The sequence below is a fragment of the Crassostrea angulata genome, unplaced genomic scaffold (assembly GCF_025612915.1).
Source record: "Crassostrea angulata isolate pt1a10 unplaced genomic scaffold, ASM2561291v2 HiC_scaffold_308, whole genome shotgun sequence".
NCBI lineage: Eukaryota > Metazoa > Mollusca > Bivalvia > Ostreida > Ostreidae > Magallana > Magallana angulata.
The window spans coordinates 21,095-93,183 of record NW_026441861.1 but is presented as its reverse complement, the minus strand read 5'-3'; the positions used below and the strand labels follow the sequence as shown (position 1 = coordinate 93,183).

General features: G+C 32.7%; 2 protein-coding genes, 2 long non-coding RNA genes and 2 pseudogenes across 5 annotated transcripts; 2 read left to right on the top strand and 4 right to left on the bottom strand.

Moving 5' to 3' along the window:
• Positions 1 to 13,971: 13,971 nt before the first annotated feature.
• Positions 13,972 to 16,599, bottom strand: LOC128170092 (ankyrin repeat domain-containing protein 50-like). The gene has a single exon (XM_052836067.1). It carries the CDS (start codon positions 16,597 to 16,599, stop codon positions 13,972 to 13,974), a length of 2,628 nt encoding a protein of 875 aa, XP_052692027.1.
• Positions 16,600 to 16,931: 332 nt separating this feature from the next.
• On the bottom strand, positions 16,932 to 18,033 carry LOC128170091 (uncharacterized; annotated as a pseudogene).
• An 8,480-nt stretch (positions 18,034 to 26,513) lies between these two features.
• LOC128170088 (uncharacterized) lies at positions 26,514 to 28,145 on the bottom strand. Its single transcript, XR_008241664.1, has 3 exons — positions 28,037 to 28,145; positions 27,864 to 27,887; positions 26,514 to 26,608 (listed from the first exon to the last, which is right to left on the bottom strand). It is a non-coding gene; the product is annotated as an uncharacterized LOC128170088 (long non-coding RNA).
• Positions 28,146 to 29,336: 1,191 nt separating this feature from the next.
• On the bottom strand, positions 29,337 to 61,667 carry LOC128170090 (muscle M-line assembly protein unc-89-like). The gene is made up of 5 exons (XM_052836066.1): positions 60,990 to 61,667; positions 60,602 to 60,889; positions 32,483 to 32,755; positions 29,718 to 30,023; positions 29,337 to 29,632 (listed from the first exon to the last, which is right to left on the bottom strand). The coding sequence occupies exons 1-5, from the start codon at positions 61,567 to 61,569 to the stop codon at positions 29,337 to 29,339; spliced, it is 1,743 nt and encodes a 580-aa protein (XP_052692026.1). The 5' UTR covers positions 61,570 to 61,667.
• LOC128170085 (uncharacterized) lies at positions 33,320 to 43,822 on the top strand (annotated as a pseudogene).
• On the top strand, positions 52,664 to 56,426 carry LOC128170087 (uncharacterized). 2 transcript variants are annotated; one of them, XR_008241663.1, is made up of 5 exons: positions 52,664 to 52,734; positions 53,728 to 53,878; positions 54,527 to 54,606; positions 54,701 to 54,828; positions 55,706 to 56,426. It is a non-coding gene; the product is annotated as an uncharacterized LOC128170087 (long non-coding RNA). The 2 variants fall into 2 exon arrangements; XR_008241662.1 differs by having other exon boundaries at positions 54,712 to 54,828; positions 55,706 to 56,425.
• Positions 61,668 to 72,089: the final 10,422 nt, after the last annotated feature.

Below are 72,089 nucleotides of genomic sequence, written 5' to 3'. Positions count from 1 at the left end.
AATAGCTGCACCCTTTGTGAACGGTACGGTTCGTTTTCGCTCTGTGAACGGTTCGGTATGCTTTGTGAACTAAAAGTTTGTACAGTAGACAATGTATTCATATTGATCGCGACGGTTAAAATTTTGACGCTTTATCACATCATACATATTAGATTGAAAATTAATTGAAAAAGAGCTGTGTTTTTGCTTACATCTACTTGCAAAATGTTACATTCCATTCAACTATTTACAATGTGATTAATCTGGTGTTTGGTACATTAATGTACCCGGTAAATGATATTTTATTGCAAGTTAATATTTGTGAAAATCCCGCATGTATTGAGTCGCTGAATTGTTCTACGGATCCACGCGCCGATAGTCTTACGTGTAGTTGTGTGTGTACATATCTACAGATAGTTCTGTTGTTTTTTTAGAGATTAAGAAAAGCCACGAAACAAACAAAGTAGAAGTAAGATATATTCAGACACACGACAGGTTGTAATGAGTTACCAAACAGGTGTCCGGGGAAAGGTGTGAATACCGGCATCTCGTGTACACCTGTTTAAGCGTCCAAATATACAGGGTTAGTTGTAAAGTACAATAACTGCCAAAAAACAAAATAAGACAACAACACCTGTTGTGTATAGAACACAAGATGAAAGACGCTGTTGTGTTTCTGATCAGCTTTTGTACACATATATTGCACGAGGGGTCTTGGTAAAATGGGTAGGCAAACCCGGGCCGGGGCAAACAAAAAGCTGGGGCAGATCGATATTTTTCAATTTCCTTTGTTAATAATCAACCAATCTCATTGAAATTTTCAGGATAAGTCACCAATAATTATAATTGTATTCGCTGTTAATATTTCTGCAAAACAATGTGTATTTAGAAATTTATCGACGATTGTTGATTTCCAAGTTGGTAAAATGGGTAGGCAAACCCGGGTCGACATTTTACGGTTTTGTGGACTAATTTAAGAAAAAAACTGAACATGTCACGTTTAATTCCGGTAAAACATATAAAATACTAATAAGAAATAGTCATTTATTGAAAGGAAAGTAATAATTCTTCAATTAATAACAGTTTTTAAGAAATACCGGTTCATTAAAACCGGATCCGATCGCCCGGGATAAACTCAAAAATTCCGAAATTATGAGGATGTTAGCTACATGTATATCACAAATATTGTAACATGCACAACTCTAACCAATAGGAGGTATCCTTATTAGAGCCTAATTTATAAAATTGAAAAGGTGAGTAATGTTTTGGTGTTACACATTTATTATAGTTTTAATCTTTAATAAATATTTAAAGAAAACATTAAAAGCACTATTTTTTTTTTAATTTTAGTTTTTTAAATACTATATAGCACTAAATTTATTTCTCTATTCTGGGGGGCTAGGCCTATCCTCAGAAATACTGCAAAAAAACCCATTTCCCAAAATCATGAAAAGCCAAATCCGGGGGGGGGGGGGGGGGGGGGGTATGCCTATCCAAAAATATGTTACCTACCCAATTCCCCCCCCCCCCCCAAATAATGAAATTCTCCTAATCCGTGGGGGTGGGGGGTGGGGGGTAGGCCTATTACTCTTATATTGCCCCGGCCCGGGTTTGCCTACCCATTTTATCAAGACTCTCGCACGAGTGATTTTTGTTTATGTGAAATCACGCCGCCATTACCAGCTATGCGGTAAATAAAGTTGAAAGTTATTTTATTTATGGAATGTGTATACTTTTTTTCTTTCATTGCTCGCATTTAATTTACTAAGATTTTGTACATGTATTTATCTATAGCATATCATATAAGAGTGATTTTTTGTTTATTTATTGCTACATAAATAGCTGAAGTACAAATCACTCGAGTCACCGGTAATATGTGGTTGTCTTTTACTACAGCAAATCCACATATATTTAAAAACATGATCTGAAATGTTTTTTTTCCTCATTTTTAATTGGTTTAAAGTTTAGCTGTAGATTAATTAAAAACAAATTAAAAGGTGTATTATTAAAAGGGTTTTTTCCGATAACAGATGAAATGACGTTAAGGCAAGATCCCGACATTTTAATCGGATCGTCATTCACAACATCACGTCTGTTTAGGAAAAAAGGCACATGTCTTAAATTGATTTGAATTTTGATAATATATCAATTGATTAATAGATATATTTGGAAAATTAATTTGAATTTATCAAAGAACAAATAATTTCGATTTCAGATCACAAAAATTCAAGTTCTCGTTGAAAGCACCGATAATATTGTTGGTCCGCGTAATTTAAGTCGGCATTCTTTTTTTTTTAATTTGAAAAGAATGTAAAATTATTTATTATTATATTTCAACCCTTGTTTAGCCATAATGTATTTATTTCTAAACATACGCTATTTTCTAACGTCTCAGGTAACGAGATCTCTCTCTCTCTCTCTCTCTCTCTCATTCATCTCTCTCTCATTCATCTCTCTCTCCTGAAAATCACTGAAAGCTATGTAAGGTCCAGTATGTACCCAATGTTCCAAACATTTCATAAAAATAATAAAAATAGTATAACCACGAATTGTGTGAACATTAATAGTTTACAATGTTTAAGAAATCGGCGATGCAAGTTTTGAAATGATTACGGTCTTAGAAAGGAAATTAAATTAAAATATGTTGTTACTGTTTTAATAAGAATAACAGTTCTAAATCTTAGTAACTATGTGTTTTCTAATCCAGTATAACAACAATCTAGCAAAATATTGAACTTAACTGGTCAGCGATAATCTCCGTCCGTATTCATCGAAAGACATTAGGTCAATAAGCCGTATATGGAAGTGGCAGGCTTATTGCACGGTACGGTACGCTTTTTTGTCCGTCTGGAGGCGCGTCTTGCATAAATTATCTTGCACGCTTTTTGCACGGTACGGTTCGTTTTGTGAACGGCACGGTTCGCTTTGTGAACGATACGGTTCGCTTTGTGAACGGTACGTTTCGTTTTGAGAACGATACGGTACGCTTTGTGAACGGTACGTTTCGTTTTGTGAACGGTACGGTTCGTTTCTTGCACGGAACGGTACGGTTCGTTTTAGGGGTGTAGTAGCACGTTTCAGGGTCTGTAAAGATGTATGCGGTGGTATAATTATTTAATTAAACGAAAATAATAATGACGTAAAATATATACAATTCCAGTTTATATTGGCAGGTTTAATCAAAATATTATCGTCGCATAAACAAGAGGTATGATGTAAGTTGATAAAAGCGTTTATTTGAATGTTTTAGGAAGTTTAAGATATCCGTATATAATTTTGACAGTTGTATAATGTATAATGTAAATTAAACGAGAACAAATAATGAATTAAAATTCAACATTAAATTTCATTAACCAAACAAATTTAATATATCCATTAAACTTAATTTTTTGAGCATGTTTAAAGAAAATTAAAACGTTTTATATACAAGAGGTATAATGTTAGTTTACGGAACACATAAATCTGTACGTATGAGTAAGTTTACAATTTTTCCAACATTATTAAATTTGTTCTTTTACGGAACCCAGTAAACTCATATTAAATGCTATTAAATGCTAATTATTTTTAAATGTTTTCGGGCACACAATATGTAATACTACATACTTAAATTTTAAATAATCGTAACGATTAAATTGCATGTAAGGTGAAATTAAACGCGAGTTTTCGTGCAGTGGACTCCGCGTACGATTTAATATAATCGATATGTAGGTAAATATGTTACCTTGCTCCAATGAACTTCGATTGTTCACATTATTTTTTTTTTCCACTGCTTACAGATGTAATTTACATGTACTATTTTGTTTAATTTGATTTAAAGAATTTAGAAATGCGTATGATATAATACTGGATATAATTGTACCATACTTGTTCAATAAATTATCGTATACGGCGCATTGGACGACTTGTAACGTTGATATCAATTTACGTGGTTATGAAAGGATTGACACGATATGATAAACAAAAAAAACCTGTTAAAATTAAACAATAAACCTGATACATGTAGGATTAACGCACAATAGGGTAGGATTAACGCACAATAGGATAAGATGAACGCACTTTAGAATAGGATTAACGCACAATAGAACAGTATACAAGCGTATGATTGATACACGATACGATATGATAGGATTGTAAAAAAATAGCGTTGTGCCTACTGTAACACGATATGATTAACCAAAAAATGTTAACATTGAATAATAAACCTGAAAGGATTAACGCACGATAGGATAGGATTAATGCATGATAGAAACGTATACACGTACGAAACAATAGGATGGGATTGTAACAAATAACGTTTAGGGTACTGTAGGTTGCATCATACTACGACCTAAGAAAAAAGATAACAGTGTATGTGTATTTATATGTCCGTTTGTAGGTGCATATACTTATCTGTCCATGTGCGTGTTTATATACTGTATGTGACTGGGTTTTTTTTTATCTCTATCTTAAATGAAGTGAATACGAGATGTGCATTAACGGTAATCTAAATTTATGTAAAGATATGAACTTGTTCATGAAATTTTGAATAAAAAAATATAGTCAGTGAGATTAATGTTGATTTGCAGAACAAATTGCAAAAACCAAAAACAAAAGATGAACATTCAAACTAAACCGTGATAATATAATTATATATTTCAACGCGAAAGTGGTCTCACAACCATTAATACGTGGTTTCGTATATTTTTTTTAATGTTGATAAATATCTACATGCACATGCACAGAACATCCTTTAAAAACATTCGAAAAGATGACAACAATTTCAGTAGCGATATGGTTGATGCTTATAATATACGAGAACATTCTAGGGTTAGAATTTGTTAAAATCCAAAGATTTAAATAAAAATTTTGAAACCTTATTGCAAATAATCAAAGTCACCCACGGACCAAACTGGAATTAAACTTTGGCTATTGTCAACAATGTTATAGGAGATCTGAAATCTAGGTGTTATGATAGAACAAAAAAACAAACAGACCATTTTCGGCCACTTATACCAAAAGACCCCTATGCATTTATAGCGTATAAAAGTAAATTGTCTTATTCTTTGTTGCAATCTAAAAAGGCCAATTTGGTTTTTGTGTGGAAAAACTACAATAGTAAATGTCTTTATTTTTCAATCATATATAATTTACACGAATTAGTTTATTTGCAAAGTTTTAAGATAATCGACCGTCTTACTCTGTTTATATATATATATATATATATATATATATATATATATATATATATATATATATATATATATATATATATATATATATATATATATAATATATTGCTGATGTTTTGAGTTATTTCAAAACAATGAATTAAAAATGATGTTCAGGTGAGAAAGAAATTGACAACTGTTAACAATTTAAAGTTACTTAGCAACTGTTAGCAACAAAATACAATATAAACGCTTTATCATTTCTAGAGAATCAGAGCGTTTGAAATTATTCAATCGTATGATAAAAACAATTAGTATTTTACATATAGCACAAGATAAATAGTCCATATTTTATTGTCGATCGTGGAGACTTTTAGGCGTGCAAGATTTCATTTAAAAAACAAACTTGCCACAGTCTTTTCCTCTGAATTTTTTCATTAGAACGGGAGTCACAGAGCTGTAGGTAAAATCGACCGACCCTATTTGACCCCCCCCCCCAATCGCTTTAAGTCTACAATACTGTAATACTGTTTTAAATATGTTACCTACTATTCAGCTTTAAATTGATATTTTGGTAATAATAATAAAAAAACACCAAACGGCATTTTGCTTAACAGTTGCTCAGTAACTGATCAGGACGTTTTAGGACACAACCAGCGATTGGAATTTACAGTGCTTAAATTTTATTTTACGGCTTAAATTCTATAAATTGAAATTATAATTGTACTGCAGTACTATAGCTTGACATTTTAAGAAAATCATTTAAAATGCACAAGTAAAATATTTCAAACATATAAATTAAAAAATGAAATATTGATCAAAAATCGTGTCTAAGTCCCTTTAAATATCTTTTCACCTTCACTTAAAACAAACATAGGTGTTTATAGTTATCACCATTATACGTGTACTATTGATATTAATCGGAGTATTGCTGAATTGTTTTTTAAATTTTTTACTTTAAAAGGAACATTTGTTTTGTATCAAAATGAGATGGGACGGTGATCACATGACTTTTGTTGATCGCATGACCACAAATATAGAACTGCATATTGATAGGTAGCGAACTTTGTAGAAGTCAAGTTGTTTGAATCTATATGTATGTAAAAAAAAACATCTCCATGATGATTTTTGTCCCTAAAAATCGATTTTTTACATCTTTTTTAGTGGGCTGACATATTATGATCGGTTGTAATATCTAAAATTACCTTGTTAAAATTACATATAAAGTTGGGCCAATTTAACGTTTTTGTTTTCAGAAATGTAGGTGCACAAAATCATTAGTGCTTTAATATAATCCTAGATATGTTCTAACTTTTTTTCTGGTAATAACAATACATAAACCTAAAACATATTTTACTTAATTGATAATTCTAATCAGAAATTGTCAGAAGAAGTAAAAGGTCCTACGGTAGTATATCTTTCTTGAATCTTGACCATGTATCAATATAATCGTACAAATGTTTAATACCGTGAATGCATTAAACGTTGAATCCCCCCTCCAAAAAATCCCCCACAAACAAGAGGCCCAGGGGCCACATCGCTCACATGAGCAACAATTGCCTTAATTCTGATCAAATTAGCATTACAGTATCAAAATATCTTGACAACTAAGTACAGTAGATCTTGCTAAAAAAATAATTGAAAATCTGCAAATTTTTATCCACCATTTTTTTTGTGGTAAAAACCAAGCCCCTTTTGTTGTTGTACCTGTAAGAGGATTTTTCTCTATTCCTATGTAAACCCCCCCCCCCATATTTCGTGGCCCCACTTTTCTCTAGGGAATAATGGATTCATCAAACTTAAATCTGCATGACCTGTGCTTTCACACTAAGTACTGCGTTTTAGACCGAAAACTTTCCCAGAATATTTTTAAAGTTTTCTCTATAAATTCCTATAAAAAATTCAAACCGCCATCACGGCCCCGTCCTACAACTAGGGACTGTGATTTTGCAAACTTGAATGTACACTATCCGAGGATGCCTCTACACAAGTTTAAGCTTTTCTGGCCAAATAGTCTTTAAAAGAAGATTTTTAAAGATTTTCTATATATATATGTAAAAATTCATCCCCCATTGTGGCCTCACCCTACCCCTGACTTTTATTTAAACAAACGTGAATCTATACGATCTGGGGATGCTTCCACCCAAATTTGGGCTTTCCTGGCCTAATAGTTTTGAGAATAAGATTTTTTAAGATTTTCTGTATATATAAAAAATTATCCCACATTGTGGCCCCGCCCTACCCCCAGTGACCATGATTTAAACAAACTTGAATCTACACTATCTGAGGATGGTTATACGCCAATTTGAACTTTCTTGGCCTAATAGTTTTTGGGAAAAAGGATTTTTACAGATTTCCTCTATATATTCCTGTATAAAAATTTATCCACCAATTGTGGCCCCACCCTACCCCCGGGGACCATGATTTGAACAAACTTGAATCTACTCTATCTGATGATGCTTCCACTCAAATTTGAGCTTCCCTGGCCTAATAGTTTATGATAAGAAGATTTTTAAAGATTTTCTCAATATATTCCTATGTAAAACATTACCCCCCTATTGTAGCCCCACCCTACCCCTGGAGACCATGATTTGGACAAACTTGAATCTACACTACCTGAGGATGCTTCTATTTTAATTTGAGCATTTCTGGCTTAATAGTTTTTGAGAAGATTTTTTAAGATTTTCTCTATATATTCCTATGTAAAACTTGATCCCCCTATTGTGGCCCCACCCTACCCCCGGGGACCATGATTTGGACAAACCTGAATCTACACTACCTGAAGATGCTTCCATATTAATTTGAGCTTTCCTGGCCGAAAAGTTTTTGAGGAGAAAATTTTTAAAGATTTTCTCAATATATTCCTATGTAAAAATCCATTCCCCCATTTTGGCCCCACCATACCACCAGGGACTATGATTTGAACAAATTTGAATCTACACTACCTGAGGATGCTTCCATTTTAATTTAAAGTTTCTGGCCTAATAGTTTATGAGAAGAAGATTTTTAAAGATTCTCTATTTTTTCCTATGCAAAATTTGATCTCCTAATTGTGGCCCCACCCTACCCCCAGGGACCATGATTTGAATAAACTTGAATATACACTACCTGAGGATACCTCCACACAAGTTAAAGTTTTTCAGGCCGAAGATTTTTGAAAAATACCAACAAATTTTCAATAATTTTCAATTATCTCCCCTTTAAAGAGGGCGTGGCCTTTCATTTAAAGAAACTTCACCAAGTTGTGCTTTGTGCCAAATTTGGTTGAAATCTGCCCTGTGGTTCTTGAGAAGAAGATGAAAATATGAAAAGTTTACAACAACGACGACGACAACGACGACAACAACGGCAACGACAGTCAACGGACAAATTGTGATCAGAAAAGCTCACTTGACCTTTAGCTCAGGTGAGCTAAAAACAAAAAACAAACAAAAAACAAAAACAAAAACAAAACCAAAAACAAAAAACAACCAAAACGTGTAAATCATTTAATAGTATCAACACAGCTCGATTAACAATATTAGATCAGCACATGAAGTCAAAATAAACATATTTTTATATAAAATACATATCAATTAACGTAATGGTACATATCAATTATTTCAATATTGATCATCAAAACGCAAAACTAAGAAAAAATGAAAAAAGAAGAAAAATCAAATTACTTGCATAAAACTTCATTGTTTTCATTTTAAAATGTGAGTTTGATCAATACCGATATACAGTAACCGCAACGTTATTCTTTACAAGATAAACAATAGGATAGGGTTCGCGCTCGATAGGATAGGTTTAACGCACGCATTAACAGTATTCACGCACGATACGATAGGATTGATACACGATAGGAAAGGATAAACGATGTTCAGGATAACCGTATGATTAAACCGTACGTTAAACGATCTTCACGAATAAACTGATAATGGCAGAATTTGATAAATAACACGTACGAATCAAGGAATGCGCATAATGCAAAGTAGTTTATCCTCGCTTTGTCCTTTATATAATATACAAAAATGACGAGTAAAAATTCATTAACAAAAACTATGAGCTTAAATGTAAATGATCATAAAAGTATCTGTACTAATTAACATTCGTTTTAATACCGAACACCAACGCCGATCGCTGCAAACATTTCAGTCCGAAATCAAATCACGGAGAAAATATTGGGTTTAATTAAAAGGGACTTGGACACGATTTGAGATCAAAAATTTTACTTTTATTCTGTATGTATAAAATGGTTTATTGGTGTATTTTAAATGATTGACCAAAATATTAAATGTTAAAGTCAAGTTACAAACGAGATACAGAGGTAAGAATTGATAGTTATGTAAACAAAGCTCGAGTCTTATAGTGGTTTACAAAAAAATGTAATGAAGAGTATTACCATATCTTAGACAAAATGACATGTAAAAATCAATTTAAGGTAATTCAATATCTTCTTAAATACTATTATCAACAAAAGAAAATTACACTTGATTGAAATTTACACCAATACAACGAATATATAAAAAATGACAATATTCGAGCTTTGTTTACATAACAAATAATTATAAACTCTGTATCTTGCTTATAACTTGATATTTGAGTTTCAAATTTTAACAGAGCATTATGAACTTCTATATTTATCAGTATAAACATTGAAAATGGAAAAATAAAATTTGAAAATTCAAAGTCAAATTGTGTCCAAGTCCCTTTAAAGTACAACTCTTGTCCTAAATAAGTAGGTCTCACAACACTATTTTTCCGAAGATTCAAGTCAAAACATGGCTGAGGCAAAACAATTCCCGAATTCCCCTTCGATTTTAGGGGTTTTCCGCCAGCGACAGGGGTTGTACTTTTTATGAGATGGAAAACAACGTGTAAATGCCCGACTTTCCCACCTTTGTAAAAAATACGATGTCACTTGAATTGTTTCGGCAGTGGGGTGAAAGGGCTCGGGCATGGTTTTCAAGCACATGTGTAACTTTGATGTAAACAAACTCTCGTACCTTGTGGATGGCTGTGTGTTTTTTGCTACTAGATTGGTTAGGAACAATTGTTATAAAATTTGTAAAGAGGGGTTTTCCCAAAAGTTTGTTTTAAACTCGTTACTCGTTTTTAAAGTTGCGTAATTTTGGTAAGAATATATAGTAAAAATTAATAGTCGTGTGCAACCTATATATTCTACCGTGAATACCTTACTTTCTGGTAAAAAAAAAAATATAGAGAAGAAACGAATTATATTACATACAGATTGTTTATGCAGGTATAGACTCCGCGTACGATTTAATATAGTTGATATGTAGGTAAATATGTTACCTTGTTCCAAAGGACTTCGATTGTTCACATTATTTTTTTTCTTTCCACTGCTTACAGATATGATTTACATGTACTCTCTTGTTTAATTTGATCTAAGGTATTTAAAAATTCGTATGATATAATACTGGATATAATTGTACCATACTTGTTCAATAAATTATCGTATACGGCGCATTGGACGACTTGTAACGTTGATATCAATTTACTTGGTAATGAAAGGATTGACACGATATGATAAACGAAAAAACTGTTAAAATTAAACAAAAAACCTGATACATGTAGGATTAACGCACAATAGGATAGGATTAACGCACAATAGGATAAGATTAACGCACTTTAGAATAGGATTAACGCACAATAGAACAGTATACAAGCGTATGATTGATACACGATACGATATGATAGGATTGTAAAAAAATAGCGTTGTGCGTACTGTAACACTATATGATAAACAAAAAAAATGTTAACATTGAATAATAAACCTGAAAGGATTAACGCACGATAGGATAGGATTAATGCACGATAGAAAAGTATACACGTACGATACAATAGGATGGGATTGTAACAAATAACGTTTAGGGTACTGTAATAGGTTGCATCATAAATCATATGAAAAAATGTTCTAAATCATATTATTTTCTAAACCATACCATTTTTTCCAAATTCTCTCAGTATTTTTAAAAACAAAGCAAAGGATATAAGGATATGTAATGTGTACTTATCAATTACAAAAAAAGAAGAAGAATAAAATCGCTAAATAAAGAAGTGGACTGATACTGGCTTTGTGAATAGAGAAATAATTAGAATAATATTTTTTAACTCCTATTTAAAACCTCATAAGATTCCAAGTTCCAATGGTTGCAATTCCAGATTTTACATAGAATTTAATAACAAATGAATACCTTCTTAAAATCAATATAATTGATTCATTCTGTAATCAAGATAGACCATTTATCTCTCTACCCTCTTTCACCCCTTCCCCCTCTTAACTGAAAATACTCAATCTTTCATGAAGAAAGGGTCGAACTTAGAAAAAAGTTAACAGTGTATGTGTATTTATATGTCCGTTTGTCGGTGAATATACTTATCTGTCCATATGCATGTTTATATACTGTATGTGACTGTGTTTTTATCTCTATCTTAAATGAAGTGAATACGAGGTGTGCACTAACGGTAATCTAAATCTGTGTAAAGATATGAACTTGTTCATGAAAGTTTGACTTAAAAAATATAGTCCGTGAGATCAATGTTGATTTGCAAAACAGATTGCAAAACAAAAAGAAACAAAACAAAAGATTAACATTCAAACTAAACCGTGATAATATAATAATATATTTCAACGCGAAAGTGGTCTCACAACGATTAATACGTGGTTTCGTAAATTTCTTAAACTTTGATAAACATCTATATGCACATGCACATTAAAACAGTCTAAGAGATGCCATCATTTTCCGAAACGATATGGCTAATGCTTATAATATACGAGAACATTCTAGGGTTAGAATTTAAAATACAATCAAAGATATAAATAAAAATTCTGAAACCTTATTGTAATTAATCAAAGCCAACCACGGACCATACTGGAATTAAACTTTGATTATTGTAAACAATGTTGTAGGAGATCTGAAATCTAGGTGTTATGATAGAACAAAAACAAACAGACCATTTTCGGCCACTAATACTAAAAGACCCCTATGCGTATACAGCGTATACATGCATAAGTAAATGTCTTATTCTTTGTTGCAATCTAAAAAGGCCGTTTTGGTTTTTTTTTATGGAAAAACTACAATAGCAAAGGTCTTTATTTTTTAATCACATATATGATTTAATCGAACTAGTTTATTTGCAAAGTTTCAAGATAATCGACCGTCTTGTTATGTTTAGGGACCATCTCAAAATACAGGTACATTTACTGTAGGATTTTCTGCAAGGCAGATTTTAAAATATACTACAATAGATTCCCCCCTCCCATAAATAGTATTATGTGAGAAGGCACATCATTTTCTGAGTTTGAGTTTGAGTGGTGGTCATCTCAAAATATTGAATGCACCATTTTTTGCTATATATTAAAATTTTGGAGTAATACATATGTAGATTGGTATAATGGATTCATTAAAAAATTAAGAAAACTACCCCCGATGATAGCATTATTATGTGCATAGATTTTCAACGGCGTACAATTTTTACTTTTTCTTCTATGTTATTTTTTTATAACGCACTCCTACGAAGCTTCATTTTCCTATAACGTCATAAAAGCACAATGGCAAGCTTCCCTACCATACAACGGAGAAATTGTAAAAAAAACACTATATGTTTCCTTAAAAACTCTGAATATTTTATTTGTATTTTGTGTTCAATTTATAAATGATATCGAAAACAAATCATTAAAAGTATGTATACACTGTGTTTTTTTAAATGTGCAATAACGTGCGCAATAAAAATTAAAGTTGGTCTCATATTCAAAGTTGTTAAATATTTGACTGAGTTCACGAAGCAAACGATTTTCCAAAATCGACAATTTTGTACGATAATTAATATATATATATATATATATATATATATATATATATATATATATATATATATATATATATATATATATATATATATTTTATAGAGAGAGAGAGAGAGAGATAGTCATCCAGGGTTGATAAGAAAATAAAAGTACAGAAAAAATTGTTCATATATCGATAAAACAATGCAAAAAAACGAACGGATTTCCGACGATTTTCTTGTTTCTTTTACAGCGGCATTAATATTGTGACATCACATTTTATCTCACGCCAAATTGGCTTGATTCAAAGATCGTTCAGGTGTGAAATCTGGTTTTCCCAAATATCTCGAGTACATATGCAATAAAAAAATTCAGGATGATTTTTTTTTCACATACATCTTCGTAATATCAATATAATTTCAATATAATAGCACCCCTTAAAGGCATTGTATAGTGCATACAATAAAAACATTGTATATGTGAGAGCAAACAAAAGGCGAAATAAGAGATAAAAGAGAAAAAATGCAAAAAAAACGGAACATGATGACATAATTCATTCAAGCTTTGTAATGAAAGTGGGGGTAAAAAATTTTTGATCACAATGAATAGATTGCATACATGTATTTCTAATCAATTCTTTATTTAAACTACATTTTTCTTTTTCTCATCTATTAGTGTTAGAGACTGCTTGGTTTGAAATTACCCCAGCTTTTATCAACTGATTCACTCCAAGCTAATTGTTTTCATCCGAGCTACTATTGGTGTGTTTTAACCATCGCCAGCTATTATAACGTCCTTAACGATAAGTTCATCTAAAAACTCTGAACCAAATGTAGCTGGTATTAATGTTGTTATTCTATTTATTAATCATTCAATAATAACATCAGCCTCATATTTTATTAACTTTCTTACAGTATGCTTATGTCCCTTTTCAAATTCAGCTATAAGAAAAGTTTTATTTTCAACGCTTTGATAGCATCAGCTCCAGCTTTTATTGTTGAATTGTTGATCACATCTCAATGCCCCATGGCAAATTCATAAAAAAGCCGTACATCAATTTTCTGTTCCAATCGTTTTCATTGACTTAGCCCCAGCCGCTATCACCTGATGAATTATATACCCATGCTTAAATTCGCTTGCGGCTGTAAGAGGTGTTTTGTTTCCATCGCTTTGATTGACATCAGCCCCAGCCCTGATCAGCTCTTCAACCACATTACAGTGCCCGAATTCGCATGCAGTTGTTAGTGGTGTTTTGTTTCCATCGCTTTGATTGACATCAGCCCCAGCCCTGATCAGCTCATCAACCACATTACAGTGCCTAAATTCGCATGCAGCTGTTAGTGGTGTTTTGTTTCCATCGCTTTGATTGACATCAGCCCCAGCCCTGATCATCTCTTCAACCACATTACAGTGCCCAAATTCGCATGCAGCTGTTAGTGGTGTTTTGTTTCCATCGCTTTGATTGACATCAGTCCCAGCCTTGATCAGCTCTTCAACCACATTACAGTGCCCAAATTCGCATGCAGCTGTTAGTGGTGTTTTGTTTCTATCGCTTTGATTGACATCAGCCCCAGCCCTGATCAGCTTTTCAACCACATGCCAGTGCCCGAATTCGCATGCAGCTGTTAGAGGTGTTTTGTTTCCATCGCTTTGATTGACATCAGCCCCAGCCCTGATAAGCTCTTCAACCACATTCCAGTGCCCAAATTCGCATGCAGCTGTTAGTGGTGTTCTGTTTCCATCACTTTGATTGACATCAGCCCCAGCCCTGATCAGCTCATCAACCACATTCCAGTGCCCAAATTCGCATGCAGCTGTTAGTGGTGTTTTGTTTCCATCGCTTTGATTGACATCAGCCCCAGCCCTGATCAGCTCTTCAACCACATTACAGTGCCCAAATTCGCATGCAGCTGTTAGTGGTGTTTTGTTCCCATCGCTCTGATTGACATCAGCCCTCTCTTTTATTAACATTCTGACTATATTAACATGTTTACGATGGCATGCATTTGTCAGAGGTGTTCCACATCCATTGTTTAGGTTTACATCAGCGCCCTCTTTTATCAACTCTTTGAAAATGTCTAAATGTCCCATAAAACAAGTAGTCGTTAGCGGTGTTGCTTTTCCATGTTTTAGATTGACTTCAAAATGACATGCAATCAACTCTTTAACTACACTTAAACGTCCAAAAAAGCACGCACCTATTAGAGCTTTTGCGACACTAGATATTTGACTGCTGTCAAACACCACTTTGTTCAACTGTTTGACTATGCTCAAATGTCCTTCATAACAGGCAACTTGCAAGGGTGATATAAAACCATTTCTTAGATTGACATCTGCACCCGCTTTGATCAGTTCTTTAACTACATGCACATGGTCTTTATAGCACGCAACTATAAGCGGTGTTTTATCTCCATCTTTCATATTGACATCAGCTCCATCTTTGATCATCTCTTTAACTACATTTAAATGACCACTATTACACACAGCTATAAATGACATTTTGTTTGTATCATTTAAATGGAAAGAAGACTCCATTTCGATCAATTTGTTGACTATAATCAAATGGTCCAAATGACACGTAAAATGAAGTGTATTCTTATCTTTTTCATTTGGATCGACTTTAGCCCCTGATTTCATTAATAGTTTCATAACTTTGAAATGGCGGCCATCACACGCAGCATTCAACGGTGTTGTACCTTTGCTTTTTATATTTACATCAACCCCTGCTAATATCAACCTTTTTACGAGGCTAAAATGCCCATTTTTACTTGAAACGAATAGCGGTGTTTCACCGTGTCTTGAAAGGTTTACATCAGCCCCTGCTTTAATCAGCTCTTCGACTGAAAGTGTGCTTCCTTTTTGACATGCATATTGTAATGGTGTATAATTGTGTAAAGGATCTTCATAATTGACATCAGCACCCAATTCTATTAACACTCTTACTATGTTGTGCTGTTCATTTTTACAAGCAGTTGTTAGAGGTGTTTCATCGAGAAAACTTGAATTGACATCAGCCCCAGCTTCAATCAGTTTCGTGACAATATCTGGATATCCATATTCGCAAGCAATTATCAACGGATTCTTGTAATATAAACATATTGAAGACTGAAACCAGTTGTTCAGAGCGTCTGTGTTGACGTGTTCAAGCAGTGTTTGAACGATATTTAGATCCCCAGAAAAACAAGCGAGACAAAGCAGGCGACATTGCTCTACAATCACTGGATTCGTATCTGTTTCCTTTTGTCTTTTGTATTTTTCCCTATCATCTGTGTCACTATCATTGTCTCTAATTTTTTTATTATATGTGCTGATATCTTTGCCACTTTCTGTGACACTATATATTTTACTATCTGTGTCAATAAAGGTGCAAGATCCTGTGTCAACAGAGGCGTCACAATCAACATTTGTGTCATCATCTATGTCAGTACCCTTGTAACTATATTTGTCAATGGCTGTGCCACTATTTAAGCAATATTCTGTGTCACTTTTAGTATCAACATCTGTTTTGGTGTATTCAGAAATATCGTATTTTTTTTTTAACGCTTCATCGATCAAATTATGATCAAACAAACTCATTTCTTCAATACCAGTAATGTTCTGATTCATATTTGAATTAGGTTGGAGACATTTTTTGATGCCAATTTGGAAGATGTCATCTACATTTCCCTTGTTCTGTATCATTTGACGCAAAAGACTCTGAAGAATTGTATTATGTCCAAACAAAATAGCCCATGCGACCCCCCTGGCATTGCTTTTAAATACACCATCGACGCATTTTTCATTTAGTAGACATCTTCGGGCGTCCCTTATCAAACTCATGCGTTTCTCATTCTTAATTTGCTCTACTTCATAATTCCATATTTTTTCTGATAAGAGTACATTATGTAGATTAACATAAGTTGTTTTTTCCATTACTGCAATGAAGTTCTGAAGCACAAATGTGTTTTTTAAAGCTTCATTCCTAAAAACGTTATCAAATTCTTCATTCTGTACGTCTCTGAACAAACGTTCAGCTAGCAGTGGAAATTTGGAATTTTGCAGATAAATACATAAGTCGATTATTTTCTTACTTTCATGACATTTTTCAATAGGTTTTCTATTTTTAAATGTTTTTTCTTCGTTTTTAACTCCTTTTTTTCTTTTCTTGATATTATCATTCTCTACTTTGATATTATTAGCAACGTAGTCACTACTTGAGTAGTGCAAAAGAAATTCTGGAAACCGATTTCCAAAATGATATGCAATAATTTCCAACATGTTTTCGTGAATAAAAACGAACTCTTTGCCACTCTTCTTTGTATAAGTCCCTTCCATTTCTGACAAGGCATCACACAGTTGAAAGCTATCTGTTGTTAAAGGCACTTCACATTTTTCTAGGATGTTGCGTTTCATCTCAGCAAACAATCTTTCATGTAACGTTTTCTTAGTTTCATTATCTTCATTGTCGAACCATTTTTCTGACAATTTGTTTTCATTCGCCATAAGTAAAACTAACGAGGCATACTGGTGTTTGTTCCGTTTTTCAAGTGAGTCTATTTCCTTTAAGATACAAGGAACTGGTGATACAAAAAAACTTGATCCGTAATCGCTCAGCTCCTCACTGTTTGAAAACAGTTTACACAGAAGTGGAAACATGCTAGAAGATAATGTCAAATCTCTGGGGCCCAGTAGATCTTTTTTTAATTTATATTTTTCAAGTAATTTCTGTTTATCGTCAGCATTTAATGCATTTTCCTTATTTTGTAAATAAACAACATTCTCTTTTTTTGCCAAAATACAGTGTGATAGTGATGAATGTCTAAAAACTGCTTCGCGACACGTCATAAGGGTTTTGGTTTTTGGGTTAACTGGATCGTTAAGTCTTTCACTGAACTTTTCTATCTGATTGCGATTATTATCGTTTAATTTAAACACTCCTAGCACATCATCGATAACAAATACTTGTGGAATGTTTATGCTACTATAATCCTCAATTTTGTTTATATCTGTTATTGGTAAAATTTCATACCCTTCTTTCTGCAATATCAGAGCAATATGACGGACTGTTGCCGTTTTCCCTGAGCCTGGTACACCAACAATTGTTACAAATGGTTGTTGTCTGACTTGATTAAGCATCACTGGAAAGTTGTGAGTTTCTAGAAAAACACTGTCTTCTTCTTTCCATTTTGAAATATCTCTTTCGTACAAGGCTGAAAGAGAAATATATATATATATATATATATATATATATATATATATATATATATATATATATATATATATATATATATATATATATATACATATATATATATATATATATATATATATATATATATATATATATATATATATATATATATATATATATAATCTTTGAACAGAGATTTGGCCAAAAATTAAAATGTGTCTGTATTTACTTTTCATTACTTTGCAATAATATGAACGTTTTAAACTGTTTCCTTATACTATATTGTGACGCCATAGTATTGTTTGTATATCGTCATTTATTTTAACGACACTTGTTTTTAAATGTATTATGAAACCTATAAGTATAATCATTTTAAATCAATTTTTGTAGTAAATATAGTTATGTTGAGAGTACTATAGCAAATCTTCGAAAATATGTCAATGAAGCTTTGAGGCGAGGGGCTGCGTCAAAAATAGTTTGGACCGGAAGTATTTGATAAAGCATCACCCGTTTGACATACCAAAGGTTTATCACACGGGTAATATACACCACACGTATGAGATAAATATATATATATATATATATATATATATATATATATATATATATATATATATATATATATATAAAGAGTGAGAGAGAGAGAAGAGAGAGAGGAAAATATAGTATATATATATGTTTTTAAACTAAATGAAAAAAATCTTAAGTGGCCATAGTGTCAGTTTTATTTTACTATATATGAAATAAAATACCTTTTGCTGTTGCATATTTTTTGTTAAATCGTGTATTTTATACATAATGTAAATAACAATAAATGTCGTTCAGAGCAAAAAGTGGATAAAATTACATAAGAATTTTCAATGAGTACTTTTTAATACCTTTTCTCGACATAAAGATCCCGATAAACATCAATATGCTATCGTATTTCTTGATATATAAAATAATGTGGAATTATCTTTGTTCGTTGCAGGAACAATGTCCGTATTCGTATAGGTAATCCTTGTCAACGAATTTATCTCCCTGAGAACATCTATACAATCACTTATTTGATGATTATCAATACACCCCCCCCCCCAATTTGCTCCCACTTAAAATACTTCCCATAAATCAGGAAAACGTTAGCTAACGACGAATATTTATTCCCACCGAATAAATATGATTTCAAGTTAATATTGTTACCTCTGACATAAAGAGGAGTAGAAGCAGTCTTTGTCGTTTGTACTTTCTCTGTAAAAAACAATGCTAAAAATTTGATTAGCTACACTTTTAAATGATAAATGTGCCATCTAAATGAATACCATTTAAGACTGTTTTCTTTTTTAACAAAAATAGTGGTATTTCTACAATCTTAGAATAACTTTGTTTTAGTACTACAAAAATGTTCTTTACATAGATATATTTCTTATTACATTTGCACATTTTTGCATCAAGATTACAACATTGGTCACCGCTATCCAGCCCTTTTACTTTTACAAGTCAAAATTGTAAATTACATAATTTTGTTTAACAATTTGTATGAAATTGATTATCTTTAACTGTAGAAAAGAAAACATTTTCTGGCCGCAGCCTATTTATACTAAGAATACGTATAACTTGGTATATGTATTTTGTATATTATTATATATACCTATAACATAATGTAGTTTGATGTTTACATCATGCAGTTGGTTGATGTATGTTTGTTCTTGTTCAGGATCCATTGAACACGTTTTGATATGTACCATTGCGTCTTGGTAAATAGTATCCGCACCCAAGTAACTCTCCAACTCTTGTATACTGGTAAAAATATCTTGGCATTTCGTTTTAAATTCTTTGTCCGTTAAATACGTGTCAGAGCCATGTCGGCATTGATTCCTTATCAAACGTATTCTTTCTATGTTAGCAGACACACTTCGGTCTCCTGGATTTGGATCATTGCCCCAATTGTTTGTGTGTGGTGAAATGGTACACACATTGCGTAATAATATGTAAAGCAATGTGATGTCGAATTCGGAGTAATTTCCGCCATAAACAAGCTCCTGCTGATATTTGTTGATCGGACAAGGCTTCTGTTTTGGATGTTTGGCAATAAAGGTCTTAACATTGTGCATTAGGGCAGATGGAGTTACCTCTTTTGTTAACAAGGCACACAGAACACCAGTACATGGACCCAAGATCATTCGTGCGACACGAACAGAATTTGTGGTCCCCCGTGTTGATTTATAATTTTGTAAAGACATCCTGAAAAGATCTAAAAGCAAAGAAAGATAATAATTTTCATATTATACATTAATTTTGGTATTATTAATCAAATTGATTAATTATCTAAATCCTTTAAAGCTTTCAAATAGTTTACTTTAGTTTATTAACATAGCATCAGATGGGTTATCGCATAGGCATACCAATATTTCATCATACGATATATATATATATATATATATATATATATATATATATATATATATATATATATATATATATATATATATATATATATATATATATGAAACAACATCAAAACGGACAGACGGATGAGCGAGTAGGCAAGTATGAACACGCTAGAGTCTGAAAGCATTTCGAACTCTACTATTTTGCCACGGTGGGCTAAATAAATACCTTCAATATGTCACTTTTTTAACGCAGGCTGTTTGTATTTGATAAGTTTTGTTAATCTGTTTTCTTTTTAAGAAGGAGCACATTGACATAATGTTTCAAACACCGATATTAATCAAACTAGAGTGAATATAATTGTACGAATTTTTTAAAAAAAAATTAGTGAGTGGGGTATTCATCATTTTTGAAGAAGTAAACTTACCATATTCTTCTGATATTTCATTTGAGAATGGTTCATCAGATTTTTCAAGGCTTATTTGTTGATCTGGATACTTGGTTTTGTGTTTATTCTTCAGCTTTGTTGGATCTGTTTATTCAATTGAAATCTAAAATTCGATACTGTGGAAAACTTTGGAATTCGTGGTGGCTCAATTTTCGTGGTATTTTTTGGGTAGCCCTTTCCCACGAATTTAAATCCTCGATTTAAACAACTTTAGAGAAAGTAGTCTTACTGAAAACCGACACACCAACGAAAATACATCCCCACGAATAAGCATAAAACCCATAATCCATGAAAAATGGCCCCCACGAATTTAAATGATTCCGTAGTAATTGATTGTATTTCATCCGATGAAACATTGTGTTGAAATTTTAAAAAAATAGAGATTCGGATAATTTGAAATTGTTTGAATCAACATGGTCAGCTAACAAGTGCAAATTAAAACCAGTTTTTTTAAAACTAATAATATTGAAAATAGTTTATGTATAACCGTTCACATTACCGTTGCACTTGTGTCATATATATATATATATATATATATATATATATATATATATATATATATATATATATATATATATATATATATATATATATATATTTTGAAAACAAATACTAGTACAATGTTTATGTATTCTTTAATAAATTTAAAGATAAAAACAAAGCTTACCTTTTAAGCTCTCCACATAAACAGTTTCAGAGCCTACTTTGAAAAAGTCGATCCTTAGTTTGCTTAGTTCATCCTTCTCTTGTTGTTTTAAAGCTAATAATTTGTTCACGTAAATCATTTTAAAAGACAAAACTAAAAAAAAACTGCTTGAGGAGAGATATCCTTTCACCACAACTTTGTCAATCTTACATTCCACTATATTAGCAACAGTTTCTCTCACTTTTCTCTCATCTTCTTTACGAAAATGGGGTAGACTTTGTAGATCTATGACAACGTGGAAATGAACATTCTGATATCCATTATCTGTGTAATAGAATAAACATATGCATATTAAACATTTGGTACATGAACAAGTATATTTGAAAATATGTTACATAACTGACAGCTTAAGGCGCTGTTCTCTATTGCGAATTTTTGTTTAAGTTTAACAAAAACCTAAAGATAAGATTTATATATATTTTGCTGTGAGGAACTGCTAAATTTAAAATTCTAAGTTAAAAATATGTGATTTTATTGATACAATTTAAAATATTTTAGAATGTATTAAATCATGAGAGCACGTCCGAGAAATTCTTGCCATCATATTAAATGCTCAATAATACATGTATATTCGTTAACTATATACTACAACAACAAAAAACTGTTCGCTACAGATACAGAAAGAACAAAAATGAGTGTGGCTTGTTTTTTTTTATATTGGATCAATTCATATTTTGTTTTATAAGTCAAAATCTGTGACTAATACTTCTTTTTATTACATAAATCAAAGTATTGATAACCCAGCTTCTGTATGTATATAACTGTTATATGTGTATTACATTTCAGCTTCTGTATATTTTCCCTGCAATGATGTATGTAAGCCCCTACATTAAATTCACAATACCCCGTACATTAGATTTACAATAGCCGTGCAGTTATGCGATAAACCCCTGAAACTCGTTCCCTAACCAGTTTAAATGATGTATACTTCTGCTCATAGAGGGCAGTTATTCGACGCACCGGAAGTAGAAGTCTAACGGCAATAAAGCGCTGAGCTATGTTTAGCGCTTTGAAAAATGACAACTTAAAGGGAAACTACAACGATTCTTTTAAATCTCACTTTACCAATTGTAATACTGTAATTTATCTTATTTATTATGTAATATAATACTGAAAACGTATCTAGATAAACAGTCTTAATTTTATAAAAATCGTGATATTCAGAAAACATTCGCTTGATATTAAATTATTGCTATCAAATTATTTGTAAATGTTAAGTGCAAACGGGTAACGGCAAATTTTAAGAAAGTTATACGGAATTTTGTCCAAATTTATCCATTCAATTTGTTCGCTGTGCATAATTAAAAACAATATTTGATGTAATAAAACCACTTATTCAAAAATACTGACAACAAATATTATTTGGACTACATGTAACTTTGCATTTTAGGTGCAAAAGGATCAAACTTAATGCACCCTATCTCAAGAAGATGGATGTTGACTCATAAAGTATATTTAAGTATGTTTTGTCTTCTCAAAATAACCGTGATACAACAATATCAAGAAGTGAAATACCTTAAAACTTGTTTGCAATCAGCTTTATGTATGAGAACCATAGGGGCCAAGCCCGTTTTGACATTAATTTCAATGTAACTATAAATTCTGCAAATACATTGACTTTTGACAAGACCGGTGTAAAGAAGAATAATGAACCTCCTAGAAAAATAACCGGGGTAATTTTTTGACGTAAAATAATTACGAATCTTGCTGTAGAATAATTTGATTTTTCTTACAAAAAAAAAGACCTAGGGGTTATTTTTCTTCATGTTAAACACAAAGAAAAATGATCCCCGTTGAAAAATGACCCCCGCTGTAAACAAGAATGGAAAATGGCTACCGCGTATCCAAGATATCTGACTTTGAAATTACTTACATTTTTACTTTATTCAGCTGCTTTTGAAGTTATAAACACCGAGCTTGTAATGAAACCGCTGTATTTAGTTGTGTATTTCCGTAGCAAATACTCACAAACACACTTACATTGCCACAACTTGATTATTAACAGTTACGTCTCTTTTTTCGTCGAGATATGGCGGGATATGACGCTGCACTTCTGAGAAATCTCCTGAACTTTACTTGATTCTTTACAATAAACTGGACTGAACTATAGTATCTATTAAATAGATAATGAACACAGATCGAATATAATAAGAAGAGAGTATTTCAAAAAACTTAAAAAGGGGTTCGGTCTCATTTTAGGGGTTTATATCCCCCTTGATGTTTACCACACGAACTGAAAAACACGCGCGTTAAGTAGAGAAATTTTCTTAATATTTGTAAAAAGGGTCTGAGGTCGTCTATAAAATCTAAATGTGTCCATTTAGCTCACTAGAAAATTGTCATTTTTTAACTCTTCACTAAAATATTGTGGTAAATGGTGAACCTTTTTCCCTTTTTCTTTAAAATGTACATCAAACGAATTACAGGACAGTGCAGGATACCTTTCGGGCTATTATTTGCAGGTCTCAACTTTGGGCTGTACAGTTACCACCAGGTGGTCCAGAGGGGTTTTAAATCTCCCTTGATTTTGATCGCACGATCTTTGCTGCCTCCGAAGTTGTAAATGCTTCTACCAACTATTGAAGCAATAATCATCTTGATATCGATTAAGGTATACCGATGATAAGTTAAATAATTTTCTGTTCGAGTATTTTGACGAATACTCTCAATACTTTGACGATTTTCCTTATTGGCCGTTAGCTTCTACTGGCTTTACGGCTGCTGTTAATGGCCGCTAACTTCAGCATGGTAATAATGCCTTACAATGGTGTAAAGTTTTCATAGTTAACATTTATTCTGGCTGATATACTTGCATGCTCAGTAGTTTGTAGTTGGGGAAAATCGTCAAAGCAAGTATAATTCATGAACAATATCGAGTCTACTCTTTCATAGCCAGTAAAAAGAACTTTATTTTAATGTGTCTCGTATCTCAAAATAATTGAAATGTGTTGTCACTCTTTTATAAAGAGATTCATGTAAATGGAACTCGTTTTTAAGATGACAAACATACCCCAATACAATACGTCAGTATCTTGTTATAACGAAATATTTTTGTTAGTTTCTAAGATATACACCTTCTATCACTTTAAGTTTATTTGAATATGATTTATAATTTCTATTACTTTTTGTAAACTGCAGTAAAAATTACAACATTGTAAAGACTATTCCAGAAATAATAAAAAAAAATATCTTGAAAAACATTAATCTATTGAGGGTCGTTATTCTAAAGGGGTTACTTTTCTTCATGTTGAGTTTCATTTTTATGAAAATGACATTTATTTATCAGGCAAAAGGGTCATTTTTCTACATAGAATAATGACTGGGGAGATTATTATTCTTTGTCGAAAAATGACCCCCAGTCATTTTTCTACGGGGTTATTATTCTACGATATACCGGCCAATTTGATAACTAATGTTAAACTCAATTTCATATTAATTATTCTTGACTATTTTTATAATGACCATTCAGAATCAGTCTTTCTCAAAGACGTCAAAATAGCAGGCCTTGTTAGAAGTCGATGTGGTTGCGGAATAAAAGTTCAGTTTGGGGAGTATTTAAGGAGTTTTTCTCGGAATTGAGGACGTAAGTAGCGTGTGTTTGATGTGCTTTTTTTTTTAAAGATAAGTGCGAATGCTTCTCCATGGACAAAAACCGATCAGAATCCATAAACCGAGTTAAAATAAACTGGTGTTTTCGAAAGACGTATTTCTCTCCTATGACCCAGTAACTTCAAATTCGGCATGCGTGTATTTTTGACATCTTTTTTTTAAAACCAAATGCGTATTGCGAATGTTATTGATTTATTAGGCTTTTGAAGCAAGCTAGTAGTTTTTTTAATCTGTTTCAGAGTTTGACCCCATTCTTTATTTATGGTTGCATTGAAATCAATGTCGAAACGGACTTGGTCCCTGTGTATGATACATTATAATACCTGCTGGAATTTCAAAAAAATACATCGCCCGGTGTTTTTTTGCATATTCAATGCATATACGTTCAAGTTCCACACATTCAGTTCCTATAAGTATATACTGCATGGGGATAACGTCTGTTGGTGTTAAAATGTTTTCTTTCTGGAGGAAACAGAAGTATTCTCCTGCAGATGCTGCTTTTATATCTTCGACGATTCTAAATGAACCTAGATTTAAAATAAAAGGATAATATTTGTCAATTTTTTTAATATGTTAATTTTTTACGGGCCTCCAGCAGGCGGTCCGTTATCTGATATACATTTAAATATTGTAAGTGCGTTTCTGCGGGATAGCTTTTTGTTTACAGAATTAATACTAAGCTTATTTTTATGAATTAAAAGAAAATTTGCATGAAGAAATATGTTTTATGCCTTTTAAAAAATATTACATATTTTTTGTTTTGCTCGTAAATGTAAATTAGGTCTAAAGACTGTCGTGTTATGTCAATAGCAACTTCTCGGGCCTTTCCGGCAAGCTCGGAAACACCCGAGAAGTTGCGATTGGTGTTAGGTGCGTTTTTATCGAGACTATAATCTATTCGGGAAATTTCGGATTTTTTCATTCTTTTCAAAACAATGTATCGGGATCGGTATACGGGACGTAGATCCGAATGACATGAAATTTTATATCAATGATATTACTTCATACTATGGCAATAATCATATAATTACCGTTAGAAATGCCTATAGTAACGAACTCGGTTCTTATTCAAAGTAGTAAAATATTAAACTTCAAAACGTGTTACTGAAAATATATTAAAATTTACCATAAAAATAAGAACAACCAACTCGTTTTTTCTTCTTTGTGATGTGTTTTTGATGTAAACAACCAATGATGATTCTTACAACAATTATATTTTTTGCGGCCCATTTGACGCTTGCGTCAATATTTCTTGTTTTTAATAAAAAAGAAAACTCACTAAGAATGAGCGTCTTTAGCGTGCCAATTTTGTCCGGAGGAAATTTATCGGCTATTTTAGCAATCATTCTTGCAAACGAAAATCTGGCCCCGTGTCCATCGTAAAAGGTTCCTGTAAGAAGTATATAAATTGTGTTTTAATAATGAAGGAAAATAGGTAGATGTCGTATTTAATTAATTCCTAAAAAATAAATAAATACGCTACTTGTGATGTAAAAAAATATGCATTTTATCACAAATTAAAAAAATTTACATAGAATCCAAAGATACATTTTTATCAAAATTATTGAATAATATTGGTTGCAAGTAACGTTCTATTTTTCCATTTATTTTTCCATTTATGTGTACGCTCATCGTACGTTCAGAGTCAGTCTAGCGTTTCCTCATATGTTTTCGTTTACCATTCGTCCATCGTTTACATTTTTCATGCTTTCCGTTCTCCAATAGAATCAATTTGTACCATTTAGTCAACATCTTTTAATCGACTGAACGGTAGAAGTTTCTCCTGTGTCGTTTTCAGCATTCGACCCGAAAGAGTTAAATATACATTTACCAATCGTTCAGAGTTTGTGGTGTTCAGATTTTAGATTGTATCATTTAAGACAAATAAACTTATGTTTTAACCTAAAACTTAAGATTTGTAGGTATCTGCCGATTATTTGTAAAACCTTAAGTGGACAAAAAACAGTATAGTCCTACACGAGTATAACATCAATAGCTACAAATTGGTTATAAATAAATAACTTAAAATAGTTTTTAAAAATGTTGTGTAAGTTCCATTTATACCAAACAAACGTTGTGCAGCATACATATAATATGTAAACCGATCTGATGGAAATAAAACCCGTTTCTTAGTAATAATATTCATAAAATGACAATAATGTGCTGTTGAAATTGTTGAAACAATAAAACGGGAGCGTTTTTCTTTCATATTACACGAAAAAGAATGCAAGTCCATAAATCTAGTTTATTTTTGTTTTGTTAAGTCCACTGTTAAATAGCCAAATTCCGATAAGCGTTTACATACCGTTCACTTGATGTTCTCCCTGCGTTTGCTCACCATCCTTTAAGCATTTGCTCACCATCCGTTGGCATTCAAGAACGTTATTTAAGCATTAACCTAAACTTACCTTTTGTTCGCTTAAAATTCAAGTGGGAACGTAGAAAAACTGAAGGGTGTATTAAATAGTTGTTTTTTTATACGATAAAAAAGGTCTTACTAAGTATTTGGCCTGGTTTCATATCGTCTGAAATGTAATAGAAGTATTATAATATATAATGAAATGATTTTTAAAATAATTTCTGTTATTGTATTTCACGTTATTGCATCAATATGTTTGCTATAACTCGATAAGTAGAATTCTTACCAACATCACCTGATTCCATTTTCTCTGCAAATGTGATTACAGAAAAACATAATTTTAACGATATCTATTACAAAGTTGCAACATAATTACTACAGATTTTAAATGATTTTTAATTTTTTGTCATTGCTTATGTCTTTCTTATTTTATTGTATTGAATGTTTGTAAAATCTTACCAATGTGAATTTGCCCTGATTTCATTTTGTCTGAAAATGTTATTGTAGCAAAACATGATCAACAACAACAAAAAGAATGTTGCTAACAATTTTAGATTTAAGATTACATTAATATCAGATTCATTTTTAGCATTTTTTTTCCAGGCTCCAGGATCATGAAGGAAGTTTAGACTGAAGTCAAAAATTGTATACTGTCTTAATGTCTTTTGATGAAAAAAACCTTACGAAATTCAAATGGTTTTAAAAGTGTCTTGAATTAAAGTTGTTTATAACAAATTTCAAAAGTCATATTATGATAAACAATTATTTTATTACTGACTAAAATTTTGACTTAAGTCTGAAATTGTTTCATGACCCTGAGGCCAGTTGTGAAAAGCAATAAAGAGAAATAAATTTACTTTAAAAGTCACTTATTTTACTAATTTGTTTTACAAAATGTATATATGTTGTATCCAAGAAATTATTGAAAAGATGGCACCTTTTTTTATTCACAAGTTTTCAATATAAAACAATCGGATAATGAAACTGATATTGATAGTACCTGAAATAAATATAGTTTTCTTAAACATGTTCAGTACCTGTTATTGTTATTTCATCGATTCCAAATGCGTTTTGTACCTCTATTTTGAAGCTGCATTTTTCAAGAATTTCTTTATTTTTGACAACCAACACAGGACAAGGAAAAGCATGTGTTGTTCCTTTGTATTCCGGAGAATTGACATTTATTTGTTGAAAGGGCTCTGAATTGTTTTTTTTTATGCTCCATTTTATGCAACGTGGAACTGGTATTGATTTGACCATCATCCTTATACACACTCCTCCATCATCCGTTTTGTCATTACTTATAAAATTGATATCAGGAGTACCTGTCATTGCGTAAAATTAAACTGGTTTATAAAGTAAAAAAAAAGAAAGTTGTATTAAGCATTACACACATTGGAATTTATTATTGTTACTGTTGACAAAAGGTTCTGCACTGGTTAAAATAGTAGGTAAATTTCATTTAATATAAATTTGATGACTTGTTGTTTCGTATGATGCATAGTAAACACTGAACGAATTCGCTTTTTGCAGCAACTAAATAGTTCATAGTTTGCAATAAAGGATAATTCCAAAATGCTACCAATTGTTTTCTATATACAATTGTATAAGTAAGTTGTTGTGTCGTTTGTCATTTACATCTATCTATCTATCTATCTATCTATCTATCTATCTATCTATCTATCTATCTATCTATCTATCTATCTATCTATCTATCTATCTATTATTTTTTCTCTCAGTTAAGTAGTCTTTTTTGTTTTTACATATATTTACCTAATATTATTTCATCACTCGTTGTACCCCCAACAGGGTTGATGGCTTTAAGTCTGTAAATACCAGCGTCGTATTTATTTACCCTGTTGATTGTCAGTGATGGGTTATCGACGTTCCCTCCTGAATATTTTCCTGCACTGTTTTCAATTTTCAGCTTTTTTCCGTTCTTTGTCCATTTAACAGACTCAACTGGAGGCGATTCTTCCGAAACATTGATATTAAAACTTAAGTTGATTGATCCACCTATTAAACAACTTCTTCCTGAAGTTATAAAGGGTCGGTCTGAAAAAGATTTTGTAAATTGTATTAACAACTAATACTTTTAAATGTTTCTAATTTGATAAAAGGTTAAAAAACGCCAGCATACTTCCAATTACTTGTAGAAATATGTTGTTACTCGTGCACTCTCCAATTAAATTCTTCACAGAAATTCTATAATATTGTTGGTGACTTAAATCGGCATCAGATATAAGTAGTTTTGGAGAAGTTGCATCAACGCTGCTCCCATGGTGTTTAGTCGAATTGATGTCAATTGGAAGAAAGGTTAATCCATCAACACTATACAACCATTCCACTTTTACAGGAGAAGGGCACGATGTTATTGTACCCTTTAATGTACTGTTTGACCCAAATACAATTTCTTTGTTAGCCTCTATAATTGCACTCGGAATTCCTATAGCATAAAAACAAATATGTATACTACAAAAGCAAACATTTTGTTAATCGTGAACTTCCGCGGGGGGTGTTAAGGAAGCATATGGAATATGAGTTACATGTAACTCCGTGAAATCACAAGTCTTAGTAATGATGTTCATATTCAAATATCTAAGCAACGAAACGTAGACTAAAAACAAATAAAAAAGACAATTATTTTCAGAAATTAAATTGTATTACGTAGATTTACACATTAATGACGTCATGACTGAAAGTTGAATGTCTTGTGAATTTGATCGGAAAGCATTGTAAACATATTCAACATATAACTAATCTAAGAACTCTAATAAAGTATTGTGGTGTGATTTATTGAGAATTGAACATAAGAATACCTAAAAGGTGCTAGTTTTATCAATCATTCGCTAAAAGGTATGTAAATTTGCTTTTATTTCTCGGCCAGGCTTTCCTCTGTCGTTGTTTACGATATAAAAATCCGATTAGAACAACACTACCCCGTATATATTGAACTTGAAATTTTATACGTATCTTTAGTTTGATCAATGCTTAAATTGAAAAGTGCTGCTAGAATTCTATGTTTTGTGTTGTTTTTATACAACATACCGTTTTCTGTGCAAACTTTAAACAAAAGGCCCATAGGCCACATCGCTCACCTGAGGAACAATAGGTATGATAAAATCAGCTAAATGGTGTCATAATACAAACTATCTGGACAATGTACAATAACACATGTGGATCCTGTATAATAAAATCCATTTCCCCTGGATATTCTTATGTTATTAATCATTAGTCCCTTTTCTAACGGGATGATTTTATAGTCATATCACATGTTGAGTATTGCAGTTCTCAAAAAGATCCTTAACAATTGTTTATTTATGGGAAAAAATCCTACATCAAACTCTGAACCTTCTTGTGAGGCCAAAAATTGTCCTGTGGCCAAAGTCTTAACAATTATAAATAATCATCTGGCTGATTAGTTTCTGAGAAAAAGATTTTTAAAGATTTACTGAACATATTTCTATGTAAAACTTCGACCCCCCCCCTCCCAATCCATTGTGGACCCACCCAACCTCCAGGAATCATGATTTTCACAACTTTGAATTCACACTACCTGAGAATGATTCCACATAAGTTTCAGCTTTCCTGGCTGATTAGTTTCTAAGAACAAGGTTTTTAAAGATTTACTCTATATATTTCTATGTAAAACGTCGACTCCCCCCTCCCTATTGTGGCCCGACCGTAACCCCCAGGGGTAATGTTTTTCACAACTTTGAAACTACACCACCTGATGATGCTTCCACACAAGTTTCAGCTTTCCTTGCTTAATGTTTCTTGAGAAGAAGATTTTTGAAAATTTCTCAAAACTTTTCATTAATTTCTAATTATCTCCCTTTGAAAAAGGGTGTGGCCCTTAATTTTTACTAAAGGGTCCCCTTTGCATAAGGATTATTTGTGCTAAGTTTGGTTGAAATTGGCCCAGTAGTTCGTGAGAAGATGTTGAAAGTGTGAAAAGTTTACGGACAGACATACGGACGGGCAGACGGACGACAGACAAAACGTGATCAGAAAAGCTCACTTGAGCTTTCACCTCAGGTGAGCTAAACATTTTGGAAGGTTTTAGGAGAGCCGGATGAATAACTATTTAATAAAGAAGAACATAAAATTTTAGCAGTGGTTTTGATTAAACTGAGATGTTTTGCCTTCACTTGGTATGTTTATTTTATTTTGGAAACCGTGGGATGGTGTTGTTCTTTCACATTTTATGTTAAGGAAAATACGTAAGCTATTTATAGTTATCACGTGATAATGCACCAATTTTGCAGTAATGTACTACCCGATTTAATGGCACTGACATCTATTTTAAAGGACACTGCTTTTTGATCTTATTCGTAATAGTTATTTAATTTCACGATTTTGAATATAACAGTCAAAATAGGACGCTTAATTATTCATATGCTTCCTTAACACCCCTTCGTTCCAATAAAAGGTTTCATGCAGGCAGGTAGGCATGCATGCACGCATATGCACCAAAAAGACACATATGACTTAAATAAATGGAAACACGAAGATTGAGTAAAACATTAGTGCATTCATTTTCGTCAGATGAGTTACCATATTTTCAGTATTGTTTTCATATATTTCACTGAGCACTGTGTTTTTTCTTGGATATACTTATTCATTTCAGCCCTACCCCTGGTTTCAACGACCATCAGGAGTCACTTTCCTATCAGTGAGCGTTCAGTGTGTTTACTACTCTCATCTATCTAGGCAAGACAAAACACTAGCTTTCGATGACGAAAAAAAACACCAAGCGCTTTCCGATCATTACACGTTCTCAGTTGAACAAAAATGTAACTTATAAGATAAGTAAAATTGACGTCGCTTATTTTTTAAAGGTAATAGATCAAATGAATGAAGAAAATGACATATTAATTAGTAAACCAGGTGTATTTTTCTTACCTAAAACTGTTTGTTTTGTCACAGAACCAGCAGCATTAATAACTCTACATGTATATGACCCACTGTCTTTTTCCTCTGGACATTTTATTATCAAAAAATTTTCCTTATAACTTCCTCCCAAATATTTGCTGTTTTTCAGATCCAAAGAAGATCCATTCTTTTCCCATTGTATGTCAGTGACATTCGGAGATTTTACTGGGACACTAAATTGATAGTGAATTTTGACTTCATTGTTTTCCGACGTCACTTTCAAGTCTTCTAGAAATGGTTTTTCTGTAAAATCATACAGGATGTGTAAAGCAAATTGTTCATTCAAACACATATCACTATCATTATATCGTCTATAAGGTCATGTATGTGTTTAAACTTTGATGTTCCTATTTTATTGCATATTTATTACAGTTCTTCTATTCCGTATAAATGCTTTTTTGTGGTTAAATATCTTGATCATTTTACATTAAATGTCATTTGAATTTTAAAAGTACATTGTTAACAACGTATCCGCTTTAAATGAAATTAAAATAGTTACAACTATTTATATAATTAGGTACTCGTATAAAGCTCAATAGTATAATTATCGTATCTAGCGTATTAATTATCATTTTGAGCATTGTCGTATACAAATCACATGTTATTCACATATAAATAGCTATGTTTAAATTTCGTTTAAAACATTGATATTAAAGTAGTCCGAGTATCGCGCTACGTCACACCAACTGTAAAATTAGAGCAGCGATAAACCACACTTTTGTTTTGCGAGATGTAAATTTTTTACGGTTTTGGTTCGACTTTTACTCAGCGTTTTTTATATCCGGTAGTTAGCTGCCGAAACAACAAATGGCGAAGTTTAAGGGAAAATTTTGTAAAAAGGGAAGGGAAAAAATAAATAAGGCTTTGGAAAGGGAAAGGGAATCACGATGGAGACAAGAAACCGCCTCAGCTGCTAACGTTGTACCAATTATTAGCTACGATCACGAGTGTGCTGCATGTGACATCCCCGATCCAAGTCAGCAAATTGAAATTCCTCTTCATGAAAACTTGAAAGAGGGGAAATGGCGTGTAGGACGAAGAGTTGTAGAACTAGGTAATAACAACAAACCAAAACAGACAACATTTGTGTGGATCATGCACCGTAATTTTAGTTTATATGCTATGGAATATTATATCTAATTTGCTGTAAAAAATTAACTTAAGAATCTTGGCAGACGGATTAAAGTCTTGTTAGCTATGCAGTCAGCCCCTCCATCTGAATGATTGCACTGGTGAGACAAAATTTGGATTAGGACATATATTGCTGATAAGATGTAACTATTGTCAACTTGTTAATGAGATCCCGACTGGCAGCCAGTGTAATGAAGAATAATGACCCCCGTAGAATAATGACCGGGGGTCATTTTTCTACGTAGAATAATGACCCCCCTAGCTGAAGAATAATTGGATTTGTCTGAAGAAAAAAGACCCAGGGGTTATTTTTCTTCATGTTAAACATGAAGAAAAATGACCCCCATAAAAATGACCCCCCCCCCCCCCGGTAAACATGAATAGAAATTGGTTACCCCGTATCCAAGAAATGACTTTGAAATTACTTAATTTTTCACCCCATTCAACTGATTTTGAAGTTATAAACACCGAACTTGTAAATAAATCGCTGTAAATAGTTTTTCATATCCGTAACAAGCACACGCAAAACAATCTGACATTGCAAAAAATTGATTGTTAACAGTTACGTTACTTCTCTCGTCGACAAACGGCGGGAAATGACACAAAAATTCATACACAATGAGGATATTGTGTGATAATTAACGAACAATAATCATGAAAGAATAATTGTTGTAATGATATAAGCAATATTCATTGGTGAATGAAATGTCAATCGAAGAATGATACATGTATATATCTTTATGGAAAAAGACTAAGGGACAGGTAACGTAGGAATATGAATACTTCTTATTTACATTTCTTGGGGAAAGTGATTTTTAAAAAAAATTATTCTGCGTTAGTTTTGTTTTCTTCAACGTAATACATGAACATCAATATTCTAAACATTTGTTGTAATGTTTTGTGATCATGAATAGACTTTATTCTTTTGGAGCAAATTTGTGAAGAGTACCTGACTATAGTAAATCTAAATAGATAATAAACACTGATCGATTATAATAAGAAAAGATTGTTTCTAAAAGCGTAGATAAGAGGTTAGGGCCCATGTTAGGGGTTTATATTCCACTTGGATTTGATCACACGATCTTTATTGTATCCAAATTAAGTTACCAATGCTCATACAAACTATTGAAGCATTAATCGTCTTGATATTAACTAAACTAAAGTATGCAGAGGATAAAGTAAAATATATTTTCTGTACGAGTGCCCTCAGTACTTTGACGATTTTCCTTATTGGCCGTTAATCTCTACTGGCGTAATGGCTGCTGTCAGTGCCTACTTACTTCAGCTTGGTTATAATGCCTAACAGTGGAGTAAACTTTTTAAAATTTTGGTTTCATCATTAATTCTGGGTGATGAACTTGTATACCCAGCAGTTTGTATTTTGGAAATCCTCAATGCAAGTATAATTCATGAACAATATGAAAAATATAGAAGATGCGACGGCGAAGCGCGAAGATGCGAAGACGAAAGTGCTAAGTTGCAACTTCGCACTCTCGCCTTCGAAACTTCGCGCTTTCGCCTTTTTAGCTCACCGAGACGAAGTCAATGGAAGCATATGCTATACCCCCGGCGTCGGCGTCTGGAGCTGGTTAAAAGTTTTAGTTGCAGCTCCTGTATCTAAGCTATTACTTGTCCTCTCTTCACCAAAATTACATGAATGATGCATCTGGACATACTGAACCTGGTTCCTATCTTTCAGATGCTGGAGGAGGTTTAGATTTTCGGAGCAGGTTAAAGTTTTTTGTTGCAGGTGCCCTTTTATAGCAATATCTAAGTTACTGCTGGTCCGTACTTCACCAAACTTGCATGGATGGTGTGTCTTATGATACTGATGCACCAGACAGGCTTGAGTGCTGAATCTGAGCTATAGGTTTCGGATCATGGAGGAGGTTAAGGTTTTTGGAGCTGGTTAAAGTTTTTGTTGCAGGTGCCCTCTAATGATTATATCTTAGTTACTACAGGTCCCAACTTCATTAAACTTGTATGGATGGTGCGTGTTATGATACTGATGCACCTGGCAGGCTTGAATGCTGAGTCAGAGCCATAGGTTTATGATTCTTGATGAGGTTTTTTTTTGGAACAGGTCACATGTTTTATCAATGATAGCTTGCATAGTAGATCTAACTATATTATAAATGAAACGCAGAGGTTGCTTTAGATGCAGAGCCTGATCACCATTATCAAGGATGCTAGAGAAATATCCTAACTCACTCAAACCTGCTTGATAGATAGATGTGGTTGTTGTTAAATGATGTAACATGATTCCTATGATATAGTATTGTATGATTTGAAACACTATTGTTTAATAGGATGCAATATAATAAAATATGTTATATAGCAAAACGTTATATTATGCGATAAAATATTGTATCAATCTTTTTTTTATATTTTATGATATGATATTGTATCGTGATATTATTATGTACAGTATTGATTTTTATGATACAATATTATAAAATATTGTATCATACGATATTGTATAATATGATATTGTTTTAATGATATATTATTATCTTATGATACAATGTGTATGATATGATTGTATTACATAATATTTTAATTTATCCCATGATATTGTGTCATTTGATATGATACAACGTTGTATCAAATTATATTGTATCATATAATACATTATTATGCTTTCTGTCAGTTTGTCACTATATATTCTATACTCATATATTTTCGCATAGTATTAAAGGATTTATATAGCGTAAGCATACTTTGCCGAAATAGAGCACAGCAGATGTTTTTAACGAAAATCTTTGAAGCGCCGACAGCGGGATTCGAACTCACGACGCTTAAATCATTCCAGCTTGAAGCCCAACGCGTTACCGCTACGCTTAATTGGCCGTTATTATACACAATGGTATTTATATTTATAAAACGAAGATACATAAACCTTTGTTTACCTTTTTATTGTACAACAACTTGTTGATTAAATAAACAGTCAAATCAATTTATTATTAAAAAAAAAAAACGCTTTCTTTTCCGGTGATTATTTTTAGGGACTTGTCAACACTCGAACGTCACAGCTACTAGCAAAGCACGTCAGTATATTCAACAGTCGGCATAAAACTAAAAATAGTGTTGTGTTGTGCATGCACTATGCCAAAATATGAGTTACGGTTTGATACATAGTGCACTCGCCTCCGGCTCGTGCACTATGTATCAAACCCTGACTACTATTTAGGCAAAGTACATGCACCACACAACACTATTATATAAATATCATATTATGTATCAAATATGATACAGTATCATACCATACAATATCATACTATAATATTTACATTCACTTTCTTTCCCTCTATTAAATTGCATTGGTTGATTTGAGTGATATTTACGCACAACACAGAAGACCCAATCACCAAATCTGGTGCGTATGATTCCTTCAGTGTTTCTCGAAGAACAGGAACTGACTCTTTTCGCGACTTCAGACCCGATAACGACCTGTTATTATACTTACGCTGATAAATATTCCATTGATGTAAATATATTTTGACACTTAAATGAATTCAATTGATTAATTTCTTAGTTTACCAAGAGCAAATTCATTAAATAACAGAAAGAAAAATAAAATTGTGTTATCATAATTTAAAACGCTGTGCACTATTTTTGTCAGCATATTTCGGTCGTTCCAGTGGCCATTCCGTTAATTTCGCAGAACTCGTTGAATAAGACAGAGCTTTTTAAAAAAAAATCATATTTGCGGGAAGGAAATACATGTTTAAAAAACGTAAATATAAGCATTGATTCATTATTTTTTGGAAGATGAGGTCTTATAACTGCAACGATGGGTGCAAACAAATTTTCATAACGCGCTAGCGCGCGATATACAATTTGTATGCACACACCGTAGCAGTTATGAGACCACATCTTTCAAAAAATAATGATTCAATGCTTAATTATACAATATAATATCATATGTTATGATGTATTATTGCAATATGATATTGTTTCATATAATACTATATTGTATTATGTTTTATGATATTCTATTATTTGATCAAATACAATTATAATGTATAACAGAATACAATGTCATATCATACGTTACAATATCATATCTCACAATTTTTTACGGTATTTTATGGTTTTATATGATATATATTGTAAGTACGATAGGATGCAATTTTAATTTTATATTATTGTATTGATTAACATATGAACATATGATTATCATACAATTTTTTAACAGATGATAAACGATATTGTGTCAAAACAGAATCCATGAATATCCAAGACCGTAAAGTATGGTTTTCATATCATATGGTAAAGGTGGTCTCATAAAGGTGATGCCTCATAAAGGTAATGCCTCGTCTCGGTGAGCTTTGTAATCTGTGATTACCTATGTTTTATAATTGCGGAGCTATTCATCCTTTAAAGGGTTCCGAGGCATATTTTGTAAATTTTTTTTTATAAAATTAATAAAATTAAATTATCCAGGGGGATAGGGTCCGGACTCCCTCTCCCGTTTTACTGCGTAAAATTATTAATATTGAATTTTCCCGGGGGTGGACCCCCTCTCCCCCTCTAGATCCATGCATGAGCAAGGAGTGTCGCATAATGAAATTAGAATGTTACTGTATTTGGTCCATGGTTAACAGACGGCTGGTTAGTGACAGGAGTCTAGAAGTGCATATGTACACATTATGGCAGACATTAAATTTTGTGTGGAGTAGATAATGATTAGGCATAGCCAGCACTGGTAAACATATATGTTACATGTACACGTTAAAATATTTATAGTATTATTATAGTAACATTCATAGTAAGCGCAATGGCCTAGCGCATGCGTACCAATAATAGCATGGATTGATCGGAAAACCTTGGCGAGTACGGTGCCTGTATTATATTCTATGTAATCGACCGAGACTTGCTGAATGCAATCAAAAAAGGCGAAGGCGAAAGTGCGAAGATGCGAAGGCCAGAGTGCAAAGTTGGGAAGAAGCGATAGTAGTATCGCTCCTTCGCCTTCGCACTTTAGGCATCACATCTTCGCGCTTCGTCGTCGCATCTTCGCACTTTCGCTCCTTCGCCTTCGCACTATCGCCCTTGCAACTTAGGTCGAAGTGGCCCTATCAGAACACCATAGATATTTGTAAATGTATTTGTTAAGATGACAACCATACCCCAATTCAATACCTCAATATCTTGTTATAACGGAAGGATTTTTATTTTCTAAGATATACCCCTTCTTTCACTTTAAGTTTATTTGAATATGAATTATAATTTCTGTTACTTTCTGTAAACTGCAGCAGTAAAAATTACAACAGTGTAAAGACTATTTCACAAATAATAGAAAAATATACTGAAAAACTTTAATCTATAAGGGGGTCATTATTCTACAGGGGTCACTTTTCTTCATGTGGAGTGTGCTCATTTTTATGAAAATGACACTTATTCTTCAGGCAAAGGGGTCATTTTTCTATGTAGAATAATGACCGGTCATTATTCTACGGGGGTCATTATTCTTCATTACACCGGCATAAAACTATTGCTGGTGGTATTGCTTGGGATGTAAACACAAAGTTGGCAGCAGGTGAGGATAACTTAAAATCTTGGAATGAGACTTTATTTTGATAACAAATAAATAAATCTTAGGGATACATCAGTAAACAAAAGAAAATTGTATTTGATTTTCACAAGAAATTATTATAATAATTGTAGGCATGATAGATGCTGGTCTTGGAAAGATGCATATGAATAGTTTATTGTCTGCTATGAATATTCAAACAATACCACCCAAGAGCATAACGTGCAGAGAAAGAGAAATTGTACCACATCTAGCAGACATGGCAGAGGAGACCTGCTGGAAAAGTTAGATTGTACGTATATTATTGAGTTAACTTTTTAAAGATGTGTTTGAATAAAATATAAGTACTATTTAAAAATCACTGACTGCCGTTATTTAATTTTTCCCTTTATATGCTACCACAGAAACCACATGTTTAATATTTAACCAGAAAATTTGTATTTGTTACTTTATTAAAATTGATGTAAATTTAACAGCAAGTTTCGACGGAGTGTGGCAAAAAAGAGGTACGACCGTGCTTACAACAGTTTGACAGGTGGAGTACAAATTTTAATTTAGTTATTGTCCCGGTGACAAATGAAAATATGATTTTATAATTGGTTACCTAGTATTGGATGATATTTTACATCCAATGTTTAATATATTTGATAATGCAGTGAACCACAGACTCATGAGAGGTTTTCTCTTGCATAAGACAGTTTTGGTTAATATTATTATAGGACATGCAACTTTGATTGGAGAGTCCACGAAAAAGTGTCTAGGGTTTTCCGTGATGAGAAAACGCTGTACGATTTGTACAAATGCTAAGAAGGGAGTCCCCCCAAGAAAACATGCATGCTCATGCAACTGGACTGCCTCTGCAAAGTCCATGGAACCAGCTATGGCCTGTGAAATGCTTCAAGACATAATGAATACAGGAAAGCAGGTATTTCTGAGATGAAGAAAACACTATCAGTTTTAGAAGTGTATATGATAATGTAAAATATGGTTTTATTTCTAAAAAAATGATGAATTGAATGTCAACACTTTGGTCATGGACAATGATTCTACCACGATTGCGAGGGTCAAAGCCACTGTGGATCCTAGCATCAAAAAGTGCGATAGTAATCATACTCGCAAAGGTTTTACAGGCAAGCTAGTTGTTATGAGTAACACCTTCAAAGCATTGAAAAATGTTAAAGTTCGGGGTCATGTGGAGAGATGCTTTATGTATTAATTTTACATGTCAAGAAAATCATGGAAAATCAACACAGTTGAAGAAGATCAGCAAAAGATTGTTCCTTATCTGTATGGTATATATATATATAAATATATATATATATATATATATATATATATATATATATATATATATATATATATATATATATATATATATATAGATCTGTGCTAAGTTTTGAAACATTAAACATAAATACATTTTTAGTACATGTATTAAAGTTCATTTTGTTTAGATCTTGACTACAATTTATCAAATTTGATTTCAGGTGAACATAACAAATGTGGGGCATGGTGCAGGAGTGAAAAATCAGGCTACAACCCAAGGAATTTGCCATATGGTAATCCTTTGACAGATCAGCCATTACGTGTAGCCTTGGAAGACCTTTTTAGCTCACCTGAGCCAAAGGCTCAAGTGAGCTTTTCTGATCACAATTTGTCCGTTGTCTGTCGTTGTCGTCGTCATCGTTGTTGTCTTCGTTGTAAACTCTTCACATTTTCATCTTCTCAAGAACCGCAAGTCAGATTTCAACCAAATTTGGCACAACGCACTACTAGGTGAAGGGGATTCAAGTTTGTTCAAATGAAGGTTCACGCTTTCTTTAAAGGACATATCGCAAGTTTTTCAATTTTCGGAATTTTTAAAATAAAATCATTCTATTCTCATTAAAAATGAAGTTTATTATCGATTTCATAAAATAATCTGGCTAATTCGTGAGTTTGAAAGCGATGAAATTCAAATTTCGCGATATGCATATTTTCTCTCTCGATCTACCCGCCATTATGTGTAACGTCATATGGGACCTCGAGCGGGAAGGTGCTGTTATCCATCTATGTAATTGGATTAGATTTAAACGCTATCTAATTTACGAGTTCTTAAACGATCGGGACTATAATTTAAATTGATATTATGGCTAATTACCGCTTTTATACCAATAACAAACTGTAAGAAGTAATTATTAGATACACAAGGAAGCCAAAAAGAGTAAAATGTCCCATACTTTAGAAACATGCGATCTGTCCTTTAAAGGGGAGATAATTGAGAATTATTGAAAATTTGTTGGTATTTTTCAAATCTTTTTCTCAAAAACTTTTCGGCCTGAACAGCTTAAACTTGTGTGGAGGCATCCTCAGGTTGTGTAGATTCAAGTTTGTTCAAATCATGGTCCCCGGGGGTAGGGAGGGGCAACAATTGGGGGATCAAGTTTTACATAAGAATATATAGAGAAAATCTCTAAAAATCTTCTTCTCAAAAACTGTTAGGCCAGAAAAGCTCAAATTAAAGTGGAAGCATCGTCAGGTAGTGTAGATTCAAGTTTGTTCAAATCATGGTCCCCTGGTGTAGGGTGGGGCCACAATTTGGGGATCAAGTTTTACGTATAGGAATATATAGAGAAATCTTTAAAAATCTTCTTCCCAAAAACTATTTGGCCAGAAAAGCTCAAATTTGAGTGGAAGCATCGGCAGATAGTGTAGATTCAAGTGTGTTCAAATTATGGTCCTGGGAGTAGGGTGGGGCCACAATTGAGGGATAAGTTTTAATACAGGAATATATAGAGACAATCTTTAAAAACATTTCTTTTAAAAACCATTTGGCCTAGAAAGCTCAAATTGGCGTGTAACCATCCTAAGGTAATGTAGATTCGAGTTTGTTCAAATCATGGTCCCTGGGACAAGGGCGGGGCCACAATGGGGGATAAATTTTTATAAATAGAGAAAATCTTTTCAAAACTATTAGACCAGGAAAGCCCAAATTTGAGTGGAAGCATCCCCAGATCGTATAGATTAAAGTATTTTTAAATAATAGTCCAGGGGTAGAGTGAGGCCACAATGGGGGATGAATTTTTATATACAGAGAAAATCTTCTCAAAACTATTAGACCAGGAAAGCCCAAATTTGAGTGGAAGCATCCCCAGATCGTATAGATTCAAGTATTTTTAAATAATAGCCCAGGGGTAGGGTGAGGCCACAATGGGGGATGAATTTTTACTTAAGAATATATAGAGAAAATCTTCATTAATCTCCTTTTTAATGACTATTTGGCCAGAAAAGCTTAAACTTGTGTGGAGGCATCCTCGGGTAGTGTAAATTAAAGTTTGCAAAATCACACTCCCTAGTGGTAGGGCGGGGCCTTGATGGAAATATATGGAGAAAATCTTTAAAAATATTTTGGGAAAGTTTTCGGTCCAAAACTCAGTACTTAGTGTGAAAGCACAGGTTATGCAGATTTAAGTTTAATGAAACCATGATTCCCCAGAGAAAAGTGGGGCCACGAAATGGGGGGGGGGGGGGGGTTATAACATGTAGGAATAGAGAAAACCTTCTTACAGGTACAACAACAAAAGGGCTTGGTATTTACCAAAAAAAAGAGGTGGATAAAAATTGGCAGCTTTTCATTTTTTTTTTAGCAAGATCTACTGTACTTGGTTGTCAAGATATTTTGCTACTGTAATGCTAATTTGATCAGAATTAAGGCAGTTGTTGCTCAGGTGAGCGATGTGGCCCCTGGGCCTCTTGTTAAAGTATATGTTGGAAAAGTCGAGAAATTGGTCACTTTAGGATCCACGCAAACTAACGAAAATTTCAACCATATGGTAGCAAGCAAAGCACCGAAAAGAATGTAAATTTACTGAAAAAGAATCACAAGTCCAAGTATTCTAGTAAAAAAATTTTCATACTACATGCTTTAAGTACATGTATTTGAGACCCACACAATTATGATGACAGGTTTTATGGCGGATCTGAGAGTCTAAAAACAAGAGTTTCTGCCACTGTATTCCAAAAGAATGAGGGTTACAAATATATCACTGATGTAGAACTGTTAATTGCAGATGCAGTTTAGATTGACAGATTGTTAATAACTTTTTTTTTAGAATTACCAGTTGTTTGTTTTATTGTTGTTAATTTTGAATTCATAAATATTCGATGGCCAGATTGTAATACATGTATGTATCCGCACTTATACATGTACACTTACATGTTTATAGATATCTTTTTACCTAGTGCTACCCAAAATTGCTGCTTATAATATTTATGAATGTATTTTGTTCCATGAAAATGTATATTTTCAAACTGCTCATAATGAATAATTTTTACTTTATTTTTCAGTTTATATATTTGAAATCATAATATTTTATTATTAAATTATTACTAACATATCAAATAATTTCAGAGGGCCTTTTTTTTATCCAACATTCCATGTAATTTTAAATGAATTTTTGATTTTTATGTTTAATACATACATGTATATCGCTAGGAATAATACATGTTCATGACATTTTAACATGTATTGAATAGTTATCCTTAATAAATTAGAACTACGTGTTAATTTCTATGTAACTGAAGTAATTAATAAATAAGTATTTTTCTGTCTTTTAATTAGCTCAACAATAGGTGTCAGATGTCTCCCGGCAGATTTACGGTAAAATACACCACAAAACTGGCAAATTCATAAAAAAGGAAGCGGTTACTTCAAGCCCAACGCAGTGCCAAACGAAGACGTCTAGAACTGAAGAGTCAAAGGTTATCAAAAGATGCTACTCACTCAGTGCTTGAGGGTAAATAAAATACATATACATGTACTTATTTCACACTGTATGTAATGGCAATTTTTGAAAAGCTAGAGCATTTCATATTATGATTGCATAAAAGTTGTTCCATTTTTTTTTTAGGTGAATCCCACAGCACCAATATTGGATTTGATGAATGTACTGACACAGAGGACATCACCATTCCGTCAAAAGAGTTCTCCGTAGACAGCAGATTCTTGATAGTTTTTGACGTAGAAACTACAGGATTAGTTTAGTTTGTAGTAACCTTTGTTATGTATGCGTATTTGATATTTGATTACAAATTATTTGGAAGGATAAGCGAACTTTTCACATTATATTGCAGCAAGAACATCAGACATCCTCCAAACGCTTGTGTCTTTGTGGGGGGGGGGGGATAGAGAGTTTAGCGTCTATACAAGACCAACCTGAACCATCAGTATTGGTGCCTCAGCTGCCACAGAATTAAATATTATGGAGGTGTTCTAAAGCTGAAGGGAGAAGCTGTTGATTCGTTAACAATTTTCGAAGGACTTGAACAGTTTATTTCATTTGTTTCGAGTTTTCCAATAGCAGTTTTGATTGGACATAATATCATACGTTTTGATATCCCTGTGCTTATGCATAATCTTTCCAAACACAACTTACTCGAGAGATTTCAAGAAATTATTTTTGGATTTGTTGATACTCTCAAGTTGTCCAAAAGGATTTATCCAAAAGCAGAAATGGGTAATTACAGGCAAGAAAACCTTGTCCAGAAACTTCTTGGAGAAACATACAATGCAGTTTCAGACGTAGAAGTTCTCCAAAGACTTTTTCACGAAAAACTTAAAGTTTACTGTAATGGTGAAGATCTTGTTAGACCGTCTTATTACAGCTGCAAGTCATCGTTAGAGCCTCTTGTTAAGATGAAGGTTATTTCTGCAGCAACTATGAGTAAGCTAGTGGGACTTTCCTTGACCTTAGCCAAGCTTAAAATTATTCACAAGCGTGACCCCCAACAATGGCATAAGAAATGTTTTCAGTGACCCAATTGCTTATTCCAGAAGATGCAAGGTGTCAAAATCAAAAGCAGTTATTGAGAAAGTTGTGCAATATCTTTCAAACATCTGAAATGCTTTTATGCATTTTGTACACTGAAGCTTATTAGAATGTTTTTTTAAACATGTTTTTGTCAAGGTGTCAATCAGATACAAGAATGTAAAATTTTTACAGTGAATAATTGCTTCTCGATTTTATGGTTGAATCAAAAGCTTTTCTGCAGCTTGTATGAAGGCATTTCTTTGAAAGTGGTATTGAATTAAGATCATGTAAATTTTCGTGACTAAACATGCATTCATTTGCTTCGACCTGTTGGTATAAAATGCATATGGTAATGAGAAAATATTCATTTAATTTTCTTGAGATATTTACCATGTTCGATTTGCATGATGAATTATTAAGGCACATTGTATTTTAATATGTACAACATGTAATTTATATTGTATTATATGTGTTGTACAATCGCTAACATAACATACCCTGAAAAGTTATTAAAATATTGTTAATTGAGATATTGCAAAGTTTTATTTCATTTTATCTATTTTTAAACTTAAATTAATTGTGAAAACTTGTAAACATTTTAAAAAAACTCGGATTTCATGTACATTGAAAGAAGTGATTTTTGGAAAACAAAATTTGGGGGTATACTTGTTATTTAGTCTATAACACAAAAAGTAATCCATCAACATATATTTAAAAAAAAAAATTCTTTTCTAAGATGCTAATCTTAGAAATAAAATCAATTAATTTCACTTTGAGTCCATAAAACTTGAAATATAACCCGAATTTATCTCAGCAATGTAAAATTTTGCAATTATTTTGACAAATTTTGCCTCATATATGACACATTAGAAGAATATTTATTAACATTTTTCCAAAAAATGATTATATATAATTAAATGAAATGTATATGTTCCATTTTGCATATTATACTTCATTTGTAATGGAATAAATAATAATTCACAAGAGGAAATTGAGAATATATATTTTTTCAAGAATGTCAAAACATGGGTGCAATGGATTACATCCAATAACAAAAAAATAAGCATGTGGACCTATCTTTTTTTTCATTTATTAGTTTCTAGGATGTATGACTATCATTTAAAACCAAGTGTACAAAGTTTGAGCCCATTTAGTGCTGAGTATAGGACTGCTTTAGATAAGTGATTCATCTTCCTACAAATAAGGATTGCATGCAACAGTGTTAATTAGACATAAATTTGAAAGGTTTGCATTATTTGCACACCTTTACATTTGGATGGCATGTGGTGATAACGAACACTGTTTAAAATCAAAAGTCCGAGGAAAGAATACGAAACAGTAGTAGAGCAATCACAGACCCCAACATTTTAAAGGTAGGATAAGTTGCCATTGAGAGGTAAGCATCCTCTGTATCTAATGTTTATTTAATATACAAAAGTCACGATCCCTTAGCTAAACAATGCATCTATAAGCTGCATCAAATCGCTTCCCATTAAAAAATGAAAACCGGTAAAATTGTAATCACACTCTGTTTACATTAGATTTAACAATTGTTCTTACATGAATATTAAAAACTCTAATCACTTTTCGAAGTTTCAAATGCCCATTTAAAAAAATAAAGGCAGAGATGTTTAGCCCTTAGTTTTAGTTTGAAACCATAGATATCATTAGACAATCTATTTTTAGTCGAAAATAGAGAAAATCAAATGTTATATTGAACTCCTAGGTCACGTGCAGCTGAATGACATGTAGTGATAACGAGCATTGTAATAGAGAACTTTTATATTATTTTCATATTTGACTGTATATTCATAGCATTCATTGATTTTAAAGGTCTTATTTCTTATATCTAGTGCAAGGTCAAAAGTTACCTAACTTATACGTCAGTAGTGGAATATTCTTGATCCTTGTTCACAAATTGTGTATTCTAGATGGTCAGCATTAAAAAGATGGTCAACATGCTATCTAATTTTTGATTACATTTAAGTATTGGGACCAAGCACTTGGATTAATAATTGATTCATCAAATATTTCATGTACGTGATCACTATTTGAATAAAGATAAAAATGTTGAATTTCGATAAAGTTTATTATTATAAGCCAATGCTGATATTTGTGTTATGAAGTAAGAATTTGGAAATTTGGCAAAGGGGTAAACTTTTAATTAAGATTATGAAATAGTGATTACAGGATGACCACATGCGGTCAAGTCACATGGGTACTAAGAAAGTTAACAAGTTGTGGAAACGTCATGGAAACCGGTTCTGGGGTATAAAATGGCCATGCGAGCCCTGACAACCTCAGTTGCGGTTTCTCGTTAATAAAATTGTAACGACATACAACTTGTTTTCTTTTAAGGTACGTATGTGTAGTTCAAATCACCTTAGCTTTAGAAATAGCATTTATACGTAAACGCAACTAAGATGTTATAACTTGGAATCTAAAATGTTATTAATTATTTATTTTTCAGGATATTTTGTTAAATTCATTGAATTATTGTTGTTTATTAATTAGTTTATTCTGTTGTGTTGAGTTGTGGTTTCTCGTTAATAAAATTGTAACGACATACAACTTGTTTTCTTTTAAGGCCAGACAATAGAGGCTGAAAGCAAGTATTAAGATCCATTGCCCTCACAACCCAAGCTTCCCCACAAATTACGTCAAAATTCAATATAACAATTGTACGAATTCAAAAGTCTGAATGGAAATTACAAGACAGGGGCAGAGCAAACACGGACCTTTAAATAGAATAGAGGTAGGACCAGGTGTCATGGAGGAGTGGGGATACTCTGCTGACCGGTCACACAAGCCGTCTGCTCGTTGTCGTAACAGAAAACCAAAATGCCCGTAAACAATTATTTATATGATTAATTGTGGTCTACATGTAACAATCAGTATGAAAAAAGTCAGTCAGCATGCGACCCAGAGGAAGATTGTATTTGCTGACAAGGTCGTTGTATCGACCATATAATATAACGTGCGAATACAACATATTTGTCACAATTTACGTCCATAATTACTTTTCGTATATTTTGTTTTACGTTTAAAATGTTACTGTTTTATTATCAGAGTTGCTTTCTGTAGTTTAAAGTTTACCCTGGACTTTTCTAAACAGCTCCCTCATTTCATATAAAGTATTTCTTCATGAAAGATATGAGTTTTACTAATGGAGTCAAACTTTTCTGGGTAAGTTTTTATTTTATTGAGACGGATTTAATGCCGTATTATTCCAAAAATGGCCAGATAACCTTGTTTTATATTTTAGAAGTATTTGAAAGTAAAAAGTGATAATGAGTATTTGCTAATATGAAAACTATTAGTATAAAGTAAAAGTATATGTATTATTGTAATGTAAACATATGTACGTATTTAAGACTAAGGCGCGTAGTAGTTGCCGTAAAATAAATGTATTTATGTAGTATACAAGTATATGAAAGTGAAGTACGTGTAAGAGTCTAGTAATTGTGTAAAGTAAAGTATATATAGTGAAGTAGTAAAGTTACGTACAGCAAAATGTGCAAATATAAGTGTAAATACAGGAAAATATACTGAATAAAGTAATGTGCAATAAAATGCAAGTTTGAGTAAAATAATATTATTTGTGTATTTATCCTTTCATTTATATTTCAGATCCCTATTTGTAATTTTTTTAAGTCTAAGGAACAGTGGAAATATATTTGTCAATTAACATCTAAACAAAGGACTTGTAAACATACTGCAAGCTATTATTTGGAGCCGCAAAGTTATCTGGCGACAATATTACAAATGAATATAACATTTTGATTCTCTAGATAGTAAGATTTGAGCAATGCAGAAAGCTAGGAATTAATCAATCATATGATAAAATGCTTCATTTATAATTTACTACATTTATTTGCTAATTATAATGATAATTTGCGTAAATCATTTATGCCATTTTTTGAATTCTGTCTGCTCATTTTTACAAAACATGTTAATTATTACAGTTGTGTCTTAAATTTTGTGTGTTTTTGTCATTCTTCTGCAGCTACCTCTGGCCATTGCAAACGATTTTCTATTTGCTTTGTTACTTATTTAAAAAAAAATGTAAATAAAAAAGGTAAAAGATAAGTTTGAAGCATTGAAATATATAACTAACAAGAAGTCCATGGGCCACATCGGTCACCTGAGCAAAATTGCTTAATATGGGTGTTCCAAGGATATTGTGCCATATGGCCATATACTTTGACCAATGTACCTTTTTGAATACAATTTTTACCGAAAGTAAGGATAACCTGTAATATAATTATATAACAGAATTGTCAGTAGGGGTTCATTGTTAACTTCCAATTCCCTTTATTTAGTCCCCCGATCTTTATTAAGCGATCAAAATATATGACAGCATATGCAGTCAGTTCACGCATATCTTTTACAATATTCACCATAGCATACAGTACCCGCAACGATATTTTTTACAATCCTATCCTCTCGAATCGTGTATCAATCCTATCCTATCGTGCGTGTATACTGTTCTAACGTGCGTTAATCCTGTCCTATCGTGCGTGTATACTGTTCTATCGTGCGTTAATGCTACCCTATCGTGCGTTTCTTTTTAAAATGATTTTTAAATAAGCAGATGTAAGATTATCTACGTATACGAGTTCATGGAGTACATATATGTTTTTATTACAGGTGTTGTTCACACCTTCCTGTAGTACGGCTTCTTTACCTGAGCGATACCTGAGCGCACTATTAAAATTTGTAAATTTTGAGTGTAAAATTTTCATTCCGGTCAAGGTTTTGAGCATTTAAATCTAGTTTATTATATAAAACTATATATTATCTGAAAGGTGTAAACCTTAGGATGAAAAAAATCGTGACCGAATGGAAAAAAAATCAATGGTTTTTACGATACCGGTGATTGTTTAGAGATGACTGTACGATTACAACATTCTTTTTTAACGAAAAAATTCCATTCCGGTCAAGGTTTTGCATACTAAATCTAAAGATATCGATTTAATTTTTTCACATTTTAATTTTTTCACATTTTATAGGCCTGGTCGTTGTGATTAAAAAAATCGTTTCCGAATGAAAAAATATCAAAAACTTTTTGAGATATTAGATGTTTTATAAAGTCGACTTCGTCATTCCGGCAGCTGATTTTTGCGACCATAGCTCATTCCGGTCAAGGTTTTATGTATCAAAAATGTTTTTACATATATCGATAGCCCTATATCCACAGATCAAAAAACTGAAAACCGAATGGTGATAGCTTATACCTAACCCAAGTTATCGACCTTTTTATACATGTCACTACGTCTATTCTGTCGCCATTCCGGCGAATAGACCTGCCCACATTAACTTTAATGCAATATAATTTGTGTTTTATTCAACACGTTTTACAGAAACAAAAGTATTTATGATATAATTTATATTTAATTAAAATCAGAGTTATAAATTGAAATGTTCTCGGCAATCGGCTAGAGTGTGTGGTAATGGAAACAATGTTAACAAATCGTACGCAGAATGTGAATCTGCGTAAATATTTATTTAACTTGTATGTAATATGATTCGTTTTTAATGCATCATTTTCTTACACAGAGAGAAATGTACTTATGATAGATTTTATATTTACCTAAACAAGAGTTGGATTTTTATAATTGAACCGCCTATTTTTCCGTTTAATTTGATCTTGGGCTGAAATATTCGCGGCGATCGGCTAGGGTGTTTGGTATTGGAAACATTGTTAACAATACAGAAAATTTATTGATTATTTAAGCTCATAATTTTAGTGAAAAAATTTTACTGGTCACTTTTATACATTCTATAAATAATGCAGCGATGTTTAACAACTCGACAATTGTTACTGAAAAGAAATTCAACGTAAATCTTTGCTTGTACGTGTTTTTGCTCAAATTCTGCCTTTATCAGTTTATTCGTGAAGATCGTTTGAAGCGATTATACGTTTATCATTAACATCGTTTATCCTTTCCTATCGTGTATCAATCCTATCCTATCGTGCGTGTATACTGTTCTATCGTGCGTTAACCCTATTCTATCGTGCGTGTATACTATTCTATCGTGCGTTAATGCTATCCTATCGTGCGTGAATCCTATCCTATCGTTTATCTTGTAAAAAATAACGTTGCGGGTACTGTAGCTTAGCATTGAAATCGCGTCGGATAGCATTGGAATCTCATATCATAGCATTAGAATCAAATGCAGCTTTCGGCAGCTCCCTGCTACCCAGTTGCGCATGCGCAATTGAACTTCCGCTTTCACTTTATCTCATCATAACAAGCTAGACGCTCAGTAAGGATTCAGCGAGGTATTCGACGCTCAGTAAGGATTCAGCGAGGTATGTATGATTAAAAAAATATTTTGTTGTCTTTTATGACTTATATATGCACAAATTTTTCTTGTGTTTAAAGAAATAGTGTTATCTTAATATATTTTATGATATTTGTGTTCATAGAAGGTACATGTATTGTATAAATATAGACAATTATTTCAGTTGAGCAGATATACAGGTCCTAACCATCATTTGGTTTTGACTCAATCTGTCAGCAATAAAAAAGGGGGTATATAAAAAGAATGCACTTTCTTTTTGTTGTTACTCAGATTGTGTCAAATTATTGTGCTAATCATGGACCCTGAATAGTGAATTAATCTTTGAGCCTATTAAATGTTTGCCCCCATCAGTGGTCTAGCATAATGTAGCAAATAATAATACATGGAGCCTTATGTCGTAACAGGGGCCTATTGACAGTTACCTAATAGAGCCTTATGACCTAGCTCTTTCGAAAAGTTTCAGGACCTATAATATGTTATCCATATGTGTGGGCTGTACCATGTACCTATGAACTATTTCACTGATGTCTTAATATTGTCTTTATTGTCATTCATTATGCTTATTTCTAAATAAAGTGAGCTTAATTAGTGAAAATAGAGTTTTTACTTGCCTATTGAAATAAAAAATCTGTGATAAAATCAATCTTCAATGTAAAGTGTTAGAAGTACATTACAAGTACAGTATATTCTTCTGTAAGATTGATATTTTTCAATTTTTTATAAGCTTTGATTCTCTTCAGTGCTGAGACAAGTATTTATTACATGCTGTACAATATTGGGCCGTGTGCCCTAGCTTTTACAGCTGCTATCCTACATTAATTAAAGCATGCTTTTCTTGTTTCAGAATCCTCCTAACCAGTCAGCCAGCTGGGGTGATTCTTTATAAGCACCCTGGTCAACCAGTGGATATAATCTGAATGTAAATCCTTCTGCACTCCCCAAATGTGACCTACACAATATCAAGATATCATGTACGGTGGGACTGCTGACTTAATTAAGAGTGGGATAGCAATTTAATTTGTTCTTGCTAAATACTTGGTGTTCTCAGACACGCAAAATAGATGAGTTGGAAGACATGATTCCTGTTCAATGCTAATTGAAAGATTTCTATTTGTTTTTTTAGGAACCCTGTGTTTTTATCTGTTTAGTGATAAAGTTACCTGTCTATTTACCTTACTAGGCAGAATAAAACAATTAGGTACTCAATAATCCACATGGAGACTTCTCTAGAGCTTCAGTATATGTTATTTTAATTTTGTGTTTTAAAGAGATTCCTATTATTACAATTAGTCATTAACATTCTCTTAACATTATGAACATGTATCTTGATTCAAATTCTTAGGTTTTACATGATCTCCATTTGTGTCTCATTTGTTTCAGTCAAAAAGAAGCTCTCACTTGATCCAGACAGTGACATAGCTACAACTACTCTCCGAGTATGATCACCCACATGCTCTGTAAGTTTCAAGTTATTACATGATACATCCTGCAGTAGGTTCAAGATATTGAATTATATCCATGCATATTATAAATGTTGAAATTTGTAATGTGCAGCACACAGTCACACTATATGACACTTAAAGAAATTGATGTACTGTAATTCAGAGGAAACCTAATTGAAACATGTATCAAATTTTTTCAAGTGTTAAAAAAGAACTTGTGCTGTTTGATAATACATGTACTACTTAATACATTAGGAATTACTATGAATTCTTTAGTTTTTTCTCATTGCTCCTATCAGAACTGGGATGATGTGCAATGGTAATGCATTGTAATCATTACCTTTTTTGAAAGTAATGTGTAATGCACCCATTTCTCAGTTACAAGTATTTGTAATATAATACATTACTTCCATAAAAATGCCATGAAATGTTATGAAAAATTGTCTTTGTATCTTTTTTGTAATGTGTAATGTAATTCATTACTGTTTAGAAAAGTAATTGTAATTTATTACTTTTGTAAATGAAAGTAATGGTAATGATAATTGTAATGGAAAGAATTCCAATGTAATCGTAATTCAATGCGATTGACCCCAGGTCTGGCTCCTATGTTATACAGAGACTAATGCGCCTGGTCAATGAAATCAGTTTCTCAGGTCACTGTTATCATAATTTGTTTACTGTAATCAGTATGTCTTGTCAGTGTAATCCATATCTGGTTAATGTAATCACTACATTGTATCTAGATAATGTATTCACTAACTGGACAATTTTAACCGTTTCTGGACAATGTAATATGTATCTTGTCAGTGTAAATAGTTTATAGTCAGTACGGTATTGTAACCACAATCTAGGCAATTACATGTAATGTCTTTTTCTTTTTAGTATTTGTTGAATGTAGTCAGTTTTAGATTGACATAAAATGTATTTACATGTATATGTGTGTCTAATCAGTATAATTATATATACAGAGTACATGTATACTAAAGTTCATACATTTGCTTTTTACAGCGCAGTATGAAGAAACTGAAATACCCACATGAGCCAGACCCTGTTCTTTCATCCATTGCTTTGATAACCCACTTATCTGATGATGAATGAGAAAAATGTGTCCTAGTGTCTGTAATAAACTTTCCAGATTTCATCAACTCTTCATTGATGGGTAAATATCTTTTAACTAGGCCATAGTTGTTCAAAGAGATATATTAGAGAGAGTAAAGATTGAAATTAATATTTTTCAAATTTGTCTTTTCATAATCATGATATTAATAATGAAGAGTGTTTGAAAACTCAGAGATTTACATGCAATGTCAACAACATTGTGAATCAATGAAGTGAAGCATTTTTTATTACATTAACTTCAATTTTAGTATCTGCTCCATAGCAAATAATTTTGATAAAAATTTTGATCAATTATTATAATGAAAATTTATTACAATTAAGGTACCGATAATCCACTACACCTTGACTTATACTTGTTAAAACAACACTTCATAAGATGGCGATTGGAATGTGTTGTTAAACTGAGGCTTTTGTTCATGTTTATTGAATTAAAGTTTGAAATATTATTTTTATCAATAATTGCACATTTTTTCACCTATTTTACTTACATGCCGCTTATCCATCATAAAATATACAGTAATTTTCTGCTGATTTGAGAAACTATTTTAAGGTGTAGTGAGCAACCTTAAGGAGGCTGGGTGGTCAAAATATTTCCATCAGATCTACCAGTACCTTAAATTTTAAGGTATGATTAACTGAACTATTTATTGTTTGGCTTCTAAATTTAAGTATTTTCCTATTTATACAGAACTTAAAGAGATCAATACAGGCCAAAAATGACCATGACCATCTAGTCCACCAAGAAACCCCCCAGAATTTCCGGTCCATGTAATGTGTTAATCTTCTGCTCTTTCGTGTTGCCAGATGCAAGATTTTAATATTACAATTAACATATCAACTCAAAGATGGCTAACTTTTGCAGGTTGTTTGTAGATATACTGCAGAAGATCTCTGATGTGAATGAAATTTAGTTTTGTAAGAGTGGAGCATGGAGTACATCCTTTGGAAATCTCAAAGGAAGCTAACAATACTCCTCCTTATCTGGCTCAGGTAAGCTTTTACTCTAGCTCTGATTTGAATTTAACATATTTTTATTGTACAAAATCACAACTGGGATTGGGCAAAAGTTTAGAAACTTAGACCACCCTCTCCTGTAACTCTATTTTGTGTGTAAGTAAGTATTGAATATTAAGGTTATAATCTGTGTGGTTTAATTTTATGACATCAAGTTTTTCGTCTTTGTGATTTTATCATATATATATATATATATATATATATATATATATAATATATATATATATATATATATATATATATATAGGATCTCTTATAATTAGTGATGTTGTATGATTTTTATCCAACAAGTTGTGTGTTTATTATCCCCAAGCCTTGGCGAGTGGATAGAATACACACAATGAATTGTATAAAAATTATATACCATTGCAATTAATCATGAGAGATTCTTTTATCACGTCATACCACATCTTTTGTTAAACTCAAATCTTTTAGAAAACGCCAACTATTTTATGCAGGGAGAAAAAGTTCCAAGCTTAACAAACATCAAAACTTTTATTTTTCAAACTAAATCTTATGAATTTATTAAAAAAAAATATATAAAACAGCATTAAATGCTTTAGATTTATAGCTCAGATTTACTCGACACTTTTCAACTGTTATATTTTGATACTTCTTCATTCTTTGTCAATCATCCGACTTAAACCTACAGTATGTTTAATTATGACGTCATGTTGGGTGTAATATAAAAATTTGTTACATGAGTGTTATCCAACACATATTGAGCTGAAAATGTGATAAACATTATTAGTGTTGTTAGTGTATGTTAAAAAAGAGGAAAAAAATGGGCTTGCATGCATTTTAAGTTCATGTGAATGATATTCAATTTCAAGTTTTTGTTGTGAATTTTTAGGACCTTCTCCAGAGAAGATGAAAATGAAAAAGATAGAATTAACAGTTCTGACAAGGAATAGAACACTGAAACATAATCTCCAGTAGGTTCCCCCATTTTGGGAGATGTGCTGCATTACCTAGCAAAAAATCCATTAAGCTATTACTAACATCATGTTTAGAATAGAAGTGGACATAGGAATTAGGCAGCAATGGAGTTGTGCACTGGCTAAAGTCGCTAAACCATCCTCTACAAGTCATGTTCATCTATGGTTGATTTCTACCACCCTTCCATATGTGAGACTGGAATTCACAGTTACCCTTTCACAGTGTTAAACATAATATGTATTATCTTCCTACGCCATTAAGTATATACCTCAAGTCATCGCTAATTATCCTCATCCCTCATGGCCAACTCGGCATACATATGGCTATTTCAGTTGAAAGTCTTTTACGTTTTTTGTACTCTAATGCATGTTCAAATTTGTAAATTAAATATTAATTGATGACAGATATGTGTTTTGATATTTTAAACATAGGCAATCAAAGATTACAAAACTCACTGAGTGATAGACAAGGTATTATCAACATGACCAATATGATAACATTATATGCAAATTATAGTTGATAATCAATATCATGATATAATACAAGTAAAGCTAATGTCATAATATCTTATACATTATGATATAATTAATATGACTATCTTCATTCAAATCATGTAAATATCACAATAGCAATCAAGATATGATAAACAAATTATACAATATGATATTGTATCATATGATATGAGAGAATATTGTATCAAATAATATGATACAATATTTCATAATTTGATACAACTGTATATCGTATACTTATAGAAAATATACTCTTTTTTTCGCCCTGTGCAATATAAACAGAAATTTCACCTACCCATGTGATATAAACCCTAGGGGTGTGATATTAATCTTATATCACACCCCTCTCCAGCAATCTTCGGATGTTATATTACACCCCTTTCCATTAATTATCGGCTATTATGACGTAGAGTTCGGTATGCGTCGTTCAACTCCGATTTTCAAGTATGACGTCAAATAGCATGTCGATGTCAACTTGGTATATACAAATTAACAGCTGGCGAAAAATTCCAGGGAAGTTTATCAGAGATGGAATATAAAGACACGGAGCAATTTGTAAACAATAATTATTCATCACATGTTGTTATTTATTGTTTTCTTGATATTTTCTATAAGTATATGATATAAAAATCATGATATACAGCGACCGAGGGCTAATATAGGATGCGATATAAAAGGTGCCATGAAATAATCTATATGTATCATATGATGCGATATTATAGTATTGTATGATATTATACAGTACTGTAACCATAATACATTTGGCTGTATATTCTATTCAGTGTTTTGGCTGAATGCACTTCCACTAAATCAAGTACAATGCCATGCACATATGTATAGGAATAGTCATGTTCTGACAGGAATACACTATTTTAAATCCACGCCAACTTTTTCAAAAACTATTCCACCAAATATAGCATGATACATTATGTATTATAGTATGATTTGTACCATATCATGAAGCAAGATTGGCTCAATTTAAAGTGGATCTCTTCTTAAAATATAAGGTAATTGAGTATTTATTTATTCTTTAAAAATCTTCCTCTTTAATTCTCTTTAAAACTTTGTACATGGATTGGATGAGCAGGGAGATCTCTGCCAAAATTGTAATTATGTTCCTAGGGCTAGAGGCTCTTATTTAGGGTGTACCATTTTGGTCATATAGTTTAACTCTTTAAAAATCCTTCTTCCATTACCGAGTACCGTACATGTATAAAAACTAGCAGACATACAAGTACATTCCTGTGATGAAAAGATAGAATTCATCTGGAATTTTGAAATTCATGACCACTGAGTCATGGGTACTGGTGTTGTTTGAGGGGGGAGCCTTGTCATATATTGAACATTAACATCTAATAGTGCACTTTCAAGTACAGGTTAGGATGAGCATGGAGGCCTATAACACAATTTATAAAACTCATTATCCTTTGGTCACAATTCTTGTAGATATTTTTTTTTCGGGGGTAGGAGGAATGCCTTTCCTATTTTAACAAGTTTGAATTTTCTTGACCCACCTCTAGATACATGCAGACTAATTGTATCACAACTATCAATTCTTCATCAAATGCCATTTGATTAATCCTCAACAGGGTTACATTTATGCCTAGTATAACATATAATAAGGCTTTGGGCCTCTTGTTTAAAATATATACAGGTACATGTATTTTAAAATCTAAGCATTTGGGACTTGAGACCTACATGTATATACTTGACAGATAAAATATTGTACCATTGTAAAATAATTGTTTTAAACTATACCTAAATACTACATTTATTAATATATAAATTTTCCCAAACATTTTATGTATATGACCATGCATTGTCTTTTAATTAGTTATTACTCTACATTTACTTTAAAGAAAGTTAATGTTAATCTCTACATGTACTATATCCTTCCCCATATTATATTATGATGATGCATTTCATCTTATATGCAAAAGGGTACATTTACAAGCATAATGCACACACATACACATTTTGGACTGGTTAATATAAAATTGGATACTTTTATCACCAACATACCCCTATGCTAGCAAGTATTCTGTCAATCAATGCAATCTTGTATGTTAAGAAATAATTAAATCAATTATCTTAATTACTTCCCAATAAATCAATGCACTGTACATAACATTACAATATCACCTTAATGCATGCAACAGTTATGTGATTACGGGGGGTGGGGGAGTGGGAGATCAACCCAGCATATGCTTAGTTTGAGAGGATGGGGTGCATGTTGAGAGATCGGTGTGTGTGTTGGGGGGGGGGGGGTACATCTTCTCTTACGTATTTGGTACATGTAAATAACAATACATAAACACTTTCTTCACTTTGTTACAATGCAGTTAAACATTTTGAAAAAAAATATTACTCTTACACGTCCGTGTGTAGGAACATGCATTACATCTAGTATGTGATATACTACTATTTGTTGACAGACATCGCGTTACTTTCACTTTGAGAGTATGTGACGTCACAGTAAAGGTCACATGGTGTGCAGGGAGCTGCCTTTAGTCTTGTTCATTAGAATCTCATAGATTCTTATTCGTCATATCATACCATAGAATACCATAGCATAGCATACATAATTTTAACTCGGTTTTGAATGCTTTTATATAAAAGAAAAATTATTTGGAACTCTTTTGTGTATGAAGGGAGGCGTTCTTGTTCGAATCACATAGCATACCATAGGATAACATAGAATACCATATTATTTAGACCTTCATTTCGATTTCTGATAGCATAGCATACAAATATCATAACATTGCATTGACATCTCATAGCATGTCATTAAGATCGCATACCATAGCATAGCATACAATTGTAAAAGATATGCGTGAAATGACTGTAGGTACATTTTTTACCTTAACTTCTTTCTAGTAGTTATGGCTGATTTTTTTTAAAAAAAATCCTAAATGTAAAAACGAGCTTGATAGATTGATACACTCCACTAAAATGTTGTCACGTGATATGTTAAAGAGCTATTTTAATCAATGTATTAAAAGGCATATCACTCTAATGTACATGTACTGTAGTATCTGGGGCTATATGGATTGTGGATTTCTGCCTCAAGTGGATGTCCTAGTGTTAGAGTTCATGATTAGAGTTGCAGTGGGCCCGGGTTTGATTCCCGGTAAAGCCATATTTTTTCAAAGTATTCATATTCTCAGTCCCCCTTTCCTATTCCATTGGTGCCGAAACTGTTTCAAGGAAAAACAGTTGAAAGCTTGTCAGGAGAAAGATCTACGGTAATCTCCGAGGACAAAGATCATTTAAGGAGAGATTAGAGTTGTAGAGGGTCCCGGTTCAATTTGTCGGTCCAGCTATATGTTTCCAATGTATTTTTATGCTCATATCCCTTTTCCTATAACTGTTCTAAGGCCCATCCATTTTTTCATCTTTATTCAAAAACAACAAATGGCTACAAACAAAGATGATTTTTCATTGCAACCATGGAAAATGTTAAAAAGACATAGTTTTTTATCACTTGAAAAACTATCAATATTGGTGTAGATTACATACGATTCATTGTATAGGAAGAAGCTTTTAAGCTTGAGAAAGTACATGTAGTCATAGCATATTATTCTTTTTATATTTTTGTACAAGTATTAAAATCTGAACACCGCTCGTAAATAGGCACTGTTCGCCATATTTCTCTTTCATCACTAAGGTCGCTACAACCCCTATATAAGGCACATACGTCTAAACAGTTCTAAAAACTTAGCTGTAGAGATCTCACCTGTGTGGGCGTACATCTTGACTTGCCGTGTTACTCGGTCGCGATGAAATTATAAAATTTTACGCACTATTTTCAAGCCAGGAGAATACTGACATCAAATTAGTTGGTCAATGCATTATTTACAACGAGAATATGCACATAGAATAAGAAATAGATGCATAAAATCGAAAGACCATGAAAGGAATACTACAAGTCGGCCACGAGTTTCAGGTGTGCAATCGGGTGTAATGGAATCGAAAGGTTTATACAACAGGTATCTGTGTGACGGTGCTTATTTACTAGCGCTGTTTAGCTTTAAGGTTAGACATTTCTCATAATCAACCGAAATTTCAGCATCAAACGTAAAATCATAAGCAAGATACAGAGCTCAATATTCTGCTAGGTTTGAGTCATGTGTATTAATTCACGAAGAAGTTTAAAATGTGAAAAGTTTACAGACGGACGAACGGATGGACGGAAGTCGTTTAAAATGTGATCAGAAAAGCTTACTTCAGCTTTCAGTTCAGATAAGCTAGAAAAGTAAAAGAAACATTATTTTATCTTTTTTTTAAAAACCACATACCTCCTAATACACGTAGATACACTTCATTGCTGTATATTTTATTGTTTTGACTTCTTGAAAGAACTGCCCGGTATCTTGCCTCATCTTTCTTACACAAGTCGTGAACAAAAAGTTCTCTATTGTTACTCCCCTTGTACTTCGTGCTATCAATGTCAATCTCTTTACATCCATAACTAGTTCTTCTTTCCCAGCTGACTTGCAATAAAACATCTTCCTCTAGATTCACTACTGCTTCAAAGTGTGCAGTTTTTTCGTAACACACCTCTTCCTCTCCCATTATATAAATTGCTGTATCAAAAGAATTACAACATAGTTTTTAATAAGATACATATAATATTTGTAAGTCTTTTATTTGCTTCATATCCATAAGGTAACATGAATGTCTTACCATTGGACCGTTCTTTTACGGAAGTGTACTCTTCAATGGTTAGTTTAGTTCTATTTATTTCTTTTAGCATCTTTTCGTAGTCTTGTCGACATCCATTTTTTGTTGTAGTATATATTTGACATCTTTTTATTATAGACTCTGCTTCTTTCCAAAGATCTTTGAATTCATTGTCAGATATTTCTGCACATTCGGCGTGCGCAAAGTGTCTGTTTCTGAATTCTCTGATACGTTCGATGTCATCACTGATGTCCTGGTGCGTTGGATTTGGTTTATGTCCCCATTTATTTTGTGGTTCTGGTAACGAACATACATTTCTTATCAGCTTGTAACACAACGTTACATCAAATTGTTTGTAATCAGGTTTACCATTTGGGCCATTACGACATTTTCTCTTTTGATCCGGATTAAGTCTTGTGTTTCCCGTACATAAAGAAGTACAATTATTTATATGTGTGTCCAAGTCTTTTGGTTTGATGAAAATATTCAGTGTGTCTTGGAGTGGAAGTTTTAAAATATCCAAACAGACAATTGCTATACGAGCAAAATTAAGTTGTTTTTCAGAGAGCATTTGATTATTCATTTCTGTGGCTTTGGTAATCTTTTTTCTTGTCTGTATACCATGTTTATTTATACTTTTTGTGTTCTTTAGTGGTTACTGGTAGTAAAACTGCCAATATCTTTCCTAAACAAAACAGAACATAAAACAATAAAACAATAAGAGATATCATAAAGTCAGTTCAAGCATATCTTTTACAACATACACTATAGCATAGCATTGAAATCTGATAGCATAGCATACAATCTCACAAAATCTCGTTCATCATATCATACCATAACATAGTATAGCATAGCATACAACCTGATTTAAACTGCGTTTTTATTGGTTTTGTTCGGAAAAATAAATGCTAACAATTTAGATTAGTGGTTAACTTAGGCTTTTCATCATTTAACTTCCAAATGTGTGGAACTTTTCTGTATATGGATGCGTTTTTATTCAAATCTCATAGTATGCCATAGCATACAATAGCATAGCATACCGTATAATTAAGTCCTTCATTTCAATTTCTTATAGCATAGCATACAAATCTCATGGCACTGTATTGAAATCTCATACCATATCTAAAATTCTTGACAAACTGAATGAAATGCTCGATAGGTATATGTCTTAAAATAAAATATTAAATAGGGAGGTAATTGCTCTCCCTACGTTAGTGCAACAGAAAGATAAAGATATAATTTTTCTTAACGAGCAACAAAATAATATACTGTGTGATTCCGCTATCGGCAATTCCTTTTGACCAACTTTTCCGCCTTGTTCATATGCAGACGCCGTCAAATCACCCTCTATTAATCCCCAGTGGAAGTAAAAGAGTCAAAAGAGTAAAAACCAAACAGAAAGAGTCGAATCATTTTAAGATAAAACTGATCAAAATCAGATTGTGAAAATCATATGGCAGATAAAATTCGAAGCATACGTTATGATCAACGCTCAACGGCAGGTAATGATCATGCATCTCGAATGAACAATGAACGAAAACGAATGTGCTAAAGCGAGTGAAAACATTAAAGACAATAGCGAAATAAAATACGTCTTCTGTCGTGTCAAGTCAGGACCCCGAGTAAAACGCATCCTAATGTCAAGAGTTAAAGTAGGTGGATACATTCAATCCATAATTAGTGCAATTAAACAGTACACAAGGGGCTGCCACGTGTTCATTTTGCAAATAACAGTTCTTAAACTTTGGAAACAAAAGAATCGTCCATACACACTTCGGGTGAATGTACGAGCCGAGGATTGTGAGAGAGCATTTGACCAGGAATTTTAGCCATCCAGTACTTAGTTAGACCGTGGCAATCGCAAGCTACACATGAAAAGAATTATCATTCCAACGATGGATAAACTTTTATCACAAATTTTACACGTTTTTCCTTGTTCAAATCATGTTGCGAATTAAGTCATTGAACGTCTATGGAACACCGTATCTGTCAGAACTTTTAAATGACACAATTGTTTTTATTGCTGTTGAAGAATGGCTTCTACCGAAACAAATCAGTTTTTAGACTCAATCAACTCCGATTTTAAAGCATATGGCATTTGTTACACACGCATACCCATTGAGCCGGAAAACAGAAACCGGTCAACAAGATTTAGAGGTGTGGCAATCAAGTGGAGAAAGGAACTACTTGTACGCAAACGTACCGATCGTGTGATTCTTGTTGTTGCTAAATCAGAAACGTCAACCAACCAAACAGTTAATAAATTCAGACATACTTTGGAGCATGCTAAAAAACTTTACGACACATATAGTGCAAACGGTTCTGTGGTGATACTTGGTAATTTCAATGCTCACTTATTGCATGGAGATGGAGACAAAAACCCGGTCAAATTGAACGAACGTGGGAGAGCTTTAGAGCAGATTTTAGATGAACGCATGCTTATGTCAGTGTTTTGTCAGATGGTGCTATAGGTCCAGACTACTCCTACGAAGCTCATAGCGGAGAACAGATATCACTGATAGACAATGTGGTTATTTCAGAGGATAAAAGTGATCTCGCTAAGGAAAAGGCATACTCAAAGATCATTACGTCAACTGCTCCGATCACTTTAAAATTTTTTGAAGCATAAGAGGAGGTTCTTAACATCAAATCGGAATTAAGCGAAAAAGAAATGGGTGTCAACTGGCGTAAAGTGTCTGATGATGACACTTGTACCTATAGGCAGCTGGTTCGTGACTTTACGGATAACAATGTTCTTGATTGTCCTACTGTTGCGGATATCGAGGAGTATATTTCTAAACTATCTTAATCATGGTGCACGCAGCAGAACTTGCACTACATGTACCAAGGAAACGTAAAAGAACTGCATGCTGTTAATAGGCAGAGAAAAAATACTTGGATATTCGATGGTAAACCTAGAGGCATGCAATATGCGTTATACGGAGTTATAAGCTGGCCAAACGCGAGTTCTCAAGTGCTCTGAAACGAGCACAAAGACAATACGAACAAGAAGAATTCAATCGTGTCAAAGAAACAGCTGAACTGGACTTAGGACTACTTAATCGCTCTTTAAAAGGCGCAATAAAAAGTCGTTGACACCAAACGAACTTTGTGTTGATGGTATAATTGTTCGTGATCCTGATATCCCGGTACGAGCATTACAAAGGGCTAGCCCAAATAAAGCAAGACCCCTCATTTAACGTAGAATTTGAAGTCTCTAAAATGCACACTCTCTCTATGGGAAACTGTGATGAAATCAGTAAAACACACATTAACGAAAATGAAGTTGTAACTGCTCTACAAAAAAATGAAGAATGGAAAAGCTCCAAGCTTCGACAGAATTGTAAGAGAACCCATCAAGATAACTCAAGATATCTTACTTATCCATCTAGCAAAAAATTGTTAAATGCAACTATGGATGCTGAATGTTATCCACAACCATTCGAAAGAGGAGTAACCATAACACTCTTCAAAGGAGGCAATAAAGACAAGTTATCGCAACATAACTCTTATGGCTGTTCTGCAGAAACTCTTTGAAAATATACGTTTATATTAGATTGCAGAACTACAGCCGTGAAATGGCATTTCCGCCCTCTACAGCAAGGGTTTAGACCAAGTTGTGGCAGTATAAAGGCAGCGTTTGTCTTATCTGAAACTGTTAATCATTATCTTGAAAGAGTCTCGGATGTTAATGTAGCTTTTCTAGACAACGGAAAAGCTTTTAACAGTGTGTGGCACGCCGGCTTCTTCTACAAACTGTTTCGTATTGTAATAAATGGAAAAGGATGGCGCTTGTTCGTTGACTCGTTTCAGAATATGAATTCCTGTATTTTCTACAAGGGGGAGATGTCATGCAATTATACCATGAGACAAGGAGTTGGACAATGCAGGGCTTTTCCTCTTGGTTCTTTCTCTTAATGTCCTGAGCTAGATCGTGTCAACATTGGTCCTCATATTTGCGACCTAAACGTTCTTTGTGTTATTCTCGCCGACGGCACATCACTAATCTAAAATACTAAAACTACAATGCAAACGCAACTTAATACATTTTCCTCTTATGTAACAAAAATTCGCCGATCGATATCACAGACGAATACATACGCCGGGGTGACAATTACTCTCATGTGAAAGTGCCATTTTGCGTTCATGCTGCAAAGAACGAAAAATAATGAACTCTTTTAAAAACATAGGAGTGCACAAGCATGGCTTGAACCCAATCCTGAGCTGCAAACTGTGTCATTTATGGCTCTGAACTATGGACAGATAAATAAAAAAAAATCTTTGGAAAACCTTGAAATTTTACAAAAATTTGCTGCACGCAGGATTCAAGGTTTTGATCAGCAATCTCCCTTTGCGTGCACTATTTACTCTTTAGGTCTTATTAGTCCCCTACCAGTTTTTACTGGAGGGGACTAAAGCTTTTCTTTCCTCCGTCAGTCCGTCTGTCCGTCCGTCCGTCTGTCTGTCCCACTTCAGTTTCCACACTTTTTTCTTTATGCGTTTGCGGAAAAATATGAAATTTACTGAACAGCTTCAGAATGTCAAACTACAGATCAAGTTTACACTTTTACTTTTGTAGCGTCTGGTTGACATATTTTCGAGAAAATTAATTTTTTATATTCCAATTTTTTAATGTTCGGGTTGGGTGCGTCTTTTTACCCCAATGAACCCCAATGATACCCCAATGAACCCCAATGAACCCCAATGATACCCCATGAACCCCAATGAACTTTGAAATACCGAAATGATACTATCTAAGTATGTTCATAATTGATACACTTAATGAATTTTATGTAACAACATGTTACACAAATGAAATTTCAACTACGTGCCGTTTTTTCACCGATTGGGCTATATCTTGTAATGGGAAATGATAAGAATTTTTTAAAGCTAAAATTTGACTCAAAGATTGTTTGTGACCTGTAATTATGTCCTGATGGGAACTTTGGTCATCTGTGCTAGTTCAACATAACTTTAAGAAAAAGAGACATATCGATTCTTTTCCATTAGAGAAAGTTTTGATATTTTCATTTGTGAGCTTGCTCGCAGTATATAAAGTTTCGTAAAAAACCAAACATGGGGTGTGTATAAATTTTCATGAACGCGGATGTTTAAGGCGAGTTAACAATTGGACTGATACTTTGGATCAAGCAAATCTGATGCAAATCATCTTCCCAATTCAAGAGTTTCTGATCCGCTTTATAAACCGATTTTTGAGAAGCGTTGCGGATCAGAAACCCTTGAATTTGGAAGATGCACGGCAGATTGGTAGTTAATACTTATACTTTAGTTGTAAACAATGAACAGATTGTGTTCTACGTCTTTACGAATAAATGATGAATGCAGAAAAAGGAAAGTTGAATGAGATAACCCCCTCTCTCCCCAATTGCTTTTTAATTTTGCTCCCCAATTGCTTTAAATTCTTATTTGGGACAGTAATAAAAAATTACAGAGAAATTTGACATTGGAACAAATTGTATATATCATCCATTTCAGTGTGGATTTTTGAAAAACCCTGCCAGCTCCTCTAAATATTCAGCCATGGTTTGGATTTTTTATTTTAATTTTAAAGAAAAGTTTTTAAAAAAAGAATTAAGAAAACTTTCGGTGAAAAATGAACAAAAACAAAAAGGAAAAAAACACCTTGATATTAATTATATACATGTACGTCGTTTATTCACACGTTTGCGCGGAAGATCTTTTAACTATGCACACATTTCGTTTCATTGGGGTATTAATATTTCAAAGTTCATTAGGGGATCATTGTGATATCATTTGGTATCATAGGGGTATCATTAGGTGTATTAGGGTATCATTGGGGTTCATTGGGGTATCATTGGGGTTCATTGGGGTATCATTGGGGTTCATTGGGGTATCATTGGGGTTCATTGGGGTTCATTGGGGTAAAAAGACGCACCGGTTCGGGTTCGTTATCGGGTTCTGTGTGTATTGAATAAACGAGGAATGAATGTAGTCATTAATACTATCGTGCATTACTTGGACCATTCTTTGTATTGTTTTTAACAAACAAATAAGTTCTGTAAAGTAGTGTCAAGCATTGTGTTGTAAATTTAAACGATATGTTTTTTTTGTATTATTACAATCGGGTTCGTTATCGGGTCGGTCTGTTGAATCGGGGTAAGACGGTAAGAAATGATATTCTGCATAACAGTGCATTGTTTTCACAAATTTCTACAAACCGGTAGGGGACTGTATCGCTTATGCAATACTCTCAGAATGCTTGTTGAAATGAAAAAGGTGGTTCAAAAACTACAACTACTAAGTACTTTTCTGGAATCGGCTCTGCAGATCTAACTACTCGTTGTTTTCAAGAAACAGGGTTTTCAGTTGACTATTTGGGTACATTTTCGGTAGGCATGCCTCAGAAGAAACGTGGGTTCGTTAATTGTATCTATTGAACCGTAAAAAGCTACAAAATTGATAACTTCTTCAATGATTATCTCTGCAACAAGAAAACACATTCAAAGCGAAGGTTGAACCATTGCATCGACACTCTCATTTGCAATTCTTTTCAGGAGGAATGGAGAGAATCTCTGAAAAGTTGACCAGAATTTAACCGCTTTGCCAAAGTGCATAAATATATTGAACCTCATCCACTTTGGTCACTGAGCCTTCAGCATCCGGAATACACCTGGAAATTATTTAATCTTGTTGTAAATTCGTTGACTGTAAATACATATGTCAAGTTGACATACAACTCGGACAGCGTAATATTTGATACTATTCTCGAATCCAAGGACAATGACGTCCAGAGAAGGAGTGGACAAACTATATGCTTTCAGTTTCTGAAGGCATCAAAGTGATGATAGAGGAGATGCGAGCTCTCTTGTTACGTTAGTTTGTTTAAATATGTGCGATTCAAAATGAACATTTCATGATCTATGAACTTTGATTTTATTCTGTATATACTAGTACGTAATTGTATATATGTGTTCGTGATAATTTTATGCTTGAAATTTAAGCACTATTAATTGTAAACACTTTGCACCAAACATTAGTTTGATGAATTTAATCTCATTCAATAATCTCTAACTTATAGAAGAAATAAAGAACGTCTGTCTGTCTTTGTACAATTGTTTTTCGTAATCTCTGGATTTAGTCTGATCATAATTGCAAGTTTTTACATAGCGCTTTCAAATTGCTGATGCATTTCTCAAAGCGCTTTTACAATTATTACCCCAGCAGACCTTGAAGCATTCCAGAGCATTCTAAGTGCGGCAGTCGTTAAGGCGCTCAGACACTCACGTTCTGACAATATCTTTCACTGTCTATAGCCAAGTACACATTTTTCACTTGGGTGGAGTGAAGTTACATGTAAAGTGTCTTTCCGAAGGCCACAACGTCGACCTGCCGCGGCCAGAATTCGAACCCACAACCTTTCGGTCATGAGTCCTGCACCTTAACCACTTGACTACCGACGCCACAAATCATTGGGCATACTGGAAAACAGTATTTGATGAAATAATTTTGCTTAGTTGGAAATCTGGCATAAAATGCCAATCAAGCTGAAATTGCATTTTATGTTAAAAAAGGTCAAATTCAATGGGCCTAACAAAAATTCTTGATACAAGAACACTGAAGAGTGGGATAACTTAAGGTCGTGAAAGAAACAAAAATAAACGTGTGTGAACTTCCACAGAGGGGAAAAAACCAAAAACAACATTCTGCATTGATGTAAGTTCGGGTCTGATGTTAATGGCAATTTTTAGTATGTAGTGGCCATCTTTATAAAGAGAGCTTTGTTTAAACATATAGAAGCAAATCGAATTAAAAAAAAATAAATACATTGATTTTTTAATTAAAGAATAATTACATGTATTGCCAAACAGATCATATATTAAAGGAATAGCTTAGAGTTAATATTTTGACCATCTAGTCTCCTTACCTGTAAATCGTCAGTCACACCCATTGCAGGATATTGGATATTCGCCATGTATGTGGTACTATAAAACAAAACACTTTATATAAATCTGTATCTTGAAAGAAATATTCATTTTTAAAATCTAAATAAATTTTAATGACATACATTTCATATAAACCGAAAATTGCATAATGAATATTGACTCAACATAAAACTTTTGCACAGAAGGACATAAATTTTTTTTTCCGATCTACAAAAGTGAATTGCTAAAACAAAAATGATAAAAGCAGTTTTTTTTCAATCAGGAACATTTCAAAAATGCTATAATGTTCTCACAAAATGTGAAACGACTTGAAATGGCGCGTTTAACTTTCAGATAAAAAAGTTTTGATTCAGAAGAATGGGGGTGACCCGGTATTCATTTAACGACACAATGGGTGCGTGTCTTGTGTTAAAATACATATAATTACCTGCAAAGATATAAGAATATAGAACATGACGAATATTCTACTTTAACATTGACTTGCTTAAATATAACTTACATATTTAAAAAAAAAACATTTTTCAATAAAACGTATTGTAACATATTAAGAAAATAGATGGACCTAAATGTATATTCATTAAAAATAGCTTATTTTCTGATTCTGAATTAAACAAGCGACCAGCAAATCCAATGTAGTCCACTGTAATTAGAGAAAGTACATTTTATATTTTGTCATCACTAAATATCTAATTTTACAAGAGTATTTATACAAGCGAAAAGAATAAACTTGACGGTCACAAGTATAACAAAACATTGTAGTTTGTTTGACTTAGGAGAGTGATATTAATCTAAATATTTATATAATTCACTATTGACCATGTAAATGAAATAAAAGGATACGCAATTAAATTGCCTCAAAATCGAGTAAGGTGCATGGTGTCATAAATTTCTTTAAGTAAATGCCGAATTCTATGTAAATGCCGAATTATTTTCAAAATGCTTACCTTAAAAACGATCTAATGACTTCATTTCAATATATGCAAACCTCTGCGAAGACAATAAAAGGAAACTGCAGACAATGGTTTTTTTTATTCAAGGGGCATAACTCTGTCAAAAATAGTTTTATGGTACCTAGTATCAAACTTAACCCAGATTGTATATTATAAATCTGTATACTAAATTTTATTCCGATATGAGCAACCTCTGCGAAAAAATGAACGGAAGCTGCAAATAATTGAAATTTTTTTTATGTCCAAGGGGCATTTCTCTTTCGAATATAGCTCGATTGTACCCATAGTGAAAATTGACCTAGATTTTATTATGATAGATATGTATACTAAATTTCATTTCAATATGTCCAACCCCTGCAAATCAAACTGCAAATAATTGAAATTTTTCAATATTAAAGAAGCATAACTCGACAATGGTTCTACCGTACCTATAATCAAATTTGACCTAAATTTTATTACTTTATTGACAGTTTGTTATTGTCATTTTTTATACAGCATTTTGTTAATCAAGATATTGTTATTAAACATATAAGCAAAACTGTCTGTGTGCTTATTGTTATCTGCTGTATTTATATATATTACACTCTTTATCTTAAAATTTAAAATGAAAAACATGAAGTGGATATTAATTGTGTTTAGATTAACAGAAACAAAAACTTGCTATGTGTGACGTTACTTATTTATTGCAATTCATTCTTTCCAAATTTGATGATAAGCAATATTATGTTATGAAGTAAATCAATCAGGACGGGGTGTTCTATCTATTTTCGTTTTGGTTACGACATATACTTTTTATCAGATACACCGGTTGATCAAAAAGTAATGTAACAGATGCAATAAAATCGTGAAAAATCGATGTAAAGTGACAAAAATTCGTGCTTTTAAATATCTACCGATTTCAATTCAGATCTGAAAATTTTAATGCATTATGCTTAATATTTCTGAATATAATTTTTTTAAAAATTGGAATTGGGTATTGGAAACTAAGAACGTCACTTTTAGGAAGTAATTAATATAAACGGCAAGTCAACAGAATAATCACAGATAAACGTAATAAAGAAGGTTCTTCTATTGACAAATGGGAGTCTCTAAAAATATCCATTTAAGATTTTCCATAGCTTTTTCATCAAACGCCAAAAAACATATAAACAATTAGTATTCCAAATTGAACAAGAAATTTCCGAAATTGAAAATTCTAACCATAAAGCAATGGATATGAACGGAAAAAGTGAATAAGAAAATCAGCTAAACAATCTACATGATAAAAAAGCACAAGGGGCGCAAACTCGTTCGAGAGCAAAATGGGTTAGTGATGGTGAAAAAAATACAAAATATTTTCTTAGTTTAGAAAAGAAGCACCAAACACGAAATGTTATCCACGAAGTTTTAAGCGAAAATAATCTTCTCACCAAAGATGACTTTATTCTTGGTGCAATGTGTGACTACTATGAAAACCTGTATTGTTAAATATTAATATTAAATGAAGACGTTGACTCGTATTTAAAAAAATATAAAGTAAATACACTATCTGAAACTGATAAAAATATGCATGTGTGATGCATTTCTATCAATAAATGAGTCTAAAGAAACCGTTATGAATTTAAAATCAAATAAATACCGTATGGCATCGATAGTATACCCATTGAATTTTGGTCATAACAGTTTTAGAATTTTCTCCATTATCTGATTTCTGGCAATCTTTATCCTTTTCAGAATCGACATCCTTCTTTTCAGTATCAGCATCGTCCTTTTCAGAGTCGGTATCATCCTCATTCCACCCTTTTTCCAAAAGATGACGGTTTGTTGTTCAAAGCCATTAAATATTTTTACAGATATCTGTTCATTATAACATTCGGAGAGGACATTTTTGATATCTCTCATAATTTCCGAGAGAAGTGGTTCGTTTTTTAACTGCAGGATTAACAATATGATTAAATTTGAGAATCTTTTGAGATGTTTGGAAATAATTTTCCCCTCTGTATTGACTCTGGCGATTTTTCTTGATAGACCTCTTTTGATATATATGTTCATAAGCTCGTTTCATGAGAAAGTTGAAGACTGCCGCGGCTATGTAAAGGCTGCCCGATTAACATTCACAGCGATATGTGTACTTCATAAGATGACGTCATAGTTAACTTTGACGTCACGATCTGCATTCCTTTTGATCGTTCTTAGGGAATGTATCGTAACTTAATAAGTGATATTCATTGTGCATAATAAAACCGCTT

Bases quoted from the DNA above. Each gene is read 5' to 3' on its own strand.
- LOC128170092 (XM_052836067.1), bottom strand. From the start codon at position 16,599: ATGATACAGAACAAGGGAAATGTAGATGACATCTTCCAAATTGGCATC.
- LOC128170090 (XM_052836066.1), bottom strand. From the start codon at position 61,569: ATGAATAATCAAATGCTCTCTGAAAAACAACTTAATTTTGCTCGTATA. The intron at 30,024-32,482 runs GTAAGAAAAATA...TTTATGCTATAG, and splicing joins GACAAAACAAACAGTTTTAG to GAATTCCGAGTGCAATTATA. The intron at 29,633-29,717 runs GTATGCTGGCGT...AATCTTTTTCAG, and splicing joins ATTTCTACAAGTAATTGGAA to ACCGACCCTTTATAACTTCA.